This window comes from Aethalodelphis obliquidens, unplaced genomic scaffold, assembly GCF_003676395.1.
Source record: "Aethalodelphis obliquidens isolate GAN/ISIS:26980383/991018 unplaced genomic scaffold, ASM367639v1 scaffold24, whole genome shotgun sequence".
Taxonomy (NCBI): domain Eukaryota; kingdom Metazoa; phylum Chordata; class Mammalia; order Artiodactyla; family Delphinidae; genus Aethalodelphis; species Aethalodelphis obliquidens.
Genome location: NW_020837968.1, coordinates 15007467 through 15079555, shown reverse-complemented (window position 1 = coordinate 15079555; position 72089 = coordinate 15007467).

The window sequence follows — 72089 nt, the reverse complement described above, 5'->3', positions numbered from 1 at the left end:
TATACCATATAAGCATTATTCATTAAAAAGGAGGAATTGTTTTATTAATATTAAAATCTGATAAAGGCGACTCCAGCAAAGAAATTTACTAGAGACAAAAAGAGGAACATCAGGTAATGATTAAAGAATCAATCCACCAGGAAGATACAACAATTCTAAGTGTGTATGCACCAAAAAATTAAGCTTCAAAATACATGAAGCATATTCTGACAAAGATGAAAGGAGAAATAAAGTCCACACTAGGGACTTCAACATTCACCTCTCTGCTGTAAAAATTTAATAAACAGAAACCTCAATTAAATATAGTTGGGAAACCAGATGGGGGAGCTCTGTATGCCCTACCATGATAGCCAAGCCCAACAGGAAGAAGAAAGACTCCTCTTTCCTGGCAAGGACTTAGCCAATGAAATGCCATGGACTCTTTGTTTATTACAGCCCTCCCAACTTCCTTTTCCTCTCTATAAGAATGGTCTCCTTCCCTTGACCTGCAAGGACTTGCACATGGCTTTCCATGCTTGCAAACCCCAAATTGCAATTCTCTACTGGTTCTGAATAAACCAATATTTGCTGGAGAAACATTTGACAACCTATTTATTTCAGGTCAACATAGTAATTCATACAACTACTACACAGAAAATCAACAAGGATGTGGAAGATCACAATCAAGCAACAGGATCTAATTCACTACATATCACCGAACAACTGCTGAATACACACTTTTATCCAAATGAGTATAGTATGTTCACCAAGATAAACTATACCCTGGGCCATAAAACAAACCTCAAAATTTTTTAAAGAATTAAAATTACACAAAATATGTTCTCTGAACATAATGGAGTAAACCTAGAAATTGATAACAGAAAGACGAGAGAAAAATTTACAGACACTTGGAAATTAAACATCATGCTCTGAAGTCATCTATGGGTTAAAGAGAAGTCTCAAAAGAAATATAAAAATACATATAATGAAATAAAAATGAAAATATAACATGTCAAAATATTCAGAATACAGGTAAATCAGTCTCAAGAGAGAAATGTATAGCACTAAATGCCTATATTAAAGAGAGAAAATATCTCAAATTAATAATCAAAGTGCCTTCCTCAAAAAATAGAAAACTAACAGCAAAATAAATCTAAAGAAAAAAAAGCAAGCAGAAAGAATAAAGAGGAGAAATCAACTAACTTTTAAAAAGTAAAACAGAAAAATCAATAAAACAAAAAGATTGTTCTTCAAAAATATCAGTAAAGTTGGTAAACCTGTAGCAAGACTGATTGGGGGAGAAGGGGAGGAAAGGAATAGGAATAAAGGGGTATGTCACTACAGACCCTCCAACCATTAAAAGGATATTAAGTTCATATTACAAAAAGCTTTGTACTCATAAATTTAACACCTTATAAGAGATGGACCAATTCCTTAAAAAATCACAAACTTTGAAACCCAACCAACATTAAATAGATAATGTGAATAGTCCTATAACCATTAAAGAAATTGAATTCATGATTTAAAAGCTCCACTAAAAGAAATCTCCAGGCCCAAATGGTGTCACTGGAGAATTCTACCAAACTTTTAAGGAATTAACACCAATTTTATGTGATCTCTTCTAGAAATTAAAAGAGGAATGAACATTTATCAACTCATTTTATAAAGTCAGTCTTACAAAGATACTTAGATGATCACAGTATCAAAAAAAAAACCCTACAGATCAATATCTCTTATGGTATAAATGATATGGAAAAATTGGACATCCATAGGTGAAAAAAATAATAAAGCAAAGACAAATTCAAACTAAACCTCATACCTATAGAAAACTGACTCAAAATGAATTATAGACTTACACATAAAATGTAAAAATGTAAACTTTTAGGAAAAAAGCATAGGAGAAAATCTTCAAGATTTAAGGCTAGGCAAATATTACTTAGACTTGATACCAAAAGCATGAGCCACAAAAGGAAAACTTGATAAACTGTACCTCATCAAATTCAAAATTTTTGCTCTGTGAAATTTCCTCTTAAGAGTATGAAAGACAAATTATAAGCTGAGGTAAAATATGTGCAAACCTTATATCTGCCAAAGGAGTTGTGTCTAGAATATATAATGAACTCTCAAAACTCAACAGTCAAGAAAGAAACAAAAAATCTAATTTCAAAATGGGAAAAAGACATGAGCAGACATTTCAGTAAAGAGAATATAGACATGGCAAACAAGAACATGGAAAGATAATCAACATCAATAGCTATCAAGGAGATGCAGATTAAAGCCACCATGGACTCTCACTATACACCCTTTAAACTGGCTAAAAGGAAAAGTAGTAATAGCAGAAAATGCTGTTTGCTGGAGGGAATGTAAAATGCTATAGCCACTCTGGAAAATACTTTAACCATTTCTTATAAAATGAAACATATAATTATCATACAACCCAGCAGTTGCATTTGGTGAATTTATCCCAGAGAAATACAAAACTTACATTCATACAAAAACCTGTACTCAAATGTTCAGAGCAGCTATAATCATAATAGTCAAAAAATATAAACAACTCATATATTCTTCAGTGGATGGGTGGTTAAATAAAATGTAGTACATCCATACCATGGAAGAACATCAACAATAAAAAGGGTGTACTCTTGATACAAATAACAACTTGGATGAGTCTCAAGGGAATTATGCTGAGTGAAAAAAAATCAATCCCCCAAAGTTACATATAGTATGTTCCATTTATATAACATTTGTGAAAAGACAAAATAGAAATGAGAACAGTGTAGTGGTCTCCCAAGTAAGGAGTAGAGAGATGGGAGGCAGGTGTGTGTGGCTATGAAAAGCACTGGGGTAATGAGACTCTTCTGTGTCATTACTGTGGTGGTTGATATATATACCTATACGTGTTATAAAATTGTATTGAACTAATTACACACACACACACACACAAATGAGCACAAGTAATTTATTTTATACCTAGTAATTTGTACCTCTTAATCTCCTTCCCCCATCTTGCTCCTCCCCCCATCCCCCTCCCCACTGGTAACCACTACTTTGTTCTCCGTATCTGTGAGTCCATTTCTGTTTTGTTATATGTATTTGCTTGTTTTATTTTTTAGATTCCACGTATAAGTGAAAACATACAGTATTTGTCTGTTTCTGTCTGACTTATTTCACTAAGCATAATTCCCTTCATGTATGGATGCAATATACAGCACAGGAAATATAGCCAATGTTTTGTAATAACTTTATCTGGAGTATAATCTATAAAAATATCACATCACTATGTTGTACACCTGAAATTAATATAATATTGTTAGCCAACTATACTACAATAAAACAAAACAAAAACAGAAAAGAAACAGAAAAAGAGCACAAGTAGAATTAAGAAAATTTGAAGAAAGCAGTATAAAAACTATTCAGTTCATGGACCATACAAAAGCATATCCATGGAGAAGCCTTTTGATGAGAAGTGAGATGTCCTCATCTCCATTAGGACATAAACAAGGCCACATTACTGTCGAGGGATATTAGGTAAGACATTCAAACTAATAGGTAATAGTAAAGGATGGAACACAACAATGACAACCACAAATTAAGGGACACAGTAGGGAATGGCTTAGAGAAAACAACCTCTCTCTGTCATTTGTGCCACTATTATTGAACTTGAGGAAATGAGGAATGGCAGGTCAGTTTAGGAAGATGTTTCAGGGGGTTCTAAAGAAATGTTTCCTTTCTCCAAGCAGAGCATCTTGGCCTCCCCAGCATCTCCCCAAAAGGGTGTCAGGAGTGGTGTCTTGTGAGGTCTAAGCCCTACATGGCTGCCATTGTCTGGGAGGGCACCTTGTTGACCAAACAAAGTTGAAGGGATATAGAAGCAGTTTTGGTATAGCTTCAAGTTTTGAGCAAAAAAATCACAAAAATAATTTAGCATCAGAAATCATTTTAAGAACCCTCAGCTGAAAATTTTCTAGATTTTTCCTTCATCTTTCTTGAAAGCAAAGATTTGGAAATAATTGAAATGCAATTATTTAAAATGTATGATCCTTTATTAACATGTAAATGCTCCTGGTGCAGATATTATTGAACTGAGGTCAGCTGTCCACATGTCAGTATTGACATGTTCATCTCATTCTTTCATTCATCTTACCTAGTAAGTAATTAACTATAATTCATTGTCAAAGACAAAATGAAGTCTCTGGGCAGATCCTCAACTTCCATATGAACACTTTGCTGAAAGATTCTGCCAAAGAATTTTTTAGACTTAACTGACTTTCTTGCTTTCCAAGTAGACCAAAAAAGCTTTATTGTAACTTATTAAATATTTGTTATACATGGTCCTCTATCATTCAAAGAAACTATGTTTATGAAACTATAATTGGATGAAACTATGGTTCTTTTAAACTCATAAATTTGGAGTTTATGGTACATTTACGTTGACAGTTAACAAGGACTATCTGTGGCAAATTTGCATTTTCTAGATAGTTTTGAAGTACAATAAATGTCATGACAGAGAAACAGAAAGACATTTGAGAATCAATATAGACATGCATTAATAATCTTGGTCAAAAACAATTGCATTTGCACATATGCATTTGACAGAATTAGAATAGAGTATTAGCATCTGAGAGAAAGAAATTAATCCTAATAAAATGAAGCTGTTTCTGGTATCATCTTTAATTTCTTTCATCATTGTCTTATAGTTTTCTGCATACAGGTCTTTTGTCTCCCTAGGTAGGTTTATTCCTAGAGCTTCTTGGTAATGTTTTCAGAAGTCATTCTGTTGTATACCAAGATAAAAGCTGATATTCTGCTTTTAAGAGTGCAGTTTAATTTATCGATATTTCGTGGAAATTAGGAACCAAAAGAAGAGAAGATATTGGACCACTAGTAATTGTGGAACTTACAAAAAACAATTAAGGTGTAATTGTAAAGAAGGACATTATTTAGGGTGTAATCCACAATATATTCCAGTTAATATAATTCTAATAAGTAAAAAGTAGGAATGAATTAATGAGCAGAGAAATAATTGACAAATGACAGGCAGAGGAAGACTTGTACCCAAGAAACAACAGTGAATTTAAATTTACATTATCAAGTAATCTTTTAATTACTTAAGCAATTTAAAACTACTTTTAATAGTATTTGGCACATGAATGAAAATATTTTTCTATGCATTTTAATATATGTTCAAGAAAATATAAAACATGGTTTTCCCGAATATATGGTACATTTGCTTGAAGACATCATGTAAATTCATGAGACATAAATACGAAATTTTCACCATCCTTAAAATCATGCAGAATGTGCAAACAAGACATTCAGTCAATGAGAGTATGCATCAAATTCTTTCTCATTATTAATAGTGAAAACAGAGGGTGCCGTTCTTTGTGATTCTTAGTTCTCAGACTATTTTTTATAAATATTTGTCATTCCATCAGGAAGAAAATGAAGGAAGGAAGGAAGGAAGGAAGGAAGAAAGGGAGGGAGGAAAGGAGGAAGGAATTGAGCCTTGTTATGAATCTGTAGCCTAATTAAAATAAAGCATCACTGTCTTCAATATTCTTTACTAACACTCATTCACTTTGCCTGGGTATCACAGGATTCCTATTAAGGACAATGAAATCTTTGAGAGTATTAAGGAAATGAAAAAGGTAATTTTGATACCAAGCATCCCACTGTTTAATATATTTCAATTCACAACATCTCAACAAATGTCATTTCTACCATCATTCATCATTTAATAGAAATACAAAGGAAACAAAGACAAAGCCCTCCTGTGAGATATGGTGCCTTGATTATCAGAGACGTTGCTAATACCTATATTTTGATTTTTTCCTTTAGTTTAGCACCCCATAGATTCAGGCTTTGTGGGTGGTGTGCCTAAAGTGAGAGGAAGATTGTTATGAAAAGGAAGATGGGAAAGGAAATCCCACTTGAAGCCCCATCAGCATGGCATGATCTCAAGTGGCTCTGTTTTAGTGAAATGTTCATATGGAAGTTGAGGATCTGCCCAGAGACTATCATTTTGTCTTTGGCAATGATTTATAGTTAATTACCTACTAGTTGAAGTGGATGAAAGAATGAGATGAATGTGTCAATACTAACATGTGGACAGCTGACCCCAGTTCAATATCTGCACCAGGAGCATTTACATGTTAATAAGGGATCGTGCATTTTAGATGGTTGCATTTCAATTACCTCTAGGTATCTTGAGATATTTGGAGAGAGGTAGATTCTCATACTTTCCCTAAAATTTTACTTCATTTAACATATAAGGCCAGTAAGGGATGTGAGCACTGAATTTGTCTATTGTACATAACATCTTTCCTTAAATTGTAGAATCATTCTTCTAAGAACCTAAAATTTGTTTTTCTAAGTACCACCCATCAAATAACATATATTTCATTGAAATGAAAGATAACATATACTTATTGATAACAGTTACATGTGTGGCTCTTTGTTTCATCAAAAGATATTAAAAAGCAGAATAGAGTGATTATGAACAGCTTAAAAGTACAATTTGCTGGGCTAGAGTGTAAAATCTGCATTTAAGTGATCCAGAAGAGTGGAAATAAATCATTAAATAAGAAATGATTCCAAATAAGTGATCAGTCTTCATCTTTTTTTTTCTTTTTTGTTCTTATTAGTCATCAGTTTTATATACATCAGTGTATATATGTCAATCCCAATCGCCCAATTCATCACACCACCACTGACACCCACCCCCGCAGTGACTTTCCCCGCTTGGTGTCCATACGTTTGTTCTCTACATCTGTGTCTCAATGTCTGCCCTGCAAATCGTTTCATCTGTACGATTTTTCTAGGTTCCACATATATGCGTTAATATACGATATTTGTTTTTCTCTTTCTGACTTACTTCACTCTGTATGACAGTCTCTAGATCGATCCACATCTCAACAAATGATCCAATTTCGTTCCTTTTTATGGCTGAGTAATATTCCATTGTATATATGTACAACAACTTCTTTATCCCTTCATCTCTTGATGGGCATTTAGGTTGCTTCCATGACCTGGCTATTGCAAATAGTGCTGCAATGAACATTGGGGTGCATGTGTCTTTTTTAATTATGGTTTTCTCTGGGTATATGCCCAGTAGTGGGATTGCTGGGTCATATGGAAATTCTGTTTTTAGTTTTTTAAGGAACCTCCAAAACGTTCTCCATAGTGGCTGTATCAATTTACATTCCTACCAACAGTGCAAGAGGTTCCCTTTTCTCCACACCCTCTCCAGCATTTGCTGTTTGTAGATTTTCTGATGATGCCCATTCTAATTGGTGTGAGGTGATACCTTATTATAGTTTTGATTTGCATTTCTCTAATAACTAGTGATGTTGAGCAGCTTTTCATGTGCTTCTTTGCCATCTGTATGTCTTCTTTGGAGAAATGTCTATTTAGGTCTTCTGCCCATTTTTGGATTGTGTTGTTTGTTTTCTTAATATTGAGCTGCATGAGCTGTTTATATATTTTGGAGATTAATCCTTTGTCTGTTGATTCATTTGCAAATATTTTCTCCAGTTCTGAGGGTTGTCTTTTCTTCTTGTTTATGGTTTCCTTGGCTGTGCAAAGGCTTTGAAGTTTCATTAGGTGCCATTTGTTTATTTTTGTTTTATTTCCATTACTCTAGGAGGTGGATCAAAAAGCATCTTGCTGTGATTTATGTCAAAGAGTGTTCTTCCTATGTTTTCCTCTAAGAGTTTTATAGTGTCTGGCCTTACATTTAGGTCTCTAATCCATTTTGAGTTTATTTTTGTGGATGGTGTTAGGGAGTGTTCTAATTTCATTCATTTACATGTAGCTGTCCAGTTTTCCCAGCACCACTTATTGAAGAGACTGTCATTTCTCCATTGTATATCCTTGCCTCCTTTGTCATAGATTAGTTGACCATATGTGCGTGGGTTTATCTCTGGGCTTTCTATCTTGTTCCATTGATCTATGTTTCTGTTTTTGTGCCAGTACCATATTGTCTTGATTACTGTAGCTTTGTAGTATAGTCTGAAGTCAGGGAGTCTGATTCCTCCAGCTCCGTTTCTTTCCCTCAAGACTGATTTTGCTATTCGGGGTCTTTTGTGTTTCCATACAAATTTTAAGACTTTTTGTTCTAGTTCTGTAAAAAATTCCAGTGGTAGTTTGATAGGGATTGCATTGAATCTGTAGATTGCTTTGGATAGTACAGTCAGTTTCACAATGCTGATTCTTCCAATCCAAGAACACGGTATATCTCTCCATCTGTTGGTATCATCTTTAATTTCTTTCATCATTGTCTTATAGTTTTCTGCATACAGGTCTTTTGTCTCCTTAGGTAGATTTATTCCTAGGTATTTTATTCTTTTTGTTGCAATGGTAAATGGGAGTGTTTCCTTAATTTCTCTTTCAGATTTTTCATCATTAGTGTATAGGAGTGCAAGAGATTTCTGTGCATTAATTTTGTGTCCTGCAACTTTACCAAATTCATTGATTAGCTCTAGTAGTTTTGTGGTAGCATCTTTAGGATTCTCTATGTATAGTATCATGTCATCTGCAAACAGGGACAGTTTTACTTCTTCTTTTCCAATTTGTATTCCTCTTATTTCTTTTTCTTCTCTGATTGCTGTGGCTAGGACCTCCAAAACTCTGTTGAATAATAGTGGTGAGAGGATATCGTTGTCTTGTTCCTGATCTTAGAGGAAATACTTTCAGTTTTTCACCATTGAGAATGAGGTTTGCTGGTGGTTTGTCATATATGGCCTTTATTATGTTGAGATAGGTTACCTCTATGCCCACTTTCTGGAGAGTTTTTATCATAAATGGGTGTTGAGTTTTGTCAAAAGCTTTTTCTGCATCTATTGTGATGATCATATGGTTTTTATTCTTCAATTTGTTAATATGGTGTATCACATTGATTGATTTGCCTATATTGAAGAATCCTTGCATCTCTGGGGTAAATCCCACTCGATCATGGTGTATGATCTGTTTAATGTGTTCTTGGATTCTGTTTGCTAGTATTTTGTTGAGGATTTTTGCATCTATATTCATTAGTGATATTGGTCTATAATTTTCTTTTTTTTTTGTAATATATTTGTCTGGTTTTGGTATCAGGGTGATGTTGGTCTCATAGAATGAGTTTGGGCGTTTTCCTTCCTCCACAATTTTTTGGAAGAGTTTGAGAAGGATGGGTGTTAGCTCTTCTCTACATGTTTGATAGAATTCACCTGTGAAGCCATCTGGTCCTGGACTTTTGTTTGCTGGAAGATTTTTAATCACAGTTTCAATTCATTACTTGTGATTGGTCTGTTCATATTTTCTATTTCTTCCTGGTTCAGTCTTGGAAGGTTATACCTTTGTAAGAATTTGTCCATTTCTTCCAGGTTGTCCATTTTATTGACATAGAGTTGCTTGTAGTAGTCTCTTAGGATACTTTGTATTTCTGCGGGGTCTGTTGTAACTTCTCCTTTTCCATTTCTAATTTTATTGATCTGTGTCCTCTCCCTCTTTTTCTTGATGAGTCTGGCTAATGGTTTATCAATTTTTTTTATCTTCTCAAAGAACTAGTTTTTAGTTTTATTGATCTGTGCTATTGTTTTCTTTGTTTCTATTTCATTTATTTCTGCTTTGATCTTTATGATTTCTTTCCTTCTGCTAACTTTGGGTTTTGTTTGTGCTTCTTTCTCTAGTTCCTTTAGGTGTAAGATTAGATTGTTTATTTGAGATTTTTCTTGTTTCTTGAGGTAAGCTGGTATAGCTATAAACTTCCCTCTCAGAACTGCTTTTGCTGCATCCCATAGGTTTTGGATCATTGTGTTTTCATTGTCATTTGTCTCTAGGTATTTTTTGATTTCCTCTTTGATTTCTACAGTGATCTCTTGGTTATTTAGCAACGTACTGTTTAGCCTCCATGTGTTTGTGTTTTGTTACATTTCTTTCCCAGTAATTCAATTCTAATCTTATAGTGTTGTGGTCAGAAAGGATGCTTGATATGATTTCAATTTTCTTAAATTTACTGAGGCTTTATTTGTGACCCAAGATGTGATCTATCCTGGAGAATGTTCTGTGAGCACTTGAGAAGAAAGTGTAATCTGCTGTTTTTAGATGGAATGTGCTATAAATATCAATTAAATCTATCTGGTCTATTGTGTCATTTAAAGCTTCTGTTTCATTATTTATTTTCATTTTGGATGATATGTCCATTGATGTAAGTGAGGTGCTAAAGTCCTCTGCTATTATTGTGTTACTGTCGATTTCCTCTTTTATAGCTGTTAGCAGTTGCCTTATGTATTGAGGTGCTCCTATGTTGGGTGCATATATATTTATAATTGTTATATCTTCTTCTTGGATTGATCCCTTGATCATTGTGTAGTGTCCTTCCTTGTCTCTTGTAACATTCTTTAATTTAAAGTCTATTTTATCTGATATGAGTATTGGTACTCCAGCTTTCTTTTGATTTCCATTTGCATGGAATATCTTTTTCCATCCCCTCACTTTCAGTCTGTATGTGTCCCTAGGTCTGAAGCGGGTCTCTTGTAGAAAGCATATATATTTGTCCTGTTTTTGTATACATTTAGCAAGCCTGTGTCTTTTGGTTGGAGCATTTTATCCATTCACGTTTAAGGTAATTATTGATACATATGTTCCTATGACCATTTTCTTAATTGTTTTGTGTTTGTAGGTCCTTTTCTTCTCTCCTGTTTCCTACTTAGAGAAATTACTTTAGCATTTTTTGTAGAGCTGGTTTGGTGGTGGTGAATTCTCTTAGCTTTTGCTTGTCTGTAAAGTTTGATTTCTCCATCGAATCTGAATGAGATTCTTGCTGGGAAGAGTAATCTTCGTTGTAGGTTCTTCCCTTTCATCACTTTAAGTATATCATGCCACTCTCTTCTGGCTTGTAGAGTTTCTGCTGAGAAATCAGCTGTTACCTTATGGGAGTTCCCTTGTATGTTATTTGTCATTTTTCCCTTGCTGCTTTTAATAATTTTTTTTGTCTTTAATTTTTGCCACTTTGATTACTATGTGTCTCGGCATGTTTCTCCTTGGGTTTATCCTGTATGGGACTCTGCGCTTCCTGGACTTGGGTGGCTATTTCCTTTCCCATGTTAGGGAAGTTTTCAACTATATTCTCTTCAAATATTTTCTCTGTACCTTTCTCTCTCTCTTCTCCTTCTGGGACGCCTATAATGCGAATGTTGTTGCATTTAATGTTGTCCCAGAGGCCTCTTAGGCTGTCTTCATTTCTTTTCATTATTTTTTCTTTATTCTGTTCTGCAGCAGTGAATTCCACCATTCTGTCTTTCAGATCACTTATCCATTCTTCTGCCTTAGTTATTCTGCTATTGATTCCTTCTAGTGTAATTTTCATTTCAGTTATTGTATTGTTCATCTGTTTGTTCTTTAATTCTTTTGGTCTTTGTTAAACATTTCTTGCATCTTCTCGATCTTTGCCTCCATTCTTTTTCCGAGGTCCTGGATCATCTTCACTATAATTATTCTGAATACTTTTTCTGGAAGGTGGCCTATTTCCACTTCATTTAGTTGTTTTTCTGTGGTTTTATCTTGTTCCTCTATCTGGTACATAGCCCTCTGCCTTTTCATCTTGTCTATCTTTCTGTGAATGTGGTTTTTGTTCCACAGGCTGCAGGATTGTAGTTCTTCTTGCTTCTGCTGTCTTCCTTCTCAGTTATCAGTCTTCTATTTCATTCTCCTCACCCCACCTCCAAAATAATTCATTGATTTTTTTATATCACAGAGACCAAATAACAGCTTGAATGGTTATATTTCTCACTTTTCATTTAACTCATCTTAAAAAATCTGATCAGAACCTCAGGAATGGAGATTCTAAGACTTGAAGCTCTGTATTATCTAATAACTTCAGCTATAATGTCATTACTTAAGTATGTATTTATTAACTTCATCCTAAAAAGCACAACAAATGGGTTGATATCAGAATCTTTCATCTACAACTTAACAACAACAACAAAAAGATATAGTGTAATTTAAAAATGGGCAAAGGACTTGAATAGACATTTCTCCAAGGAAGATAATGTAAATGGAGAGTAAGGCCATGAAAAGGTGCTGAACATACTGGTCATTAGAGAAATGCAAATAAAAACACAGTAAGATACTACTTCACACCAATTAGGATGGCTATTATTTTAAAAAATGAAAAATAACTAGTGTTGCTGAACATACAGAGAAATTGGAACACTCTTGCTTTGCTCATGGGAATGTAAAATATTGCAGTCACTATGGAACAGTTTGGAGGTTTCTCAAAAAGTTAAACAGAATCACTATATGGTACAGCAATTCCACCTGTAGATATATATTTTAAAATTTGAAAATTGGACTCAGATACTTGTATACTAATGTTCATAGCAACATTATTCACAATAGCTAAAACAACCCAAATGATATCCATCAAAGGATGAAAACAAACAAACAAAATCTGGAGAGAGAGAGAAAGATGACAGAATATGATTCAACCTTAAATTAATTAAAAATTCTTATACATGCTACAACATAGATGAAACTTGAAAATATTATGCTAAGTGGAATAAGCCAGGCACAAAAGGACAAAAATAGTATGATTTCATGTATATGAATTACCCAAAATAAGCAAACTCATAAAAGACATAAAATAGAATAGAGATGACCAGAGTGTGTGGGGAGAAAGAAATGGGGAGTTGTTTTTTATTGGCTACAGAGTTTTCATTTAGGATGATGAAAAAGTGCTGGAAATGGATAATGGTGATGGTTGCACAATACATGAATGAACTTTACATTTAAAAATCGTTAAAATGGTAAAATTTGTTACATTCATTTTACCATATTAAATAAAAGGAAAAACAACCACAATAAACTACCATTACACATCTATTAAAATAGCTAAAAGTTATATGACTGAAAATAGCAAGTATTGGTGAGGATGTAGAGCACATGAAACTGCTGATGGAAATGTAAAATGGTACAAACCTTTTGTAAAACACTTTGACAATATCTTACAAAGTCAAGCATATGTTCACCTCTCCTTGGTTTTTATTGAAGAGAAATGAAAACATATGTCCACCCAAAGACTTTTAAAAGAATTCTCATCAAAGTATTATTCATAAAAGCACAAAACAAAAACAATCCACATGTCCATCAGCTGATGAAAGGATATGTATATTTATATATCCATTCCATGGAATATTACACAGCAATAAAAAAGGAACAAAATATTGAGACATGCTACAACTCAGAGAATATCAAGATAATTTATGCTGAGTGGAGAAACACAGACAAAAAAATAATATATACTCTATGATTCTATTTACATGTAATTCTAAAAATAGGCAAACTCCAGTGATAAAAGTCAAGTCAGTGGTTACTTGAGGCTGGGAATCAGGGTGGGTTTTGAATGGGGCAGGAGGAAAATTTTGATGTGATTGTATACATTGATTGTTTTACATATTGATTGTATCTGTATTTCACAACTGTATAAAGCTATGGAAATTCATTAAACTGAATACTTTTAAAAAAAAAACAAAATCACTCATATTTCTCCTGTGCTGTATTAAGAACCCTGTGCTCCAGCATTCCATTGCTGCCATTCCCGTAGAGTCTGGGAAGGGATGGGACAATGTTTGAGTTTGCCCCTTCGCTCTGCTCAAACCTCCTAGCCTGCATAGATTTCCCTAATTGCTTACAGTATTTTTTTGAAATATTATAAAGGCTATAGTATTTCTTTTGAAAGCAAAAACATTCCACTTTCAAACAAAAATAGTAATCAAAAAAATATCCACCTAGTTTTGGCATTTACCTCTGCTCTGCCCATCCTCTCATGCTAGGCCCCACCACTGCTTCTTCAAAAACCTTAGAACAAGGTAAACCACACTGACTCATGCCCAACTCCATAATCATATAATTTCTATCATCAAACAGTGTTTAAATTATGAACACATTCCTCAGACATGCTTAACAACAAGTGTATAATGGCTTTTAATTCCTTTGCATTGAGCTTGTCTAGCAAAGAGCAAGTTGGGGGCCAAGGTGAGAGTAAAAAAGCTGGAGGAAGAAATAAAGGAAAGGCTATGATGCAAAATTATATGAAGCAATATATTATCCACTGTAACATGAATCTTAATATTTCTTTAGAGAATGGCTATAATAAACAACACTCTCCCTGAAGAGCTGTGACACCTGCTACTGATTTTTCTCCCTTCAAATTGGAAATCATTGGTGGAATTCTACAAACAGAAGATGACCCTTGCTATTGCTTTTACGCAGCTGAGAAATGTGCTTTCAAGATGTCCAAGAGCACTCAGATGGTGGCCTGAACACAGAGATGGATGGGGGAGGAAGATCAGGAGGGACAGGCAGACAGAGACAGACCTAGAAAGATGGAGGGAGAGATAGAATAAAATCCAGATTCAGTTTCTCATGGTAACCCATGCTATTTGCTTAACTTGATGATTCTCTAACCACTGCTCCCATATTTTTCATTTAATAAATCCCCAATAAGCCTTTTGCCCCAAGTACCCTTTTGTGCTTAATTGTTAACCTCATATGCAATTGGAAGGAAATTTAATCCATATGTTTCATTTACACTTAAATCATCTGAATATGGTGCTTTTACCCCAATTTGTCATTCACAGAAACTTTAGAGACTTAAATAAATCTCTGGAGGTCTGTCCCAATCCCTCTGCCACTCCTTTGTGGTCCTCAAGTAAGTATATATTTGAATTCAAGAGTCTGATGGTAAGTACTGAGATTTGGAGGAAGTTTGAAAGCAAAGTTTACCTCCCTTTGTTGGTTCCCCGCCAAAAAGTGAACACTCTTTTTCGGATTCTTCTGCTGGGTCTTCCTTTCTACTCAAACTCTTAATGTTGAGTAGGACTCAGCCTTGGTCTTTTTTTTTTTTTTTTCTTTCTTTCTTTTCTTTAGCTTCACTTTCTCTCTAGGGCATTTCTTTCAGTACCATGGCCTTATGTACCATCCATGTTAATGCTCTGATATTGATCTCTCCCCTGAGTTTCCATCTTGTATATATATATCCCAGTTTCTGTTTGATACCTGCATTTAAAAGTTATATGAGTACCTCAAAAGTTATATGAGTACCTCAAAAACGTGATATTATTTTTGCAACCTCTATAAGTATTTCAAATAAAAATTTTAAAAAATTACGCTGAAAGTAATAAAATATTTAACTCTTGCCTGCCTGAAAGGCACAACTTTCACCCAGTTGCATTTTAAAAAAGCTATTCTGGTTTCCCTCCATTTCTTCACCATCCTCTTCCAGTCCACTAGTGAATCCTGTTGGCTCTACCTTGTATTTTTCTGGCTGTATTAGTTTTTCTATTGATGCACAACAAATTGCCATAAATTTAGCAGTTTTAAACAACACACATTTATTATTTTAGTTTTCTGTAGGTCAGAAGTCTAGACACAGTGTTTCTGGATTCTCTGCTCTGGGTCTCACCAGACTAAAATTAAGGATCAGCCAGAGCAGGGTTCTCCTTGTGAGCTTAGAGTCCTCTTCCAAGCTCAGGTTGTTGGCAGAATTCAGTTCCTTGAGTTTGGAGGACCGACATCCCCATTTTCTGGCAGGCTAAATATTGGCTGAAGGATGCTCTCAGCAATTACAGCCTGGCCCTCAGCTTTTAGCAACATAGTCCCTTCTCTAGGCCCTCTCCCACTTCTAATCTTTCTAACTTCAGGAAGGGCCCAATCCCTAGTAAGGGCTCACTTGATTAGGCCAGGCCCACCTGGAAGATCTTTTATAATTAACTAAAAGTTAACTGATTAGTAACCTAATCAGAGGAGTAATGTCTCATCATAACTATAAGGGATGAAATTATACAGGGTATGCACACCACAGGGTAGAAATCTTGGAGGCCACCTCAGAATTCTGCCTACCACACTGGACTGATATGAAGCCTCCTAAATGGCCTTTCTCCATCCACTCTTCCCTCTATTATTATTCCCCATACAAGAACAAACATTTACAGTTGAGCTTTAAACAACATGTGGATTAGGGGTCTTCCACACAGTAGAAAAATCCATGTATAACTTTACAAGTGGCCCTCCATATTTGCTGTTTCATGGATCATTTAGTACTGTAGTATACATTTATTTTTTTAATCTGCATATAAATGGGCCCATGCAGTTCAAAGCCATGTTGTTCAAGGTTCAACTGTATATTATATGCTTTTGCTTCACCACTGCTTAACCCCCTCCAATGTTTTCCCATTTTACTTAGAGTGAAGTCCAAACTTCTTGCCATGTCTTACAGAATTCTCTATACCTGGCCCTTCCCAAAGGTGGATTTATCATGAAGCTAATAAAGCTTTAGCTTTAGGACTCTCACTTTCATGGGTCCTTGTGATTACTCATGCATACCATGAGTACTCACAGAGGTTATAGAGCATACTAAATGAGGAGAGAGAGTCAGATTGTAATCAGGAAACATTTTTATGTAAGCATTACTGAAAATTGCTTGCAGCTATTTCAGTAGAAAAAAACCTAACTCTCCAAAGTCTTGGTAATTTTGTGTTTTATTTTAAATAAATATCCGTGGAATGATGTCAGCAAGATGGCCAAATAAGACATCCCTTGCATGTGTCTACCCCTCATCAACAATAATTTGGCATACATCTATGAACAAAGTGCCATTTTGGGAACTTTGGGATTCACGTAAGAGGTTGTGAAACCCTGGTGCAGACCATGGAGAGCCATTTTGAAAAGGCAGGCTCCCACCCAGGGATCTAACTTGCCAGCTGTGGTTCCAGCTACAGATCTGGAAATAGCTCCACTCCCCTGAGAAGTTGGCTACAGAACACAGATCCTTGGTTTTGGGTCTTTCATCAGCACCATACACCAAGGAACCCAGGAGAAGTCACACCACTGGTGCATCAGATAATAGACATACAGACCTCAGACCCAGCTATGGACCATGAAGTGGCTTGTGAATTGGCTATAGCCCTTCTCAGCCACAGTCTGGGATCCCATAAAGATAAGCCTGCCAAACTTGATCAGACTGTAGATTCTGAAAGAATCCTGTAACTGGGCTCCAGCCCATCCCAGCTACAGCCAATGAATACTCCTTCTGACATAGGAACCCAGCAGGAGACCCTCCCTTTTGTGCCCCTGGAGATGCTGAAGTGGCCCTATACTCAATTCTAAGCCTCTCCCAGCCACAAACCACAAGCAGGCCTGCTGGTATAGAGACCAGGCAGAAGACACTCCTGGCTGCATCTCCAGAGATCTCCAGAGGGCCCTATAATGATCTCAAACCTTGTCATAGCTGCAGTCCACAGCAGGTCTGCTGCACAGGGACCAGATAGGAAACATGCATGTCTGAGCCTCAGGAATACTGGAAGGGCCCTATACTTGGCTCCAGTCTCTCCAAACACAGTCAAGAAACAGTCCAGTATACCCAGAGACTTGGTAGGAGACACACCCATTCAGAACCAGACCTGAAGACAGATAATGACTAAGGAGATTGAAGCAGTAACAAAAAACTCCCAAAAACCACCAAAAAAGTCCAGGTCCAGATGGTTTCAGTGGTGAATTCTACGAAAACTTTAAGACGAATAAAGCCAATCCTTCTCAAACTCTTCCAAAAATTGAAGAGGACAGAACACTCCCACACTCCTAAACCCATCTTACAAGCCTAACATAACCCTGACACCAAAGACAGATAAGGACACCACAAGAAAACTACAAACAAATATTCTTGATGAATATAGATGTAAAAATTCTCAACAAAATGCAAACAAACGAAATTCAACAGCACATTAAAATGATCATACACCGTGATGAAGTGGGATTTATCCCTGAGATACAAGGATGGGTCAACCAACATACACAAATTTATAAATGTGATATACCAGATTAACAGAATTAAGGATAAAAAAAATCATATGATCCTCTCAATAGATGCAGAAAAAGTGTTTCATAAAATTCAACACCCTTTCATGATAATAGCTCTCAACAAATTAGGCATATAAGGAGCATACCTCAACATAATAAAGACCATATATGAAAAACTCACAGGTAACATCATACTCAATGGTGAAAAGCTGAAAAGTTTTCCACCAAAATCAGGAACAAGAGAAGGGTGCCCATTCTCACTACTTCTATTCAACATAGTCCTAGAAGTTCTAGCCATAGCAATTAGACAAGAAAAATAAATAAAAATCATCCAATTCAGAAAGGAAAAGTAAAATTGTCCCTGTTTGAAGATGACATGACCTTATATATAGAAATCCCTAAAGACTCCATCAACAAAACTGTTAGGGGCTTCCCTGGTAGCGCAGTGGTTGAGAGTCTGCCTGCCGATGCAGGGGACACAGGTTTGTCCCCGGTCCAGGAAGATTCCACATGCGACGGAGTGGCTGGACCCGTGAGCCATGGCCACTGAGACTGTGCATCTGGAGCCTGTGCTCTGCAATGGGAGAGGCCACAACAGTGAGAGGCCTGCGTACCACAAAAAAAAATAATAATAATAATAATAACTGTTAGGACACAAAATCAGTATTCAGTAAAGTTACAGGATACAAAATCAACATACAAAAATAAGTTGCATTTCCATATACTAACAACAAAATATCTGAAAGAGAAATGAAGAAAACAAGCCCATTTACAATAGTATAAAAAACAATTAATATTTAAGAATAAATTTAACTAAGGAGGTGAAAGATCTGTACACTTAAGACATTGATAAATGAAATTAAAGAAGACAAAAATAAATGGAGAGATACCCAATGTTTGTGGATCAGAAGAATTAAATTGTTAAAATTCTATATTGAATATTGAATCTATAAATTCAATATAATCATTATCAAAATTCCAATGACATTTTTTCCAGAAACAGAAAAAAAAAAAAACCTTGAAATGTATATGGAATCATAAAAGATTCCAGATAGCCAAAGCAATCTTAAGAAAGAACAAATCTGGAGGTATCACACTTCCTGATTTTAAACTTATATATATATATAATAAAACAGTATGATACTTGCATAAAAACAGACACATAGACCAATGGAGTAGAATCAAAAGCACCAAAGTAAGTCTACACATATACAGTCAACTAGTATTTGACAAGAGAACCAAAATATTCAAATACAAAAAGACAGTCTTTTCAATAAATGATTCTGGGAAAATTGATATTCACAGGCAAAAGAATGAAATTTGACCCCTATTTTCAAAACTCATAAAAATTAACTTGAAATGGATCAAAGACATGAATGTAAGATATGAAGCCATAAAACTGGAAGAAAACATAGAGCAAAACCTCCTTGACATTGATTTTGGCAACAATTATTTTGGATATGACACCAAAAGCACAAACAACAAAAATAAAAATAAACAAAGGTGACTACATCAAATCAAAACGCTTCTGCACAGCCAAAGAAACTATCAACAGACTGAAGAGACAACCTATGTAATAGCAGAAAATATTTGCAAACTATATATCTGAAAAGTGGTTAATATTGAAAATATACAAGTAACTCATTCAGCTCAATAGCAAAAAAAAAAAAAAAAATCCAATTACATAATAGGCAGAGGACTTGAACCGACATTTTTCCAAAGAAGACATGCAAATGACCAACATGTACATGAAAAAATGTTTGACCTCACTAATCATCAGGGAAATACAAATCAAAACCACAATGAGATATCATCTCACAGCTGTTAGCAGTTTCTTATAAAAAAGCTAAGAGCTAATAAGTGTTTTCAAGGATGGGAGAAAGGGAAATCATAAGGCACTGTTGTCAGGAACTTAAAACTATGGAAAACAGTATGGAAGTACCTCAAATTTAATTTAATTAAATTTGACCTAGCCATCCTATCTCTGGGTATATCCAAAGGAATTGAAATCAGGATCTAAAGAGATATCTGCACTTCCATATTCATTCCAGAATATTCATGATCGCCAACACATGGAAGCAACCTAAGAGTCCATCAATAGAAGAATGGATAAAGAAGTTGTGATATAGATAGATAGGTAGATAGATAGATAGATAGATAGATAGATAGATAGATAGATAGATAGATAGAGATATATCACAATCACACTTAAGGAAATCCTGCCATTCATGACAGCTTGGGTGAGGGCATTTTGAGGGCATTATGCTAAGTGAAGGAAGTCAGACAGAGAAGGACAAATACTGTATGATCTTACTTATATGCAGAACCAAAAATAAAAAGCCAAACTCAGAAACAAGAGAGTAGAATGGTGGTTACCCGAGGCTGGGAGTGGGGGAAATGGAGAGACGTCAGTCAAAGGGTACTTACTTCTAGTTATGAGATAAGTATGTTCTGGAGATCTAATATTCAGCATGATGACTATAGTTAACGATCTTCTATCATGTACTTGAAAGTTGATAAGAGAGTGAAGCTTAAATGTTCTCACCACACACACAAAAAAAGTTGTAATTATGTAAGCTGATGGATGTGTTAGCCTTGCTGTGGTAATCATTTCACAATATATACTTGTATCAAATCATCACATTTACGCCTTTGACTTAGTGTTCCATGTCAGTTAGATCTCAATAAAGCTGGAAATTAAAAAATATTCACTTTCATACTTAATTTTCTATTTGTATTTCTGCTCTCTTTCTCCTAAACCTGTTCCCCGAACTTTATAAATTCAGGAACCAAAAACATCTACACTTTCCCTTGCCTCCATCTACCCCACCAACCATATCCTGGACCACTCCTCACCTTACTTACTGGACTCCAGACAAATTGATTCTTGATTATCCGAGTCCCTTCCCACTTTGGGGTCTTTTCATTTCTTGTTCCCTCTTCCTGAAAAGCTCTTCTCCTTTGTTCTCTGCAGGGCTGGCTTTCTCTCAATATTAAGGTCTCAGCTTGAATTTAATATCTCTTCTAAATTAGCCCTGCCTCAAACATTTAACACAAATATCTCTGTAGTATCACATTGTTAGTTTCTCTGACATTACACCTCTAAAATTAACTGTTGTCCACTTTTTTGTGATCATCTCCTCTCCTCCTGCAACCGTCACCCCACCTCCCTCGTGCTTTGTGATTGCAGAGATCTCTTTCAATGATGCATCCCTGGTGAGTGGCACCACGGTCCACAAATACTTGAATCAATGTCTCACATCTGAAATTCTGATTTTATTCCCAAATTTTCCTATAGAAATTACTTCTCCTGAGAGTTTATATTGACAGAAGTGTGACCAGGGAGCTTGGTGCTCTGGTTTGTGTCATTCTTCCACATTCTAAAGATACAGTTTTGGGAAAGGAACAGAGATTGAAGGAGCAACAATAAATGTTGTATAAATAAATGAAATAATTAACATTTCCCCTTTTATCCTCACCTTACCCCTCTGTCTTCTTGTTTATGATTTAGCAAACATTTTGCCTTGTGTCTGTCCTGTGTCCTTGGATTACCATAAGTAAACTGTCCCCAGTTTCTTTCTGCCCATGTTCAACTTCAAGCAACCAGGTTTCCAATGTCTGTAGGCCTGCAGTCGGAAAACTGTGGAAATATTCATTTCTTTTAGAATTTGGTCATAGGTAGACCCTGATTAGATCATCAATTATAAGACAACTATTTATTATATGTAAATTAATATATACAAATTCATAAATGTTATAGAAAATGTTCAATAATAAAAGGAAAATGCATCTTTTCAAAGGCCACTTGTTTACATCTTCATTGCTCCTTCTGACCCCTGCTAGTCTATTTTCTGGTAAAGGAGGTGAACCAAGGGTGTTTCCTCTTACTAATTTTCCCTATTCATTTTTCCTCCCTGAAACTAGGAAGTCAGATAGAATGAGTGAGGCTCACAGAAAATGTGGTTCAGGACTCACTTCTGATAGAATGCATGAAACCTACATGTCTCCTTTGACAAGCCCTTGCCCTGAAAGTACTGGATGTGGAATGTTTACTCCTTTATTTTCATAAAGATGAAATCAATTCCTCATGTTCCTTTGAAGAAGTTTTCTGTGTATGGTACCTATGTGTTTAACAACACGTACTGTCATTTTCTGTTGATTCCACTTGTAAATTGTCCCAATTTAATCTGATTTTAAATTTTCTTGGATTTGTTTTTGGTAATTGCGTAATCATTTTTACTACTAATTTATTCTGGCGGGTTGCCCCAACCTGATTTCCCTCCAAAACACCCTGCCTAGTGAGTGAAACTGGCTTTTGTGCCATTTCTTCTTAAATCAGCTCCTCTCCCAGTGTGCTCTGAAACTCCCACCCAATGCTCTATCTCAGTCCTGATGCCACATTTTAATCACTGAACCAGAGGACATGTAGGAATAAAAGATCATTTGTTATAAGTTGTTGCATTCCAAGCTTTCTGCACACTGTCACACAAAAGCATGGATATGCAGATAACTTTAAATGGAGTATAACCTATAAAAATACTGAATAGATTATACTCTACTTAAAGTTATTATAAAACTATGGCTGCATTTCCCTGTGCTGTATAATGCATACTTCTTGCTTTTCTATTTTATACATAGTTTTTTGTGTCTCTTATTTCTTATACCCTTTCTTGCCCTTCTTCTCTTCCCTCTCCCCACTGATAACCACCAGTTTGTTCTATCTGTGATTGTTTTTGTTTTGATATATACATTTATTTGTTTTATTTTTTAATATTCCACAATAAGTAATAACAGAATATTTGTCTTTGTCTGACTTATTTCATCAAGTACAATACACTCTAGGTCCAAACACATTGTTGCAAATGACAGAATTTCATTTTTTTATACATGATAATATTCCACTGCATATATTTATACCACAGCTTCTTTATCCTTTCAACTGTGCTTATGTTGCTTCCATACTTTGGCTATTGTGAATAATGCTGCTATGAACATTGGGGTCCGTGTACCTTTTCAAACAAGGATTTTCATTTTCTTCAGATACATACCCAGGAATTGAATTACTGTATTATATGGTAGTTTTATTTTTAGTTTTTAATAAACCTCCATACAGTTTTCCATAGTGGCTGCATCAATTTACATCACTACTGACCACATACTAGGGTTCACTTTCCCCCTCATCCTACCCTCATTTGTTATTTGTATATTTTTCTTATAGCAATTTTGAAAAGTATGTAGTGATATCTCATTGTGGTTTTAACTTGTCTTTCTCTGATGATTAGTGATGTTGAACATTTTTTCATTTTCATGTTGGCCATCTGTATATCTTCTTTTTGAAAATGTCTATTCAGGTCTTCTGACAATTTTTAATCATTTTTTAATATTGAGTAGCATGAGCTATTTATATATTTTGGATATTAACCCCTTATAGGTCATATCATTTGCAAACATTTACTCCATTAAGTAGATCTTTTCATTTTGCCAATAGTTTCCTTTACTCTGAAAAATCTTTTAAATTTAGTTAGATCCTATGTGTTTATTTTTGCTTTTGTTTATTTTGCCTTAGAGACAGATCAGACAAAATATTGTTACAATTGATGTCAAAGAGTTTTACAGTTTCAGGTCTTAATCTAGGTCTTTAAACCATTTTGAGTTTATTTTTGTATATGGTGTTAGAAAATGTTCTAATTTCATTCTTTTACATGTAGCTATACAGTTTTCCCAGCACTACTTTTTGAAGAGACTGTCTTTTCTCCATTGTAAACTCTTGCCTCTGTTGTCTTAGATTAACTGACCACAAGTGTGTAGGTTTATTTCTGGGCTCCCTATTCTGTTCCATTGATCTATGTGTCTATTTTTGTTTCAGTACCATACTGTTTTGATTTCTGTAGCTTGTATTATAATATGAAGCCTGGGAGCATGATATTTCTGTCTGTGTTCTTCTTTCTCAACATTGCTTTGGCTACTTGGGGTTTTTGTGGTTCCATATAAATTTTAGGATTATTTGTTCTAGTTCTGTGAAAAATATTGTGGGTATTTTGATAGGGAATACATTAAATCTGAGGTTGCTTTAGGTAGTATGGACATTTTAACAATATTAATTCTTCCAATCCTTGAACTTAGATCTTTCTATTTCTTTGTATCATCTTCAGTTTCCTTCATCAATGTTTTATAGTTTTCAGAGTATAGGTCTTTCTCCTCCTTGGTTAAGTTTATTCCTAGGTATTTTATTCTTTTTCATGCAATTGTAAATGGGATTGTTTTCTTGCTTTCTCTTTCTGATAGTCATTAGTGTATAGAAAAGCAACAGATTTCTGTATATTAATTTTGTAACCTGCAACTTTACTGAATTCATTTATTAGTTCTAACAGTTTTTTGGTGGAGACTTTTCTACATATAGTATTATATCATCTGCAAACAATGGCATTTCTGCATCTTCCCTTCCAATTTGGATGTCTTTTATTTCTTTTTCTTGTCTGATTGCTGTGGCTAGAAATTCCAATACTATGTTAAATAGATGTGGTGAGAGTAAGCATCCTTGTGTTGTTCCTGATTTTAGAGGAAAGGCTTTCAGCTTTTCACCATAGAGTATGATGTTAACTGTGGGTTTACCATAAATGACCTTTATTATGTTGAGATATGTTCCTTCTATACCAATTTTGATGAGAGTTTTTATCATGAATGGATGTTGAATTTTATCAGATGCTTTTCCTGCATCTACTGAGAGGATCATGTGGTTTTAATTACAACTTTTGTTAATATGGTGTACCACATTGATTGAATTGAGAATATTGAACCATCTTTGCATCCCTGGAATAAATCCCACTTGATTGTGGAATTTGACACTTGTTGGATTTAGTTTGCTAATATTTTGTTGAGGATATTTGCATCTACATTCATCAGCAATATTGCCCTGTAATTTTCTCTGTTTTTGTAGTATCTTTACCTGGTTTTAGTATCAAGGTAATGCTGGCCAAGTATAATGAATTTGGGAGTGTTCCATCCTCTTTAATTTTTTGGAATAGGGTGAAAGGATGTGTATTAGCTCTTCTTTTATGTTTGGTAGAATTCCCCTCTGAAGCCATCCAGTCATGGCCTTTTGTTGGGACGTTTTTTTTAAATTACCAATTCAAGTTCACTACCAGTGATTGGTCTGATCAGACTGTATATTTCTTCCTTACTCATTCATTCTTTGTGTTTCTAGAAATTCATCCATTTCTTCTTGGTTATCCAATTGTTTGGCATATAATGGTTGATAGTATTCTCTTATGATTTTTTTGTATCTCTGTCGTTGTTATTTCTCCTCTTTCATTTCTTATTATGTTTATTTATGCCCTCTCTCGTTTCTTCTTGATGAGCCTGGTAAAGGTTTATCAATTTTGTTTGTCTTTTCAAATAACCAGCTCTTGGCAGCATTGATCTTCTATATTTTTTCAACTTCTATTTTGTTTCATCTCTGATCTTTATTATTTCCTTCATTCTGCTGACTTTGAACTCTGTTTATTCTTCTTTTTCTAATTCCTCTAGATAATAGGTTAGGTTGTGTTTCGAAATTTTTCTTGTTTCTTGAGGTAGGTTTATATCATTATAAACTTCCCTCTTAGAACTACTTTTGCTGCATCCCATAGATTTTGGAAAATTGTATTTCCATTTTCATTTGTCTCAAATTATTTTCTGATTTCCTCTTTGATTTTTTTCATTGACCTGTTAGTTTCTTAGTTGAATATTGTTTAATTTCCATGTGTTTCTGCTTTTCCCATTTTCTTTCTGTGACTGATTTTTAGTTTCATGCCATTGTGGTTGGGAAAAAATGCTTGATATGATTTCTCTCCTCTTGAATTTGTTGAGATTTGTTTTGTGGCCCAGCATGTTCCATGCACATCTGAAAAGAATGTGCATTCTTGTTTTTGGATGAAATGTCCTGTAGATATCTATTAAATCGGACTGTTCTATGGTGTCATTTAAGACCACTGTTGCCTTATTGACATTCTGTCTGGATGGTCTACCCATTGATGTCACTGGGGTGTTAAAGTTACCTACTATTATTGTATTATTGTCAATTTCTCTTTTTATATCTGTTAATATTTCTTTTATATATTTAGATGCTCCTGTAATATGTTCATAAATGTTAACAACTGTAATACCTCTTCTTGTATTGATTCCTTTATTGTTATGTAATGCTCTTCCTTGTCTTTTGTTACAGATTTTGTTTTAAAATCTATTTTGTCTGATGTGTGTATTGCTACTCATGCTTTCTTATTGTTTCCATTTGCATGAAATATCTTTTTCTATCCCTTCACTTTCAGTCTGTGTGTCTCTTTAGCTCTGAAGTAGCATATGAATGGCTCTGGATTTTTTTATCCAATCAGCCACCCTGTCTTTTTATTTGGAGCATTTAGTCTATTGAAATTTAACATAATTATTAATAGGTATGTACTTATTGCCATTTTATTACTTGTTTTCTTATTTTTTTTGTAGTTCTGTTTTTTTTTTTCTTTTTTCTTTTTTCCCTTTTGAGGTTTGCATATTCTGTTTAGTGGTATCCTTTTGTTCCTTTCTAGTTTTCGTGTATCTATTGTAGGTTTTTGATTTGTGCTTACCATATGTGGGGTTTATATATGTTGACCTATAACCATATCTACTTGTTTAAAACAGTAATTTAAGTTCAAACACATTTTTAAAGGCCTAACTTTTTACTTCCCTCCCCAACATCTTGTGTTTTTGATGTCATAGTCTACATCTTCATGTTTATTCTTCCATTGTTTATTGCAGTTATAGTTGTTTTTACAATTTTTTGTCTCTTAATCGTCATAATAATGTTTAAGTGGTTGATCCTCAGCCTTTACTATATATTTCCTTTTACTAGTTGGATTTTTCCTCTCCTTCAGTTTCTTTTTTATTATTATTTTTAAAAATTGAGGTACAGTTGATGTACAATACTTTCCCATAGCTTCTTACTTCTTCATATAGCCATTTCTTTTCCACTTAGAGAAGACCCTTTAACATTTATTTTAGGGTGAGTTTAGTATTGAACTAATTTATTTAGTTTTTGGTTGTCTGGGAAGCTTTTTATCTCTCCTTCTATTCTAAATGATAATCTTGCTGGGTAGAGTATCCTTGCTGGGTAAGTTGCAAGTTTTTCCTTTTCAGCACTTTGGATATATCATGCCTATATAGGCATATATAGGTATATATACCATCCCTTCTGGCCTATAAAGTTTCTACAGAGAAATCAGCTAATAGCCTTATGAGGATTCCTTAGTATATGACTCTGTTTTTCTCTTGCTGCCTTTAGAATTCTCTTTTTATCTTTTACTTTTGCCACTTTAATTATGGTAAGTCTTGTTGTGGGTCTGTTTGGATTCATCTTTTTAGGAATCCTATGTGCTTCCTGTACCTGGATATCTGTTTCCTTCTTCAGGTTTGGAGATTTTTCAACCATAATATCATGAAATATATTTTTGGCCCCCTCTTTTCTTTCTTCTCCTTCTAGGACCTCTGTAATGCAATTCTAAGTATTTTTCATGTTATTTATTTATTTGTTTATTTATTCATTTATTTATTCATTTATTATTTGCTCTTCTGATTAGGTGATTTTCATTATTCTAACTTCCAGATCACTTATTCATTCTTCTGTATCACCTAGTCTGCAATTAATTCCTTCTAGTGTTTTTCATTTCAGTTATTGTATTATTCAGTTCTCTTCCTTTTTTATATTTTCTGGTTCCTTGTTAAAATTCTCACTGTTCTATTCTTTTTAACATTCTTATTACAAATGCTTTGAATTATTTATTTGGTAAATTGTTTAATTTTGTTTCATTATTTGTTTTTAGGGGTTTTCTCTTGTTCTTTCTGTTAAGATCAATTCCTCTGTCTCCTCATTTTGCTTAACTTTTATCGTCTCTATGAAATTAGATGAAACAGTTACCTACTTCAGTCTTTAAGGCATGTCCTTATGTTGGAGTTTGAATGTGCCCAATGGCTTTGGTGAGAGAGCTGGATTTTGAGATGAACACAAGTCACATCTTTCCTCAGGGTGTGCTGGCAGCTATCACCTTGTTAGGAGGTTGGGCTATAGAAAGAGTGGCTAGAACTGGAGCCAGGATTGAGCCAGGGCTTGCCCTCTGCTCAGTAGCTGTCACCACAGTATCAGGTGTAGGGTCAGGAAGCAAATTGCTAAAGCAGAAGCCCTGAGGTTTGGGTCCAAGCTGGTTCTTTTCCCTTTAAATGTAAGCACTCCTCCCACCCAGCACAGGCACTCTTGCCCTTGGGAAGAGCATTGTTAGAGCCAGAGGGTTGGTGGGGCCTCTTGGCATGTGACAGGATGTGGATTGTGGCAGTCTGGCCATAGACTTCAGGACTGCTTCTTATAAGCTGCCTATGCAAGGTCAATAATGGCTGCCCCTGCATTTTTCAGACGCCACGCATGTCTGAGTCTCCTTTGTCTCTCACAGTCCATCTCTCCCCTTGGCCTCTGCTGTCCTCACCCTGGTGTGGCACTGTGCCACAGGGCAGACAGTGCCCATGTAGGCTCAAGGGACAGGCTGTGGCAGTCTGGCTGCAGCCAGAGGTCAGGGCTGTTTTTTTCTTTTAATTTTATTTATTTATTTATTTATTTATTTATTTATTTATTTATTTATTTATGGCTGTGTTGGGCTTTGTTTCTATACATGAGCTTTCTCTAGTTGCGGTGAACAGGGGACACTCTTCATCACGGTGCACGGGCCTCTCACTGTCGCGACCTCTCTTGTGGAGCACAAGCTCCAGATGCGCAGGCTCAGTAGTTGTGGCTCACGGGCCTAGTTGCTCTGCAGCATTTGAGATCTTCCCAGACCAGGGCTCAAACCTGTGTCCCCTGCATTGGCAAGCAGATTCTCAACCACTGCACCACCAGGGAAGCCCGTCAAGGCTGTTTTTGATGTATTGCCTGTGTAAGTGCCAGTAATGGCTTCCCCCCACTCACCCCCGACTCAGAGGCTGCTTTGAGTCTGATCTGTCTTTGTGTCTCATGGCTGAGCTCTTTCCTTGGTCGTGATGGCTTTTGCTCCACTGTAGAGCTGCAGCACGAAGAAAGTGGGACTGGAGAGTTCACTCAGTTTAGGCTGAGGTGTTTACAAGAAATCAGTCAACCACCTGCCCAGTTTCAATCTGCCCTCTCTGTCCTACTTCAGGAGTGAGGACGTGTTCTGGTACTCCTCCCACGTGGACTCTTCCCATAGCCCTTCTATTAGTCCTATTGGTTCTCCAATCAGCCAAGGAGGCTCATCTTTCCATGTTGGACCTCAGGGCCGGGGCACCCAGTATGTGGCTCAAGATGCTCACTCCCCAGTGAGCATCTCCACCCATGTAATCTCCCTTTTTCTCTGAGCCCCCTCCCCGGGCCACAGTTCCCAACCTGATCCCTTCTCTTCCTTTCCTACCTAATTCCATGTGGATCTTTCTTACAGCCTTGTTGTGTAGGAAGCTTTCTGCCAGTTTCCAGTTAGTGTTCTGTGAGAATTGTTCCACATGTAGATGTATGTTTGATGTATTCATGTGGGGAGGGAAGTTCCACATCCTCCTACTCTGTCATCTTGATCTCTTCTTCCACAACCTTTTCTTATAAACTTTCACAAATGTGTCTGCCCAGAAATCTTTAACTCACCTTTTGTCTCTTAGCTCAGGTATTTATCCTATTGTACTTTCTGCTTAACAACATTAAATATATTACCTTATGGGGTTAGTATAATTATAATCACATTATTCACATTTCTGTATTTCCCATTCCTTGAGGGTAAAGATTGTGCTCTTCTCCAATTTATCTTCAACCCCTAGCAGAATCCCTGGCACAAAAATTGACTTAAATGTTTGTTAAATTTGCAAAGCACTTTTATATACTTTATGTCATATTGTCATAACATAACAATCCTGTGAGCCAGGTATTATTATCCCATGTAGGTATTGAGGAAATTAAGGCTTAGGGAGATTAAGTGATTGGGACAAGGGTGCACAGTTAATAAAGGTCATAAATTTGACTGAAGGCAAGATCTTCTAAATACCAAATCCTATGTTCTTTCCATTATGCACAACTGCCTTTTGAGATGTCATTTCTCTCTCAACTGAGGAAATGACCATCATCACCATTTTGCAGGTCGAGAAAAGCAGACCCTGAAATTCTGCCAGGTAATTCAGTTCTCTGGCAACAACAGGAACCAAGAATAGGAAACAAGCATTACAATTCTGCCTCATAGCCAATTCATTTGCATGTGATTAACACCATGTGTTTCTTGATCAAATGAGCCTACACATAATATGAACATAGACGAACATACCAGTCTAAATCTTCCTCACAGTTGGCAGAGCTTAGTATTGTGCTGGACATAGAAGAAATATTTATAGTAAACATTGTTTCCTTTTGCTTTTTACCTATCACACTTTGGAAAGTAATAATCACATGCTTGTAATGACCTCTCATCCCATGATATACACATTCTCCTGCCCTCATCCTCTCTAACTCCACTTTCACGTATTTTTCACCTTGACACCACTGGGCATGAGGAACCCCATGCTGCATTTTAAAACCTCTGAAACTAGCTTCTGAACTCCTTCAGTTTTGGTTTAAAACTGGGATTTACAACAAAAGCAGGTCTAGGGATCCTGAAATACTCAGGGCATGAAGAGGATTTTGTTTCTATCTAAACGACTTGATATCCTTTCAGGGTAAGGCAGAACTCCCTGGGGTCCCACAGAGCCTCAGGACCTACCTGAGTCCACTCTCACCTCAACTTCTTTAGACTTTCAGCAGTTCTTGACACCTGTCTTCTATAGCTCTGTCTCAAAGCTTGGAAATCAACAAGTTTGCCCCTCTGCTTTCACTTACACAATGGCCCAAAGGCTTAGCCCCTGTCACTGCTACAATGGTCAGCAAGAAACATAGGAGCTGCATGGTCTCACTCAAAATTCATTTTAAAGCAAAAAGTGGTCCCACATATCTATCTCCTTGGCTTCCATTTTGGAAATTAGACATTGACTCACCTTTAATTCTGAAGAGCATGTTTAGCTCTGGGGTCAGAGAATTTCCAATGAAAAATTGAGATGTGGTTTTCAAAACATAAGAGCCCTGAGTTATTAGTTAATATTTTGCAGTAAGAGTGTAATGAAAATTGGCAAAAAAATTAGCCAGAATCTGGTAATAAGAAAAAGAGCCAAGGAACAATAAGATGTCCAAACTTAGGAAAGAATAAGTGATCATCGTGACCATGATACTATGTTTTACCAAAGACATCTAGAAAACGAACTTTGAAGGAATCCTGAAATCCACTAGAAATTTTATAATTTCAAAAATTGAAAGATTTGAGAATTGAACAAGATGTGAATGATGGACAAAGATGAAAGATAGTCATCAAACAAGTGTTTGGGGATTTTCCACCCTAAAACTCAAAGGTAATGTAATTCAGAATAAAATTATAATATCTTGAAAAGGATGAGCATATTTTATGGTGCCTAGTTCACAGAACCTCTTGTCTTTCCACCTTGACTTGTTTAGTGAACTGATGGCCAATGCCCTGTACTGTGAAGATCTAAAGGATCCATCAGCTTTATCTGAGAACCTGGTAGGAATTCAGTAAATGTTTATTAAATAAATTAAGAAGTGAATAAATGCCGAAGGGTAAGAAATTCTGATCCCACTAATAAGAGACAGTTCTCTGCCTTAGGAGGAAGAATTTAACTAGTTAGTACTTGAATACTGATCACCACTGTGCTTAATAATTAATTTAATACTGCCTGTATTACTTTCTATTACCTTCATCACATGAATATTTGTTTCACATGCTAGAAAGCAAATGTATTGCATCTGTTCAGTACCATATTCACCAAGCACCTCCTATGTGTTAGTCACCAGTGATACAAAAGTTTATCCTTATATTGATTACATTTTAATGAGTAGATAAATAAACAGAATATCATCATAATAGAGGTTAAGTTCTATAATAGCAGTAAGAGCACTGTTCAGTACAAAACAAAATAGAAATACTTAGTCCATAATCTCACTAAATTTTGTTTCTCCCATGCCTAGTATTGGAATGAAATTTTTTGACAAATAAATGAACAGATAAATGGATCAGTGTTGAATTTAAACAAGGCACAAATATATGCAAATGGCTAGGGCAGTCTTTCTTAGGGAATGCTGGGACTCCCATTTAAGAGGAGGTCAATTCAGAGGCCTCAAGTCTCACCCTAGTTAATGGGCAGTATTTAGAGTAAGAGACATTGGTCTTCTCTTAAGACCCCAAGGTGGTAAAGTTCACCTTAGTATTAGTTCACCAGATGCTTGCCTCTCCAGGAAAGAAACCAAAGGTGAATCTATCCTGGAGAATCCTCTATCCTTTAGAATTCTAGATGACATAAGTAGAGCAGTATTCATTTCTCAGAAGCTCTGACAGATATATAGCTGGTCTTGTGTTCCAGGCCTTGTTGAAATCCATACATTGGGAACCACCAGAAAATTAAAGGATCCCACAGAAGTAAATGTGAATCCTGGAGTCTGACTTGGGTAAGTAAGTATGCCATCTTCATCTTCACTTAATTGGGGGATGGAGGGAAGGGATCAGATCAGTGACTCTTCACATTTCTAGCACCTCCAGATGACCTTTAGCAGATAAACTGAGGGTAGAGCCAACCTTCCATTCCTTTTCTAAAATTATAAAATCAATGTCACATCAATACCACAGCATGAGAATATCAGCTCAGGAAGCCACTGGTTATCTACCAATCAATCCTATCCCTGGAATTATAATTATGACTAGACAACTAAGCTGGTTCTAGGCAGCTATCCTGGATCACTTCCTTCTCATGATCTCATTCTCATTACTCTCTTCTACTCACTTGTGATCTATTCTTCTATCCACTCCTCATCTTTGACACATCTTCTAATCTTGGCTTTGCAGACTGTCACATTCCTTTTAGAATCTGTGACCTTCTGATCCCCCTCAGTTTTTAATCCTAGCTTGTTTCCACAGTTTTGGTGGCCTTTTCCTCCTACACTCTTGCCCAGCTTCCACCTCACCCCAATATCTGGGGAGGAGGTCTGGGGCACCAGAAACCATACAAATGCTTCCATAGCAGTCTATTGGTGAAACTCAGGACCCCAGACTCAGAAGTAGTTGTGATCCACTAAAATCAGCAGATACTCTGAGACAAAGGACCTGGGTTTAACTGTTGGCTGAATTAGTAGCTGTGTGACCCCGGGCAAACGCAATTTTTTATTGAGATAGAGTGACCTCATGTATAAAATAGCAATGATATAATAATAATATTAGGTCCAGGAGACCTCTATAAAGGCACAAAAGAATAAGATGTATGAATATGCTTTCTAAGCAGTATTCACCCTTATTTGGTACTCTGACCAGCTTGAAATGGAGCTTATGGAAACAAAAATCTGCACACTTGGTTTTGATAAGGAAGAACATGTAGTAGGATTCCCCTCAGCTGATATTAGGTGATTTTAAAGTAAGATTAAAGTGAACAAGCTGGGCAGAAAAACCATACTACATTGAAATAGACTTCTACGGAGAAAGTTAGAAGAAATTACCATTAGAAAGATTAGGAAAGGAGAAGAACTAAGCAAATGTCTTGAATCAATCTCCAGAGGAAGGAGCAGAGTTGCAAACAGAGATTAGCACAACTGCAAACCAATGTCAGCACCCAGCTGTGGGGCTAGAAGTAGAAATCACCTGCACCATGATCTCTTTAGACCAATCTGCCTACACAGAGTAGAGACACCAGCATCAAGATAGCAAAAGACAAGAGCTCTGTGATGATGGAAAACTGAGGACTAAAATTCAGGAAGGAGCTATGCAGTCCCGAAGTTGTCTCACCAGCTGGGCTCAGAGGGACCAGCTTCCAAGCCAGCATCTTTGCTTATCACGCCTGGCTGCAGCCAGCACTATCAATCATTCTTTTAGAGAAGCCTAGCCTCACCATCAACTTGGAAAAAGAATTAACGTGGTGATGTTTGGCGCTGATGAAAATACACTGGCAGTTTTGAACAATTTCATCTAAATTTGCCTCTATTAAGTTCACATGTGCAGCAAAGCAGTTGGCGCCTCATATCAGTTACAACATATGGATTTTGGAAAGTGAGACCACGGCAAAAAAAAAAAAAGTGGGGGCGTTAATAGTAAATGTGCTTTGTAAGCAGCCCTAAATCATCAAGGATAATTATTTTCCCATTGAGAATGTGTACATGGGTGCACATGTGTGAACATGCGTGTGCATGCCCTTGTGCACATGCACACACACACACACACACCTTCAAACACATGAAATATACTGCATCTTTGACCTCTCTCCTCAGAAGGAATATATCAAAACAATTTTTTGCCTATTGCCTACTTAGTTCAAAGTTTCAAAGCAATATCAGGGAGGCAAGGAGGGAAGCTAAGCATAAAATCAAAGATTCTTTTTTTCTTCAGGGTTGCATACTGTCTACACTAAAGCTTAGATGGTTAAATAACCACCCACTATTTCACTTTGGACTTTTGCTTATGTCTTTGCCTTAGACCTTCTCCACCAGAAAATAATTCTGGGTAATTAGCAATAGTTTCAATTAAGGCTAGAAACATCTATTTGTCTCACAGTAAAAGGAAAGGGCTGAATTTGATATTTGACAATGAGAATAATGGATTGGCTCTACTAAAAAGACAGACTGGTTTCCAAAATCCTTGAACAAGAATTAAGTTTGTTGAGGAAAATCCTAATGACCTGGGTAGAATCATGTCTATGTAGCTGAAAGGGTGACAAAAAAAAGTTTCTGTATTTGGTTATCACTATTAGTATGCTTCTTAGGCCCTCAGACTCAGAGAAAAAGGAAAACATATTATCTTCTGGGTCAGAATACCCTCTTATTCAATGTATGCCCCTCTGTAAATTTAATACTTTTACATAATCATAAAATATCAATATTATTAATAATAAAATCACTTATTATTTTGAATGCTTAAAACATGCAAAGACCACAGCTATCATTTTGTATACACTATCTCTTTGAATCTTCGCACTAACCCCATAAAGTAGATGTAATTATCAACAGCTTACCGATGAGACAGTGAGGTTCAGTTAAGCAACTCTCTTCTGGCCACACAGCTAGCAAATAGCAGAGACAAAATTTGAATCCACAAATGTCCAACTATAAAGACTGTGCTCTTAAATATGACATAATTCCACCTATAAATACATTGACTAATGATGTGTGGTTGATTATATATGACACATAAACAACAGTCACAAATTAGAACAGTGAGGAAGCCCACGTTGCAGTTGTGGTGAGATTATCATGACCTTTTGGCTCCATGATTACATGATGGCAGCCAGCCATCAACCCCACGGGAAAGAGAGCTTCTCACTCCTACTGTCTGAGACTGAAACCCTGGGAAGGACACTGGCCAGAGGAGCAATAGGCAGCAACTCCAATAGGGCAGGAACAGTTTGGAATCATCTCCATTTTAAGTTAGTTGTTTCTTCTGGAGGGCCATCTCCTGGTTTGGGGTTTACTTTCTCTGAGTAATGGGCTCACACTCTGGTGATGCTTATCCCAGATGCTAGAAAACCACTATCTGCTCCCAGGTACTGACCCCAGCAAGCTTGTTGCCCAATAAACAAAAACTTTGACCTCCCGAACATTCCTCCTAAGAGGCTGGATGCCTTGATATTGACTGCAATTGTAGGCATTTCATAATTGAGCAAAGGCAAAAGAGGGATGAATGAAGATGAATGCTAAACACAAATATTTAAATATCAAGAGACTGTATTTATAGCAAAGATGCTATCAGTACATGGTGTCTGTGTATATGTTTATGTTGTTGCTGTTGTGGGGGGGAGGTCAGTGCATTTCCTTAGTAGGGCAAGATTTGAAGAGTACCATCATTGTACTGTGACCAGAGGCAGCTAGTATTCATCAGAGAAATATTAAGACCCAGGCACAACGAGAGGCTGAAGAAAGAAATGGATATAACCAGTTGGTTCCAACCCCCAATTCCCTAGTGTTGATGGAAAAATCAGTCAAATGACTCTCTGTTGACCCAGTATTTGAGAGGGAGGTATTGGATGGCAGTTACTCCTAAAAAGAGATCAGTATTAGCGACGAGGAAAGGCAGCTGGTTGAGTCATTAACCACTGTGGTCTTAAAGCCTTGGTATTAATATAAAGCCTGGTGTTTCTTTCAAATGTAACCTAGAGTTCTACAAAAGACTAAATAGTCTCTGTAGAATTAAGATGGCCCTGGTTGAAGAGATACATATTCACAAATAAAAGGGATAGTTTTTATTTATTACCACTGTCAGCCAGGAAGCTCATAGAATATATTTTCAAATAATTTTCTTTAAGCACTTCAAAACAGTTCATAGCAGGTATGTCTGTTTATTACTCAGTGGCGGAGAGGGAAACCCAAAACCATAACTCTAAAATAACTGTCTCTGGATCTCTTGGTGACTAAAGGATGCTTCAGAAAAAGGATCCCATATGACGCAGGAGGCCTGAAGCATATATGAGAAGCAATCTTGATTTCTTTGTTTTTAATTGGAGTATAATTGCTTTACAATGTTGTGTTAGTTTCTGCTATACAATGTAATGAATCAGCTACATGTATACATGTATCCCATCCCTCTTGGACCTCTCTCATACCCACCCATCCCACCCATCTAGGTCATCACAGAGCACCAAGCTGAGCTTCCTGTGCCTTATAACAGGTTCCCACTAGCTATCTATTTTACACATGGTAGTGTATATATGTCAATCCTAATCTCACAATTCATCCCACCCTCCACTTCCGCTACTGTTTCCACATGTCCGTTCTGTACATCTGGGTCTCTATTCCTGCCCTGGAAATAGGTTCATCTGTACCATTTTTCTAGATTTCACATATATGCATTAATATACGATATTTGTTTTTCTCTTTCTGACTTACTTCACTCTGTATGATAGACTCTATGTCTATCCACATCTCTACAAATGACCCAATTTTGTTCCTTTTTATGGCTCAGTAATATTCCATTATATATATGTACCACATCTTCTTTATCCATTCATCTTTCGTTGGGCACTTAGGTTGATTCCATGTCCTGGCCATTGTAATTAGTGCTTCAATGAATATTGGGGTACATGTGTCCTTTTGAATTATGGTTTTCTCAGGGTATATGCCCAGTAGTGGGATTGCTGGATCATATGCTAGTTCTATTTTTAGTTTCTTAAGGAACCTCCCTACAGTTCTCCATAGTGGCTATATCAATTTACATTCCCACCAACAGTGCAAGAAGGTTCCCTTTTCTCCACATCCTCTCCAGCATTTATTGTTTGTAGACTTTTTGATGATGGCCGTTCTGACTGGTGTGAGGTGATACCTTACTGTAGTTTTGATTTGCATTTCTCTAATAATTAGTGATGTTGAGCATCTTTTCATTTCCTCTTAGCCATCTGTATGTCTTCTTTGGAGAGATGTCTGTTTAGGTCTTCTGCCCATTTTTCGATTGGGTTGTTTGTTTTTTTGATATTGAGCTGTATGAGCTGTTTGTATATTTTGGAGATTAATCCTTTGTCTGTTGCTTCATTTGCAAATATTTTCTCCCAGCATGAGCTTTGTCTTTTCATCTTGTTTATGGTTTCCTTTGCTGTGCAAAAGCCTTTAAGTTTAATTAGGTTCCATTTGTTTATTTTTGTTTTTATTTTCATTACTCTAGGACGTTGTTCAAAAAAGGCCTTGCTGTGGTTTATGTCAAATAGTGATTTTCGTATGTTTTCTTCTAAGAGTTTTATCGTGTCTGGTCTTACATTTAGGTCTTTAATCCATTTTGAGTTTATTTTTGTGTATGGTGTGAGGTAGTGTTCTAATTTCATTCTTTTGCAAGCAGCTGTCTAGTTTTCCCAGCACCACTTATTGAAGAGGCTGCCTTTTCTCCATTGTGTATCCTTGATGCCTTTGTCATAGATTAACTGACCATAGGTGCATTGGTTTATCTCTGAGCTTTCTATACTCTACTATTGATCTATGTTTCTGTTTTTGTGCCAGTACCATACTGTCTTGATTAATGTAGCTTTGTAGTATAGTTTGAAGTCAGGGAGTCTGATTCCTCCAGCTCCAGTTTTCTTTCTCAAGATTGCTTTGACTATTCAGGGTTTCATTTCTGAATATGAAGAGAACCTAAAGAATAACATGTTATATTGCTGAACAAGAAATGAGCCTTGAACTCAGTTTATATGTTGAACAGCTCCCAAGAGATAGCATCAATGAAGGAGTTGAAAGGGGGTCCCCAGTTCTTCAGGACTGACTGTGTCAGGTAACAGATCTCAGCTTTCTTCTGGATCCTGATGTCAGAAAAAAGCTGACAAGATGAGTAAATAAGAGGGAAAATAACTAGTAACTTTTGGATTTGGAAAGGACACTCACATATTTATGAGGAAGACGAGTGAGCAACAGAATGAAGTAATTTGTCTCTAGAGTTAATTAGTGACAGGAGCAATGGTCTTGTTTGCTGATGTTCCCCATCCCTAGCACAAAAGAGTTTCCAATTTCCACTCTGTTGGTTGCTTCTGAAGCTTTTCTAGAGAAGATAGGTCATGAAATGACCCAGAATTCATCCTGCATGGATGATAGGAAAATTACTCCCTCTGCCTCCCCTCAGGTGTCAGGCCATGAACGAACAATTTTCATTTATCTGTCTACCCCACCCCAAACAACCAAATTGTATTTTGGCAACAGGTGGAGCTGTTCCCTGTGCCTGACACTGAGAACTCAGGGCTTCACAGAGACCCCTCCAGTACCCCCAGGAAGGAATCGGAGAATGGATGCAATACAGAGGCAATTCTCCCAGGAGTGCCTGTGAACTCAGGGTTTATAACTTGTTTGGTTTTTATTGTTGTTGTTTTTTCAAAGTCCTTACCCTTAGGCCACTGGCTAACTGATTTATCCTCTCTGGGCAGTGCTGGCCATAGAACAGCTCCTGTGGCCAGAAAGGGGAGGAGCTGCTGCGTCAAACTGGAATGTTGCAGATGTGTAACATTCTATCTTGTCACTCTCTACTGTAATCTCCATCTAACCACAAAAATGTGGCAGCTTTGATGCTCTGATGTTATCTTTCTCCATCTCTCACACTCTCAGGAAGAAGCCTTTAGTTCTCCAGCTTTCACTGCTGTACAAACTGGCTCATCACCAGAATAGATTTTTCAGTCCCTTTCCCTCTGCTCCACACAAGTATGTGAGCTCTGGTTCAAGAGCTTTCTCCACTCAATCATCACTGCTTATTTGGCAATGGCCACTTGAGTAAGAATCTGCAGAGCCCTCGTGTAGATCCCGAACACACACACACACACACACCTCACACATTTTTCACCAAAGTTCTCTCTGTTGGGTAAGTCAGTGGACCATCACTGATAGTTTCTGCAACACTAGATAGGGGCAATTGTAAGACATACCCATTTCCCCATGGAATGCATGAGGAAGCATTTCACCCTGGACAGCAGTATGTACTGCTCCCAGGAAGACAAGAAAAAGAGAAGCATTTGTATTCAGTAATTGTTCCCCATTCAGTCACCTGCTTCCTTCCCTACTTGGGCTCAGGAGCTGGCTTGGCTCCCTTTTGTCACCATGCTAGTTCAGTTTCCCCTGGGAAGATTGCCCAACAGGCAGCCTGAGTAGTTTCCTAGGGCAAAAGGGTGCCCTAGAAATCTCAGTTACAGAGACCAGGGTCTATGTGCCCCTGTAGTCTATTAAAGAGATCTTTTCCTTGATGGGATAAGAATGCCTCTTTTTTTCTTTTTTCTTTTTTTAAGAATCGCTACAAACCTGTAACTCACAAGTCTGATGAAGTATTTAAAAAAAGCCTCCCCCATCCCAGGAAAGCTCGTGCTCAGATCTTAACTGTCCAAATACTTGACATCAACTTCCTCTTGGAATGTACTCTATCTGAAGGAAAAAATAAACCAAACATTTGTTGCTTATAGGTTGGTAGGAAAAGGCCTTCACATGATAAGCTCAGACTTCTATTTTAAGGTTTTATTTTTCCAAATAAATCCGTATAAACAAGGGTTTTGGGACCTAAACTAGTCATCAGAAAGCTACGCTTCACGCAGTGGCTGAAGCCAAGACTGGGGTTTGCTGGGCAGGATTCTGGTAGGACAGGCTTTAAGCTGCAGTAAAAACAAAAACAAAAAACAAAAAAAAAAAACACAGAACACTCTCTCCCAGTATCCTCACTCTGGAGTCTTCCCCGTTAGCTGGCAGAGGAGGCTGGATGAGCAAAAGACCTGGTGCCCCAGGTCTTTTCTTTATGGATGCTGGATGTGCAGGAAACCATGTGCATGTGGGGGGGTGCTGTCCCTAGGGATGAAGGGGTGATGAGAAAGGACACAATGTGGGTTTTCACAAAGCCATCAGCGGGGAATCCTATAAAAATATCGTTTATAGAATGGAAAAATGTCCATGCTCATATATCTCTTTAGTTCTGTGTTCCTATCTCCACCCTCCTTCTCATTCCAGTAAAGATTTTTAAAAATTGGTTTGGGGAGACTGACTTTGTTTTACTGTAAAGTGTGTACACAGAAAACTGAGAAAGCCATTCTCCTCTTCATCCATCCACCTGCGTGATGACTTCACTGTGGCTTCTTTTTGTTCCAAAATCTTTTAGTGAACATTTGCAAAGTAAACTCCTAAAGTAAAATTACAATTATCTGTGCATTTTGAAGTAATATAAGACTTGAGGCCTGCCATCAAGGAGGTTGCTGTCTAGAATGGTTACTCTCTTTACTATGTCCCAATTGCTTGACATGCATTTGCTCATTTTTGTCGTCACCGCAGCCCACAAGGCTTTATTTCCACATTATCCCAGAGGAAACTAAAACTCAAGGTGTATAGGTTACTTGCCTAAGGTTACTCAGATAACACTTAAAGGAGCTTGAAACTCAGACACATGGTTGTCTAGCTCCAAAGCCCATATTTTAAAAGTTTTAGTTGTGATAAAATATACATGCCATAAAATTTACCATTTCAACCATTATTAAACATACAGTTCAATAGGCCTAAGTACATTCACATTGTTGTACAACTAACCTCTGGAAATTTTTCATCTTCCCAGACTGAAACTCTGTCCCGATGAAGAACAGCTCCCATTCTTCCCTGGGCCAAGCCCCTGGCAACCCCCATTCTACTTTCTGTTTCTATGAATTTGACTACTCTAGGTACCTCATATAAGTGGAATCATACAGTGTTAATCTTTTTGTGACTGGCTTATTTCACTTAGCATAATGTCTTCAAGATTTATCTATGTTGTAGCATGTATCATAAACTTTATTTGTAATGTCACAGATTTCATTTTTATAAATTGTGTACCTATTAACAGATTTATAATTATGTTTATGCTTTTGTCTTCTAGATCCTATAAGAGAATAAAAAGCTGAGTTACAAACAAAATTACAATGGTATGAGATTTTGTATTTGTCAGTATATTCAACTTTGCCAGAAAACTTTATATTTTGTGTGATTCTTGAGTTCCTGTCTATTGTCCTTTTGTTTCAACTTAAAGGATCCCTTTAACATTTCTTGTTGGGTGGATCTAGTGGAATGAACTCCTCCAGGTTTTCTTTTTCTTTTCTTTTTGTTTCTTCTTTTTCTTTGGTGGGAATGTCTTTCTTTCTTCTTCATTTAAAAAAATATATATAATTATTTTTTGTCTGCATTGGGTATTCATTGCTGTACATGGGCTTTCTCTAGTTGTGGTGAGCGGGAGATACTCTTCATTGCAGTGCACAGACTCCACATTGCAGTGGCTTCTGTTTTTGTGGAGCATGGGCTCTAGGCACATGGGCTTCTGTAGTTGTGGCATGCAGACTCAGTAGTTGTGGTACATGGGCTTTGTTGCTCCGCGGCGTGTGGGATCGTCCCAGACCAGGGCTTGAACCTGTGTCCCCTGCATTGGCAGGCAGATCCTTAACCACTGTACCACCAGGGAAATCCTCTCCTTCATTTTTGAAGGACAGCTTTGTCAGATATGGAATTCTTGGTGTTTTTTCATTTTTTTGTTTTCTTTCAGCACTTTAAATATATCACCCCGTTGCCTTGTAGCCTACAAAGTTGCTGCTGAGAAATCTCTGAAAATCTTACTGAGGATCCCTGGAACACCACAGTCACTTTTCTCTTACTGCTTTCGAGATTCTCTTTTTGTATTTGACTTTCAACCGTTTGACTGTAATGTGTCTGTGTGGATATCTTTGGACTCAACTTACTTGTAATTTCTTGAAATTTTTGTGTCATAACTCATATCTTTCCTCAAATTGGGGAGTGGGGTTAGCCATTATTTCTTCAAATAAGTCCCCCACCACTCTCTCTGTCTTCATTCTGGGACTCCCATATGTGTATATTGGTCTGCTTGTTGGTGTCTCATAAGTCTCAGGCTCTCTTCACTTTTTTTCATTCTTTTTTCTTTTTGTTCCTCAGACTCTATAATTTCAAATTACCTGTGTCCAAGTTCATTTATTCTTTCTTCTACCTGTTAAAGTCTTCTGGTGAACAACTCTAATGAATCTTTTCAATTCAGTTATCACACTTTTCAGCTCCAGAATCTCTATTTGGTTATTTCTTAATAATGTTTATCTCTTTGCTAACAATCTCATTTTGCTCATATGCAGTTTTTGTGATTTCCTTTAGTTGTCTGTCCCTGTTCTCCTTTAGCACATTGAGCATATTTAAGACATTTGTTTTAAAGTCTTTGTCAAGTAAGCCTGAGGCTTGTATTTACTTACATTCGTTTTGGATATGTATTTTATTCCTTTGAATCAGCCATGTTTCCCTGTTTCTGTGTATGCTTTGTGATATGTTGTTGAAACTTAGGCATTTGAAAGACCAGTCACTGCCCTCAATCTTTGTGAACTAGTTCTGTGAAGGAGAATACCTTCACTAATTAGCCTGGCATGAAGGCTGAAGGTCCTCACAGACCTTTTTTGGGCATATGTCTTCCCTGGGCATATGCATGTGCATTTTAACCCCAATTCCCCTGCATACATGATTGCTTTTAAATATCTTAATTTCCCTGCAAGTCTCACCCTTGCTTCTTCTCAGGGCTTTGAATGTTCTACCATATTCTTCCACCCCGTAATCTCTTGCCCCCAGGCACCCACAGATCTTCAGTCCCCTTGCAGATCTCATGTGCCACAGCAGCCACCAGTGCCTTCAGTGTCCTTTAATATAGTATCTAAATTATGCCACTGTTCCTATCAGCACTCTGACTCAGGCAAAACAGATCCTGCTCCCTTGTGTAGCTTCTAGACAGGAGGAACATTGTTTAAAAGTCTCATTCTTTTCTTTCATCCTTAGGGAGGAACCAGGAATTTAGTGACTTTCTCCTGATTGTGAGAGCTGTGCTGGGGAAGGAGTGGAGCAAGGGTGAGCAACAAAGCAACAAATTTTTTTTTTTTAATTTTGAATTTTTTTTTTCTTGGTTACGCATTTGCTTGGTTGCTGAAGATTCTTAACTGATTCTTAGCATTCTCACAAAGCAACTTTGGTCTGTATGTTGTTGCTCATTTACTATTTCCATTGAGGAGCAAGGGCCCAGAGCTTCCTAGTTTGCCATCTTGCTAACATCACTCAAAAGCCCATAGTTTTTGACTATACCATGTTGCTTCCCACCTGAAGTTAAACCAACATATAACAGAGCCACTTAAGCCATTTTGTAATTAAGTAGAAAATCATGAGGCAGTACATGTTGAGGATAAAGGGAAATGATTAAATTTAGAATAAAAAGAATAAACTTCATGGAAGAAAGGGTAACTGGACTGAGACTTGCAGACACACACATACATACACACACATTCAAATCCACATCACAGGACAAGTTTCCATTGTTGAGGATCTTCCATAAAGGAAGAAACTCTGAGTCTCCAGATCCTTCTAAAATAATTCTGAAATATTTTTTATTGGGTCCAAAGATGAGGAAAGGAAGTTGGTTTCATCATAATAAAGGGTGGGACCAATATGTTTGTTTCATTTTATTTTTGTGGACTGACAATTGACATCTAGAAGTAAGCTCTTGTGGGGGGGACATAAACATTATGAAACATTATGAAAACCCCATCATTCACCATGCAACAAACTGTCATTTGAGAGGCGTGAGTGGCTGCAGTATTACTGCCTGGAATATTTTAAAGCATGAACAAACTGCTTGGACTAAGGTTGAGCTGACATTTTGAGCCTGAGATGGTACTGTGGTTGGGGTTTAAAAGCTAATTTGAAAGGTTTGTGTTTTACTTCATATTGTTTTTAATTGTTCCATTTTCCAGATGTTTATTCCTAGATCATTTCCCACAAAAATAAGGGAACTCATTTTGAAAACCTGGATGTCTCAGATCCCTTTGGGTCAGACGTTTTAGACTAAACTAAATAAAACTGGGAGGGAAAAGGTGCTTGCAATGTGTTTGAAGATTCTGAAGAAATCCTCTGTACAAAAACAACAAAGGTGGGACCAGGAAACAAAGTATTAATTTCATGTTCCCCCATTAGCTTACCACCTGTTCTTTCTGATCTTTACTCAGCAAGGAGAGGGGAAAAGGCTAATCTGTAGCACATTTATATCAACAAACTTGCACAAAACTCTGCCTAATTATCCCCTTGAACCTGTGTCCTCTCAGTGGAAGGCAGTTTCCCAACCTGGCTGAGAGCCAACAGCGGCAAGCTGGTATCCATAAGTGTGGCTAACGACAGCCCACTTTCACTCCAGGAGTGCCATAATTGCCCAGAGCAGTTTACAGATCCATTATTTTATGGCCATATTTCAGAAGAAGGAGTCAGAGGTTGGTGGAGTGGGATTCCTAGTAGTGCTGTGTATTCGACCAGCTTGACTTTGGACTCCAGATCATTTCCTGGTGAAAATCTCATAGGCTTCCATCCCTCAAATAGCTGTTTTCCTGACAAAAGTCTATCAAGGAGCCATGGTAACGAGGAGGTGGTGTGAGGGAATAGAAGGAGCACGTGACAGGGAGTCAGAACCCCTTTTTCAACCACTCACCAGCCCTATAAAAACCTGAATGAACCACAAAATCATGGAGCTCAGAAGCTCATCTACTTCAAGATCTGTACTTCTGTTAGATAAGGGATTTAGTGAGTAGCTGCAACAAACATTTATTGTGAAACCCACTATGTGTCAGAGAATGATCTCAATACCCAGACTACAAAACAGAGTCCCTGTCCCTTATGGAGCATATGATCTCATAATAGACAATAAATAAACAGACATGATATGATGTCAAGCATTGTAGTGTTATAATTAGTGATGTGAAAAAATAAAGGAGACTAAGGGGAAAGTATAGAAAGAGAAGGGGGCTGTTATTTTAGACATGGCTAAGAAGGACATCTCCCAGAGGTAATATTTGAGCAGAGACCCAACCTAAGGAGAGAAAGAGCAATATGAGTATATAAAGCAAGAGTGCTCTAACAGAGGGAGCAGTCTTTTGATTCTGTGACCTGGGATGTAACGTCTTTTGCTAAATGCTTCCCATCATTGTGCAAATGATGGTTGCTGTGCTTGAGACTTTCTCCAGGTTCTTTATCTCTGTGCTAAAGCGATGGTGATCACAGTGTCCTTTAGTTATACAGTGCCCTTTAGGTATGCCAGGTCCAGAGTCACCATGGTTTTGACCAGTAGTGATATCAGCTCAGTTCACCTTTTTGTACCCTTCTTGAGAAGATATTTTGTGACACTTTTGACTGAAGTCCCACAGTGAACTGATTTCTTCAAGGACAGTCTTACAAAGATGCCCAACATCATTCTCCTGAGTTGCAGCTGAGAACTCACAGTTCTACTTAGTTTTCCCAGATGCATGTGGCCAGGTTGCCATATTTCTGCTGACTCCTATAGTTGACAATGACGTGGCATTTCAATGAAAGAAACAAGTTTATGGCTGCCTCAATCTTGATCTTAGTTAGCAGAATCACCATGCTGTGCTACTTGGCACAAGCCAAAAAGACAATAAAAATAGGTTGTAAAATGTGTGAATGATATTTTAACAGTGAAGAAGAAATGACTCAAAATGTATAGTAGGCTAATGATGTGTCATTCATTGCCACTCCACAGAAAAAGTAGAGCAGTTTGACATTTGAAACTTCATCTTTCTATATCAGAATATATCTATGTTATCTGCTGATGATCTAGCTTTACAACAATATTCATTCACAAGTACTTCGGTGAGTCTAAGTGCTGGGTATGCTGCTAGACAAAGCATTTATATAACCTGGGATGTGTGCACAACATGGGATCAATTATATCACAGTAGCAAGTTGAATTATTTGTCTGAAATTTCCCTCCCCCTCCCTTTCTCTGATATGCATTCCACCTACTACTAATGGTCCTTGAATTGCTTAAGAAAATAAATCCATGTTTCAAGTGTGAGTGAGCTCACTTATTCTTCTGGTGTCTACTGTGAACAAACTTCACCCTCCACCCTCTTATCCATCAAGCCCTCCAGATCATAGAGAATAACAACTTCTCATGGGAACAAACATGAAAATTATCTTGTTCCAGGCTTCTGGATGTATAAATGTGACTCTTTCTCTTTCTCCTAGATCAAAAGATCATGAGCTGCTGGGTCATTTGCAGCATTGTGCAAAGTGTCAGAATTCCTTAAAAATAAAACTCAGAGATGGAATCATGAGGATAAGGCAGAATGTTTCCACCAAATATGAAGTCAGTTTCCTAAGGTAACCTCTAACCTGTTTCAACCTATCTCCAGAAAAGAGAAACACAAAGCAAAGGTTACCCAGTGGTTGAGGTGAAAGCTCTGTAATGCTCGGTCATCACATCCTTGTCACCCTCTCCTAAAGAAACCAACCTCTCAGAGGAATCCAGATAAGGCATTACAGTCTCAGCCTTTAAGACATTCACATTCACATTCTCATTGAAAATAAGCACCTATTAAGAGTACTAAAACAAGGCAACAACAGTGATGTGAAATTGGCAAGACCAGTATATACGCTACTGAAATTCCAAGGAATCCAAAATACCAGGATGGTGTACAAGGTCCACCGATACTGAAACTACACCTTCTTCCCTGGGCTCATCCTTGCCATTCTCTTGTTGTATCCTGTCATGTTCCAGGCAAACCAAATGAGTTGTGATAGTGCCATAGAGCTGTCTCCTATATAGGTGGTTGCTAAGAGATGGGAAGAGGGGGCAAGATAAATGGAAAACAGGAGTCGTCTCAAAGAGTTTGTGCTTGGATGGCAAGGATAGGTCTAAGACAGAGATCCCCAAAACTTCAACTGGCACATTGGTCTGAAAAAAAAATATCTTTTCAAAACTTGGACCATCAGCTTTATGGTTCCAAAATGCAGATAGGAAAAGCGAATGTGATACCTACTTTAATCTAAAGGCCCTGCTCCTTGGGTTAATATGGGTAATGTTGATCATTTTTTGTGTCTTTCAGGAAATGGACTCAGTTTCAAGTGTATTATTTCCCTCTGGGGAACTCAAGTCTCAAGTTAAACCAAACACAAACCTCTCCTTGAAGCATACTAGTGACAAATTGATCATTTCTCTGGCTATTGTCTAGTCAAGTTAGATTTCAAGTCAAGTTAACCTAGTTTTAACTGAGCATTCTCAAGAGAAACACCAAGCAAAATGACAGCAAAACGTCTTTTTTCTAAACCACATCAGGCACTCAAATGCCAAAATCACAAGCTTAAATATACCATTGAGTATAGGAAAGTCTGCAAAATTCATCAATATCCCAAAGGCATTCCAAAATATTTTCTCTCCTTCCTGATTTTTTAAGCCAGGGTTTCTACAAGAAGTTTGAGGGAGTGAAAAGGGTGTCACTTTTCCTTACAGCCCATCTTTTTCCTTTGGTTTCATTCCACACTGATTCTGGTGAAGTCATAATAATTTTACTGGTAAAATGCTTCAATGCTTCAAGGATCCATTTGGGTCTATATCCTAGGAGATACCACCTTAAGGAATTGGGAGGTAAAATGTTATTTTCAATGATGACGTATTCAACTGTTTTCAAAAGTCAGATTGCTTAGTGAAAATAAATGTTTTCAATAAACTTGTCTTTAGTTTTGTGTTTCAGAGTATTCACCCATGAAATGATCTCTTTTGTCTCTCTCAACTCTGCTGGGATTATAGTTACTATAATAAAACTCCAGGAGTTATGTACTGTACATAATAAAACTGATAGTTTATTAAGTTCAATAATAAAGCTATGTACAAAACAAAGGCTGACATATTACAGGGGTAAACCATGCTGCCCCAGACTATACCTTTATAGATTTTTAGCATATGTAGGTAGTTATGTGGGCTTTTACTATCTCCAGTTCAATATAGTCTTCTGATTAAGAACCTACTTACTATGTATCTGGTTATTCTTTTATTAGCTTGCAGTCAGCATGTGTTGCAGAATGTAATTTAGTTAGACACCTTGTCTAAGAGCAGATGGGAAGAACGCTTTGAAAAACAGTTATTCATTTACAATATAAAAAGGAAAGCTGAGAAGCCAAGGGGAGCCATGATCCTTTGAGAACATTGGCTTTAGGAGAAATCTATCCCTTGGGTAGGGATCCGCCCTCTGCAGCAGGAACAAGTTCTTCAACTGTTACACTGGGACTAGGAAGAGAGATGTGGTTTATGCAAAGCAATGGCTGAGCCCAAGATGTGAATATTGCATGCTGGTACTTGGTCCAACAGGTCCCAGTGTCTCCACACCTGTTCTTTCTGCCAGTGTTCCTGATGCACACTAAGGAGTGAAAACAAGGGAGATTGAGGTCTAGTGGGAAAGTCACCAAAATAAGACGGTGCATGTAAATACGTGGCTCTATGAAATGTGGGTCTAGCTTTCAAGGACAAGTGCAAAGAAGCTGGTTAGCTCAAAGACCCTCTGCAACAGACCTGGGGATTTTTTCTTTATGTAGATGAGAAGGCAGGAGGTGTCTACAGAGAGAGCAAGAGAGAGATTTCTTTTAAGGAATTGGCTCACACAATTATGGAGGTTAAGAAGTCCCATGATCTGCCATCTACAAGCTAAATAACCAGGAAAGTCAGTGCTATCATTCATTCTGAGTCCATAGGCCTGAGGACCAGGGGTGCTGATAGCATAAATCTCAGTCCAAGGTGGAAGGAAACTAAGGTCCCAGCTCAAACAGGCAGGAAGGCAGAAAAAATGACGAATTCCTCCTTCCTCTGCCTTTTTTCTCTATTCAGGCCTTCAATGTAATGGATGATGCCCATTCACATAGGAGAATGAATCTACTTTATTGAGTCCACAGATTCAAGTAGTAATCCCATCCAGAAACAGCCTCAAAATACATCCGGAAACGATTTTTAATCTAGACATGCTGTGCCCCAGTCAAGTTGACGTAAAAGTAACCATCACGGATTTTAAAGCACATTTACCTCTATTATTAAACATTTGCATCAGCCCTTAAAGCTGAATATTGTCCCATTTTCAGTTTGAAAGTGAGATTCAGGTAAGTTGCCTATGTACAAGCATTATTATTTCTTTAAAATCACAGAATTTTTAAGTTAAGAAAATTTAGAGATTACTTCAACATCCTCAAGTTACAAGTAGAAAATCTGAGCCTCTCCTCATCCCTCACCTGAGAGTTTAAGGATTTATGGTTAGAGGGTCTGTAGTCTCACAGTGACATAGTGACTGATCCAGAATGCAATCCAGATATTCACACACCCTGTCAAGGGATCTTTCCTGAGGCCTTAGACGGGGTGAGGTATAAGTGCTGGCTGTGTGTATACCCACTTTATCCTGGGCTGAGAAATAGCATGGGCTTGATCAGGAGATACTAGAGGAGATGGTGGTGGTCAGGGGACCATTCCAAGTGTGCCATATTTGCCACCCACTCAGAAATAGCTCTATCATACGGACACAAAAACGATACTAACTAGAGCTCTGCCTTTATGGTTGTGAAAGAAGGGAAGGCAACAGGACTGGACAAAAGGAGAAATTAGGTTGTAACACAGAAAAGGCCACAGCCCATCCCACAGGGGACTCTGCTGAAGCTGCGGTGGCCCCAGGTTGGGGTCAAGGGATGAAGGCTTTTGTACCCTGACAATGTCTGTCTAATCATTGGACGTAAGCTGCCAGTGAGCACAGCAGATCTCTTTAGCTGTCGTCCATTCCCAGAGAAGGCTGAGGGCTGAGGGCCGTCCGCCCACAGGACTCCCAGCAGCCTAGGAATGAGCCTACCAGTCCTGAAGGGGATGCTAGGTGATGCATCTCAGTGTGCACCACACGAGATGAACGAAAAACTCAGCACAATCCACTGCCCTGTCCCCGTATTATCTAAAGCTTGGCTTTAGGTGCTAAGAAAGCCTTAAATATTTTCTTTGCTGATTACATGACATGATACACATTAAGTACTTAGACATATTTCTTGCACATTGTAAGCACTCGTTAAATATATGGTTATTATTACTGTTATTATCATTATCAATAAATGTCTTTTCAGAACTGCAACTTGAGTCAAAGGAGGCACATGGACCCACTGGTGGTCCTGTTCTCTTAATCACAGGATCCATGTGCCTGTGAGTGAGAGAACACACAAGTATATGACAATAAGCTATTGTGACAGCTGTCTACGTGACCCTGAGTTTATATTTCCATTGAATGGAGGAGGTACAGTGTGCTGCTTGTGTTTAGCAGTATTCTTATTTTATGGGAAATGGATTAGTAGAGTTAAATTAATTCATTCTCTGAAGCTATAGTCAAATATATGCCAAGAAAAACACACGTACCACTATGTACTACAAGTTCCAAAATCCCCTTTATTACTGGGAAAGCATTTGTTCCTGACCAAGTGTGAGCAAACGCTTAGCACAGGGGTTGGGGGGGGTGGGGGGCGGGGTGAGGAGTGGGGGGGCGGGGCCATGCACTGGGGCTTAAAAGCCCATACTGTACATCTGTTGTTTTTGCCCATCCACCATCCACTCCCCACTCTTCTGGTACCGGTACCCAGACTTTCCTCCGGAACAAATCCTCTCACCATTCCTCTCACCAGTCCAGTCCATTGCAGAGACCTTCCCTTACCCCAGTGAGGCTGAGGCAGGAGCTCCAAGCCAGGCTAACCCATCTCTCTTCTCCAGGGAGTTTAATCTACAGATGAGTGAGACAAAGCCAGAAAAGAGTTGGAGCTGATTCATCTTATTGGTGGTTGCCCAAATAAACATTCCATTAGTTCTTGTTCCCTAAATCCCTTGTTCCCAACACCTCTGAAGCCTGGTTGTCTAACATCCTCACTGATTCTGTGAGAGTCTTTGTACCCTTCCAAAGAATTCCCCTTTCTTTCTTAAGTTAACCAAGGTTAATTTGTATTGCATGCACCCAAGACTGTTGGATGAAAGAACTAGATTTCTTTAACCAATCAAGTTCTTCCCTAATGTTCTTTCCCCTGGAAAATATACTTATTTTCAATAAAGTAAGGAACCATAAAACTTTAGCTTATGCTTGGCTTCTTCAGCTAGAAGATTTGATAAGTAAGCTGAGGTGAGAGCCTGAGAATACAGGACACCTCCACAAAACCCTTGAATGAAGATAGAATTTAACTATGCATATATTTTACTTAAACAACTCAGATTTTTTTTCTTCCCCACATACACAAAAATCTATAGATTAACTGATATTCCATTAAAAACGCCAACAGTGTCCATCAACAGTGCAACATTTAGTGCATGAAACTTCAGTTATATCTAAACTGGTCTAGATATAGACTGGCTGGAATTCTGAAGAGTCTGGGTTTACCTATTAGAAATGGGCTTTTTCCAGAATGTCCTTTGCTTAGGTATATGCTTTTATCCCATGATGGATTATTTAATAGCAAGAAACACATTATCTGAGATAAGACAGGATATAAAGGGAAGGTTCCAACAACAAAATATCTTTCCAAACCCTTAACCTGCAACAAAATTAAATTTAGTAATCCTTATTGAGAACTAGACTTGTGTATGACTTACTATAGTAGTTTCTTTGGGTGGTTGTAAAGTGAATAAGACAAAATCCTACTTTAAATAACTTGCAAGATGCATATGAAAAGTCAAGGATGTAAGAAAACAAGACAGGTAAATCAGTATTGGCTTCATGAAAGAAAAAGCATTTGAGCCGGGACTTGTATAGCATCTGAGCTAGGACTTGATGAATAAGTAGGACATTAGGAGATAGAGAAAAAAGATTAGAGTTTCCGGAAATAAGAAATAGCATAAGGAATTACACGGTGTTGTAAAAAACAATCCAGTTCTCTGGGTTATCTAATATATGCAGAAAAGTGATGTTAGGTTAAGGTGCAAGAGTAGATGGGCACAATCCCGGAGAGGGTCATAAATGTCTCCTCTTTTGGATGCATTTCTTCTTTCAATAAGACAGGGCCTAGGGTGTCCAGAAGATTGTGCTAGAACAATTGATTCTAGTTCCCCTGGAGGTAAAGTTCGGGCTAAGGAAAAGAGGCCTATTTCTCTGTCATCACATACAAAAATTCATTTGAGATACAACATACACCTAAATACAACAGTTAAAACTGTGTGAATGACCAGTTAGTACATGAAAAGTTACATAACACTATTAGTCATGAAGAAATGTAAATCAAATCCACAAAGAGATAAGACTGCATACCTATGAGGATGGTTAAAATTAGAAGGACTGACAACACCCAAATTTGAGAAGGGTGCATAGGAACTGGAACTTTTATCTATTGCTGGTGGGGTGTAGGATGGGGCAACCACTTTGGAAAACAACATGAGAGCCTTCTATAGAGTTAAAAACATACCTACTCTGTGACTCAGCAATCACACTCCTAAATATTTATTCATGACAAATCAAAATATAGGTTCATAAAAAGATATATCCAAAAATGTTTCTAGCATCTTTATTCATAACAGCCCCAAACTGGAAATAACCCAACAAGAGAAAGTATAAAAAAAATTGTGGTATATGCAGTGAAAGTCTACTGAGCATAAAAAGGAGTCAACTACCATAGTGGTTATCAAATTCTGATCTCAAGATTACTTTCCATTCAAGAATTACTGCAGACTCTAAAAGAGTTTTTTTTTTTAACACGGCTTATAGCTCTCAATATTTACCATATTACCAACTGAGTAATTTTAAAATATGCATTTATGATTCACTTTAAAATAATAATACTAATCCTATTACATGTTAACATAAATGAAATGTGTTTTTTTTATGAAAATAACAATATTTTTCAAAACAAAACATTTGGTGAGAACAGTGATATTTTACTTTTTGGAAATTGCTTCAATGTCTGGCTTAAGAAAGACAGCCAGATTCTTTTATCAATTCTTTGATCAGTCTGATTCAATATCATACTTCATTTATCCTTGGGAGAATTATACTATACCCTCATGAGAGAGTAAGAGTGAAAATGTAAATGGCATCTTTTTATCATTATAAAAATACTTTTGACTTCATGGACCCCTTTGAGAGGGTCTTGGGGACCCCCAGTCACCCATTTTGGGAATCACTATTGATGCACAAAATGACATGGATGAGTTTCAAACACATATTGAGCCAAAGAAACCAGACACAAAAACTCCAGACTGTATTACTCCATTCATGTGCAGTTTTACATTAGGCAGAACTAATTCATAGTGACAAAAATCAGAATAGTTGCGGCCTATGCAGGGTGAGGATTGAATAGAAGAGGAAATTAGGAACTTTATGAAAATGGTGTATATTTTTACTGAGGTTACATCAATATAAACATCAAGTCTATGTGTTGATGAAAACACATAGAATTGCCCACTTAAATCTGTGTACTTCACTGTACATTTTACCTTAATTTTAAAAATCAAGAGAGAGCCAAAATACTGGACTATTGTAGAACATAAATGTGATTGGAGTTAAGCATTTTCTAAGGTCTTTCAGAAGGAGGGAAAAAATATTTGATTACTCTCATAATTAAAGGAGGGGACAGATATTACTCTTATAATTTTAAAGTTAAATATGCATGTTAAAATTTCTAGAGTAAGTATTAAAAGAATATAGGTAGAGAGTGTAGTTTCCAAAGTAGTAGAGGGGTGAAGGATGGAACTGGTGAGGAAGAGGTGCTACATTTGCAGGCTGGTGATATTTCTGTACATTCAAAATAAGCAAGATGAGGGGGATGGCAGAGGGAAGAAGGAAGAGAAAACAAACTAGACAAATAGAAAATACATAATAATATGGTAGAAGTCACATCACTGTGGCACAATGAAATGAGCTTAGCCCATGTCATTCCTTATCTGGATATATGAATTTGGACCCATCCCTTGAGTTCCCTTATAAAATAAAGAGTTTAGGGCTTCCCTGGTGGCGCAGTGGTTGAGAGCCCGCCTGCCGACGCAGGGAACACGGGTTCGTGCCCCGGTCCGGGAAGGTCCCACATGCCGCGGAGCGGCTGGGCCCTTGAGCCATGGCCACTGAGCCTGCGCGTCCGGAGCCTGTGCTCCACAACGGGAGAGGCCACAACAGTGAGAGGCCCGCGTACAACAAAAAAAAAAAAAAAAAAAAAGAAGTAATAAAATAAAGAGTTTAAACAAATTAACCTCTAAGTTTTTTTCCAGTTAACTCAGGGCCTGATTCAGGACAAGTTCTACATAAAGAGACAAAAATTTCAAGGCAGACAAATAATAACCATAATTTATATAAAAATATTCACCCTTGTGAGGTTCGAATTGCCTTTTTTTAATTCAGAATGTAAACTGTGAAGCCCTTGGTTTATCTGAGATTCTTTAATGTAGTGAAAGATTTGGCTTGAAAATGCTTTCAACCAAGATGAGAGATCCTCACATTAACACTCATTTAAGAACCAGATAAATAGATCCTCTACTTCCTCACTCACTCAGTCTCTGGATCTTCACAGAGCCCTCCTCCCTCACCCTCTTTCCTAATGTTTGGCTCACTAACAAATTCATTTGATACTTTCCCCGGGAATTTGCCACCTTTGTTGGGTGACTTGGGGCAAACAGTTTATGAGAATCCTGCCTGCCTCCTGGGTGGTACTGGATAGCACAGCTCCCTCGAGGACCCCGATCTGTCCTTAATTAGTAGTGTTAGCGGAAAGACTGTAAGCCCTCCCGGATGGTATCGGGAGGTTAAATGAGTACTTCTAGCTGCTCACCTTTCAAGGCAAACTGGGGAAAAAGAAATGGATCCCTAATGGCAACTCAAAGGAGAAAACTTACAAGTGTTTGCTAAGAGCATTATGAAGTTTTACTGGAATTTTCTTTTTGGTTATTTCTTTACCACAAAGAAAATGCCTACACATCAGGGAATCACAGCGCAGGCGTTACATGAAGAGATCAAATATTTCATTTAATTTTTATTTGTCTTTCTGGGAAAAAATGGCTCAATTTTTCATGCATGTTTCCTTACAGAAAAGATTTACAGCTGGGGTTGCTGGGAGATTCCCTAGGGATCAGCTGATCTCAGAGAGCACTCCAGGGAACACTAGTAAATACCACTGTGAGTCCCCTCCTTGGTGGTCAACAGCTTGGCCTCCAGCAGTATTCATCTTATAAATTCTAGTATATTCATTCCATTTAGTTAGCATATCCCATTGAGTTTGAAATTAACACCACCTAATCAGTATCTTATTGATAGGGGAGGCAGCCATCCCATTCATTCTGGTAAGAGCCTTAGTGGGGACCCACCAAGGGTCAGATGGTCCAGAAAGTCTTTCCTCCCAGCAAAAGTAACCTCTAAACTACAGAGGATTAAGCACGATGTTTTCAACAATAGCTGGATATCTTGCATTGAGCTATGAATAAAATATATAACAACAATTAACAATAGGTATGGGTACTTGGTACTTTTTTTTTAGCTTCTTTTAAGCAATGTACTATATTTACAAACTTTCAAAAGTCAAACTGTATTACAAACTTTATAACAAAAGTATCTACATCAGAGCCACTGACAATTCTGTGGCCAGCAAATTAATTAATTTTTAACATCTTTATTGGAATATAATTGCTTTACGATGGTGTGTCAGTTTCTGCTTTATAACAAAGTGAATCAGCTAAACATATACATTTATCCCCATATCTCCTCCCTCTTGCATCTCCCTCCCTCCCACCCTCCCTATCCCACCCCTCTAGGTGGTCACAAAGCACCGAGCTGTTCTCCCTGTGCTATGTGCCTGCTTCCCACTAGCTATGTATTTTACGTTTAGTAGTCTATATATGTCAATGCTACTCTCTCACTTCATCCCACCTTACTCTTCCCGCTCCCCGTGTCAAGTCCATTCTCTACACCTGCGTCTTTATTCCTGTCCTGCCCCTAGGTTCTTCAGAACCATTTTTTCTTTTTTTTTTTTTTTAGATTCCGTATATATGTGTTAGCATATGGTATTTAAGTCAGAAAGAGAAACACAGCAAATTAATTTGAAGGAAATGTGGGTACTATTCAGGGAGCAGAAACAGTGTGGCTGCCCCTGAAATGCCAGTGTGGGAGTGAGGGCTTAGAGGGTAGAGGGCACTCTGCTTACAGTGCTTCTTCCAACACACTCAGCCAACGAGGACAGGGTCAGTTCAGTTTTCAGATTCAGAACCAAAGGGAGCTGTGGATATATTTTCTTCTTTCTTGTTTTTACAGTAAGAGAGCACCTTAACAAAAGCCAGAGGACATACAGCCATAGGGAGGACTGCACTGACCTGTTGGGTAGAAGGGTGTGTATGGAAGAGCGGTGGTTTCCGACACAAGCCAGCCTGTGTGCTCCACGCGACAGCACACCTCAAAGCTGCTGAGCTATGGCTGTCAGGCTTCTTGGGTTCACCCCGAAGTGGCAAGCGGTTTTGGAACTAATGAATTATGTAGACTAAACCCAGCTTCTGACTCAATCATACATTGAGGAGTATATCAAAAGATTTCTTTTTCTTTTTGCAGGATTTATTTCTCATTGTATATTACCTCATCAAACAAACACCATTCCATGTGGGAAGGATACTCCAAAATTTTGCGAAATACATTCTCCTTGGAATGGATATTACTGTCAGAAACAAAGCATCCTCTCTTCCTTTGGAAGTCCTTGCCTCCCTTCATTGTAAATTCCACTCTATCACACGTTTCCATATTTTTATAAGCTCACAAAGCACTTGAGGCACAATGATAAATAGATCCCTGTCCAAATACATTCCTTTCTATTCACATCTTCTTCCACCCATTCACCTCCAAGGGTGTCTTTCTACCAGCTGATGAATTTTGTGATTTTTAGCACTATGGTGCTGTACAAAGCTGCTTAAACCAGTGATGGATTTGTCTACCCACCCCCCAACTCACACTGACAGGCTATTGTTCATTCCTGACCACAGTTATCAAGGCAATGAGAAGAAATATGAACACGACAGCAATTCTCAAGACCCACCAATAATGCACAGGTCTGGCTGATTCTGGGTCCAGTAGGAGTTATTTCTATTAGACCACAGAAAGCTACCGGGAAAATTCTTCCTGGGAGGTGTGGATATCCCTGTGCACTGACTCTGTTCTACATAAACTAGAATTAACCAACGACACCTCAAAGGTTACTTCATAGTTATCTCAAATCTCTGAACCCAATGGTTCCCATGCAAACATGTTCATCATACGGACCAAAGATCAGGAGAAGTGAAAAAACAGGATGTCCGGTCTGTTCTTGACTGTTCTAACACGGGTCATAGTTTTAGTTTTCCAAATCATGTAGTTGAGCCCATGGGGTTTCATGCACAGAGTTGCTTCCAGCAGGAGGAATCTTGACTCTGTGACGTGAAGATAACAGCATTCACCATGGAGGATTGCCTTTACTCACCTCTTCAGAGTGTTCAAATTGTTTTCACTTACATTTCCTCATTTGCTTCTAATAACCGTGCTAGAAGAAGGTCAGTATTACATGCATTGCATTTATGAGAATGGGGGAGAGAATATTCAAGTGATCTGCCTTAGGCTACACAGCTTGCGACAGGCACAACATGGGACCCCAACCTGGGAAATTTGAGTCCAGGTTCAGGCATCTTTCAACTGCACCAATAATTCCATTAAGGTTTATCAAAAGCACTGGGTAAGTGCTGGGCATCCTACTGGGTGTTCCCAGTAAGGCAGTTCTTAACTTTTCACAACCCAGAGAGGACTACTGACTCTCTACCTAAGACCTCAGAGAGCAGAGTGTGTTTTATTATAACACTTAGCATCTTCTACTCACCTAGTTATTTTCCTACCTTTCTCCTAGGATGTCATGATTTCCTCAAAATCAGGTACCTGTTTTATTCAACTTTATATCTTCAGCGTTCAGCCCAGTGGCTGGAACCCAGGAGACAAGAGATGTGCAGAATAAATAACAGCTATACTAATAAAATAGACTCGAATATAAATAGTCCTAAAGTAGAGGCATGAATAAAGTCTTATGGAAACAGAGAGCGGAAAGTGACTAAATCTACCTAGAAATTCGGGAAAGCTTCACAAGGAAGGTGACATTTGAGCCAGGATTTCATGAAATAGGAGAGGGAAAGGCATTCTAGGTGTAGGAACTTCATATACATGTCAAAATCTTATTAAATGTGACCCTGCATGGCCTAAGAGTCAGTATAGTGCCTGAAGGGGAGGCACAGATGAGGACAGATATGTAATTTACAGTAAAGAAATCAATTAATTAAGTAAAGTTTAAGTAACTAAAATAATATAAGCAAATTAACAAATTTAAACAAATGAACTTATTTTAATTCACATTGATTTTCATTAATCAGCTAATTAGAGTAAAATTAATTAGAGCAAAAAAAAAATTATAGCTCCAGAGAATATTAAGTAAGACATTTAATAAGGGGGGAAAAAAAATCCACGCGCTGAAGATGGTGAGGCAGAAGCGGGCGGCCTGTGGGCACCGATACCCGCCCCCCCCCCTCCGCTTTCTCCTCGCTGGGGCTCCGCCCCTGTCGCTGCCTGGGAGGCGTGGCCCGACCCCCAGGTTGGCCTCGCAGCATCGCCACACCTGGCACTCATTCCAGGGGCTTCAGCCACCTCGGGGGCAGGCCTGCGTCTGAGCTGCAGCGCCTTCAGGGATCCCCAAGGCCCTCTCAATCAATAATCCCCGGGGTTTTTTATGAGGGTTGGATTATGAGGATTTGGAAAGTGGACGATTAAGTAGTACTTCAAAGAAGAGCTCCAGCCGCACCTGCAGCATTTATGAAGATCTATTAATAGAAAGCACACGATTTAGCAGTAATCTCTAATTCAGAGAAAATCGGTGATTTATGCCCGGGGGCCCAAGAGGCACTGAGGACTTTGGTTCAGGGGCTGCCCGGAGGCAGCGTGTGCTGGCCCTACATCTGGACACGGCTGACACTGGGTCACCGAGGGTTGTGTGGGATACTTTCCGTCCTACCAGTAAGTGGAAAACAGTTGTGCAGACCCGCAGTCGTTTCCCCGCAGGACCTAATATTTTTCTGTCTCTCTTTTTTTTTTTTTCTGTCCTAGAATGTCAACCGTTTTGGTGCAGGATCTAGGTAAACGGCTCAGGCCCTAGCGATAGGAGGTATAAGACAAGTTTGCTGGGAATTCGCAGCCAGACCAGGGTCTGTCTGTAGCCAAGCTCCCTTCCCCTCCCTCTTCCTCTCCGGATCCTCCCTTTTGTCGTCTGGAGAATGGTGGAAGTCAAACCAACAATCATAAGAGTACCTTGCGAGTGGCATGGGAATTCTAGAATTCGTCTGGGTCCGATTTGGTCCTAAAGCTTTATGTTTTTGAATTTCTCACTAAAAGAGTCATAGAACAGAGCCATTAATTAATGTCTTAGTTCATCTCAGAGAGCCAAAGGCCAGCTGCCCTTTGAGGATACATTTGTTGAATATAACAAAAAGAGAAAAACATGTTTAAATCACAGAAGGAAGGATTCAGGTTATATAACACTAAAAAGAAAATTCCGCAAGTGGCAAGGATAGTAAAATAACATTTTGTCAGTTTTTAAGGAAGAAATATCCAACAGAAGGTGAGGGGTAGGGGAATGGATATTTTCTTACTTAACAGAGAATTTGAGACCAGAGGATTGTTTGTATTCACAGTATGATAATCGGCGTGCAAAAGATCTAAAGTTGTACTTCACTGATAATCCATTCAACTATTTATAAATGAACAAGTGTATACGGACAGTTCTATTATTTAAAGTCTTCATATCCCCCCGGCACACATATAAATATATTCTCTACCTGTTACCATTCGTGTTAACTCCTTTAATTAAATCATCATGTATATCTTAATTCAGCCCCCAGGTAACACCTCTGTCTTATGAACAGAAATCTGATACACAATACCAAAACTTCAAAGCATCATAATTTAGGAAGTGATTAACCTTACTGTAAAGAGGTCTACACCACCCCAGAGTTCACCACAGGGCTCCTCGCTGTGGACGGAGGTAAGTTTATAGAGCATGGATACGGAACAGGAGGGAATTCACGGGATGGGTGGAGGGGGTACAAGCAGAACCCCCCTCCCCATGATGAAGAGCAGCCAGCAATGAGAACAGCAATCTCAGGATGGAATATACTTAATGGGAAAAGAGAAAGATTCAATCACATCGTTCCCCTTTGCAGTGAAATTTTTTCTTTGTTATAAGCATTTTATGTTCAGATTGATTAGGAATTAATGAATTACTACATGTAGAGTGCTTAGACACTTAAGGCAACACCTGCTACATCATAAGAGCTGTACAGTTGTTGGTTGTTGCTAATATAATGAGGCAAGCTTGCTCAGATTTTCTCTAATTTTTCCAGGATTCATCCTAGCACTGCAGCCATGCTGATGTTTCAGAGTATTTATTTATTTATTTATTTTTATTGAAGTATAGTTGATTTACAATGTTATATTAATTTCTGCTGTACAGCATATTGGTTCGGTTATACATATATAGGCATTCTTTTTTTGTGTGTACTTTTCCATTATGGTTCATCACAGAATATTCAGTATAGTTCCTTGTTTCAGAGTGTCAGTCATTGCTCATCCTCCACATTGGGTGCAGCTGTGGGTTCTGGAAAGATGGCAACCATGGAGCTCGATTGCCTGGACTCCATCTTCCATGACACTGTCATCCTTTCGGTGTTGAGAGGTTCACAATCCACATAGCATCACTGAAGACAGAAATCCACAGTCATTTCTTTCTTCCTTTCCTCTCCCCATCCTCTACCTCTCACACCCACACCCCTTCCATCACAGGTCTTTTCCTTCCCACCACACACTAAGATAAATCCTCAATCCCAAGTAGATCAAGAGGAAAGCAGTCAATCCTGGGTCCCTAAGACCTACCTTTGGAGTAATTTCTAACCATAATGTCCAAGGGTTTTTGTTACTTTCTCTTACAGTGTTTCTTTTATTCTCCTCAGGGCTATGATTTATGCTTTAGGCTGAATTCTATTTGGGGGACGTTATTCCTCCTCTCACTGAAGGGATTGGAGGGAGAAGAGGAAAAATGTACAATACGTGCATATCTACAGGAAATGAGGCAGGCTCTGTCTCTCTCTTTGGAGAGCTACAGTTTGGCAAACACCTCACCTCAGGATTTCTGACATTAATGAGGTAGCAAGGAGTGGAGAATTGCCTGCTGAGAGACAAACTTCAGGGAGATTTTTCAGAGCATCTTGCTCAGCAGAACTGATAAGATTAAACCAACCGTAACCCAGTAAACAAACCACTTGGGAAAGACCAGAAATATTTTATGATTTGCTCCAAGAAATGTAACTTTGGTGCTCTGTGTGTTGGATAAATTGAGTTATGTGGAAGAGGACTAGGTCAGAAAGCAAACCAAGGGCCTCTTTTCCTGTTTAAAAATCTGCAGTCTGGGATTAGCTTTTATAATCTTGTGGAATAAAACTCACAGGAAAAGAGACTCGTGAAATAGTACTGCTGAGATCACTCTTTCCTTTCTGCACTCTCTCTTCTCTTCCTTTGCCTTCCATGGAGTTCCATACACCTCCCCATAGGCCTAAGGCTAAATTCCCAGCTGGCCCTAATCCAGGCAGATATTTTTATAAGGTAATTCTATACTTTAGGTACTCCTTTCTGTCTAAATGAGTCAGCAAGCCTTTACCAATGTAGTGTTTATTTGCTTGCTGATAAAACGGGTCATGTTCTCTCTTAAAGACAGTGTGTGGATATCGGTGGAGCAGCAGAAGGGCCTGTGTTCAAGTACTGTTTCTGGCTCTACCGAGAATGTGTCAAGGGGAATCCACCAAGCCTTCACTTACCCATCTGTAAAATGGGAATCCTGACAGCCAGGCCTACTGTATAGGATCATTGTAAGGATTAAAAGAGATCATGTTTATATGAAGCGCTTTAAAAATTGGAAAGAGTTCTCCCACGTACCACACCAACTGTTCCCAAAACCAGCTAACTCTTCCAGGGCGAGTCAGTCCTAATGAAAATCTTAAATTACATTTCATTCCTGGCCAGATGACGCACCCCAATCACTTGCCCAGTCTCAGTCTTAATTGGCTGGCTCTGTGGGTTGGTCTTCTCCCTTCCTTTCCTAAAATTGACCTCAGCCATTTACATAGCATTCTTTCCTTGCTTCTGACAAAATTAAAAAGTCATCAGAAACAATTTAGGTCTATATTACCTCTGAATGTCAAATTTGCTGGTCAGTTGACTGCAGAGACAGTGTATCTACACACCAAGGAATAAAAGTTGGAAGTAAATATGGCTAGCTCTGAGAGGTTAATTTTCAGAAGTGCATTTAAATTCTCTTCTTGCGTGGGACAGTAATTGGATGTCTTATGGCCATAAAAATTAGCCATAAAGCCCTGGCCACTTGTCAAGTTACATTCAGGGGAGTATAAAAACTCTGTGGGGCAATAAGCTGATGATAAACAAGAGACACCTGACTATTTACCCTGGAGCATTTACTCCTATACCTCTTTCCTATCAGACCCCCCCCCCCAACCTTGGTAAATTATAAAGTCATCTGATGAACAATTAAAGGTAAATCCAGGAACAGAAGATTCTCTTGGTCGAATGAAAGCAAATGGAAGTAGTTGATAACATTTTCATAGTACCAAGGGCTCTCCAAACTGGATCTCATCATCTTCAGTCCCTTTTAATTTACAAGGAGGGATAGATATACCAGGACTTAACCTTTTTGCCCATCTCTGAAGAATGCTACCTGGTTGGGTACATGACACACCCTGGGAAACATGAGTTTTCAGACTGATACATTTATTTACCTGAGGAATGTATCCACTATAAAACAAACACAACCAAACGAAGAACATGAAGCTCTAGTAATAGAATAGTTGGGATGGACAGACCAATAACGTAAAACAAACACAATAAAATACTCCAAGAGATAAAGGTATTAATAACAAAAATCACAAACAAGAGATCATAACAAGAATCAAGTAGAAATACTAAGTATAAAAAATTTAATAGCTGAAATAAGGAATCCAATAGGTGAAATCAATAACAGAATGGATAACACTTTGGAATTAATTAGCTGTTTGGGTAATCAGAAGGCAATAAGAAAAGAAAAAATACTTTATACAAAATATAAAGGAAAATCTCAAAGATTCAGAGGGTACAAGTAGACATATCAGTGTACAGATGATGAAGTTGCCAAAATAAGAGAAATAAATACAGGGGAAAAATATTTTTAAAATCATGATCAACTTTTCAGAATAACACAAAATGAAATAATTTAATTTTAAAAGGTTCACAGAATGCCTAAATGTATAATACTAAAACCTTAAAATAGCAAAGATAAGGAAATTATTTGAAATGGTTCCGAAAGTAAGAAAATATAACTTACACAGGAAAAAGAATCAAATTAATAGCATCTTATTTGGCAGCAACTTGGATGCAAGAAGTAAAAGAATTTTTCTAAGGAAAATAACTTAGAATCTTAAATTTCATATTCAAGGGTATTGTCACTTAAATATAAGGATGGAATAAAAATATCCTCAAATATATGGGCTTTAGAAGATCTTTCATAGTCTCACTTTGAAAGAAATTACTGAAAACGAAACCAAGTAGGGCCCTGCAGGGCCCTCCTGGGTACAAAAGACTTTCCATGCCTCTGCTTCTTGTTTGCAGAAAAAGATTTCAGCCTCCTAGACCCTCCCTGAGTTCCAAAGGGCAGATTCAAACAGTTTCTTTTTTTTTTTAATTATTTTTATTGGAGTATAGTTGATTTACACTGTTGTGTTAGTTTCTGCTGTACAGCAAAGTGAATCAGCTATACATATACATATATCCGCTCTTTTTTAGATTCTTTTCCCATATAGGTCATTACAGAGTACTGAGTAGAGGTCCCTGTGCTATACAGTAGGTTCTTATTAGTTATCTATTTTATACATGGTAGAGTGTATGTTAATCCCAAACTCCTAATTTATCCCCCCCTTCCCCCTTGGTAACCATAAGTTTGTTTCCTACATCTGTGACTCTATTTCTGTTTTGTAAATAAGTTCATTTGTACCATGTTTTTAGATTCCACATATAAGTGATAACATATGATATTTGTCTTTCTCTGTCTACTTACTTCACTAAACAGTTTTTAATTAGAGAAGTGAGGGAATGCAGAAACAAAGGAAAAGCAGTCAACAAACAATAGTGCAGCAATAAAGCAGAGTCCTAGTTCCTCCTCACAGGATATACATAACAATCTGACACATATCTTTTAGTTCTTCTACAGGAACTAAGGTCCGCACCCAGGTAGAGGATGGCAAGCTCAGGCTGAGGACAAGATCCCTAGAATACTACCCTTGTACCTCACCACCAACCAATCAGACACCACCAACCAATCAGAAGAAAGTCATGCAACCTACAGCCTTCCCCTCTCAATTTGCCTTTAAAAACTCTTTTCCTGAAGACCTTTGAGAAGTTCTGGTCTTTTGAGTATGAGCCACTCATACTCCTTGCTTGGCCCTTGCAATAAACTTTTCTCTGCTTCAGACTCTGATGTTTTGGCCTCATTGTGCATTGGGTACACAAACTTGGGTTTGACAACAAAAAGAGTATGCAAATAAAAATAAAAGGAAAAATAAATCAGAATGATGTTATAAGAGATATAAGAATTAAAGCTGATCAAAGAGTTTATCTAAGTGGGAATATTTTTAAAAAGTAAGAGAGAAAGAGAAAGAGATAGTATATCTATAACAATCAGAATTAAAATTTCAGACAAATCAATATAATGGAGTGGGGATAGGTGAAGAATTTCTTCAAGGTAGTTAAGACACACCAAGATATTTGTATTATTGATAAATTTGCAGCTTTACATACAATTATCATGAAATTTTAAAAGTTGAAATCATATTAACAAGGAATTCAATCCAATTAAACAAAAAGGAAGGATTTAAGAAAGATAAAGATTAATTAAAATCAAATAAAGTGAAAAATGGGAAAAAAATTAAAATAGATTAAAATAAGCAGGTCTTTGGAAGAATTAATAAAAAAGAACTTTATCAAAACTAATAGGAAAAAAGATGCAAAATAAAGAGCAAAAAAATGGAACTATAACCCAAACAGTATTAAAATAATATTTAAAAGTATTATGTATACATGCTGATACATTTCTGGAAAAAATATAGTATGGCAAAATTGAGGGAAGAAAAATGGAAAACGTAGTCTAATAAGCATTAAGGACAATTAAAGACCTCTTCTCTAAAACACCCTCAGTCTCAGACATCTTTACAGATGAGTTCTAACAAACTTTTAATTGGAAGGTTTATTCTTGTTTTATATAGTATTTTCCAGAAATTAGAAAAAAAGAAAAAGCTGTGCAGCTCATTTTATGAAGTTAATGTTGATTCTAACACTGAATAAGGAAAATCAGAGAAAAAGGTCTATTTCACAGGCCCATTTCCATGTGAATATAGCTGTAAAAGATCTTAAATAAAGTATTAACTAACCAAATCCAATAGTGTGTGTATATATATATATATATATATATATATTTTTTTTTTTTTTTTTTTTTTTTTTTTGCGGTATACGGGCCTCTCACTGTTGTGGCCTCTCCCGTCGCGGAGCACAGGCTCTGGACGCGCAGGCTTAGCGGCCATGGCTCACAGGCCTAGCCGCTCCATGACATGTGGGATCTTCCCGGACCGGGGCACGAACCTGTGTCCCCTGCATCGGCAGGCGGACTCTCAACCACTGCACCACCAGGGAAGCCCAAATCCAATAGTATATATTTTTTATACACCTTTATTGGAGTATAATTGCTTTACAATGTTGTGTTTCTGCTGTACAACAAAGCGAGTCACCTATATGTATACATATATCCCCATATCCCCTCCCTCTTGCGTCTCCCTCCCACCCTTCCTATCCCACCTCTCTAGGTAGTCACAAAGCACCAAGCTGATCTCCCTTGTGCTCTGCAGCTGCTTCCCACTAGCTATCTATTTTACATTTGGTGGAGTATATATGTCAATGCTACTCTCTCACTACATCCCAGCCTCCCCTTCCCCCCATGTCCTCAAGTCTGTTCTCTACATTTGCATCTGTATTCCTGCGCTGTCACTAGGTCCATCAGTACCATTTTTCTAGATTCCGTATATATGCATTAGCATACAGTATTTGTTTTTCTCTTTCTGACTTAACTTCACTCTGTATGACAGACTCTAGGTCCATCCACCTCACTACAAATAACTCAATTTCATTCCTTTTTATAGGTGCCACATCTTCTTTATCCATTCATCTGTTGTTGGGCATTTAGGTTGATTCCATGTCCTGGCTATTGTAAATAGTGTTGCAATGAACATTGGGGTACATGTATCTTTTTGAATTATGGTTTTCAGTATATTTTTAATTATATCAAGATTAGTAAAATTTATCTCATATAGGCAAGGATGGTTTAACAAGAAAAAAATCGATAAAATTTACCATATTAATGGACTAAGCAGAAAATTCATAGGGTTACATCAATTGGTTGAGGAAAAGTATTGAATAAACTTCAATATGTATTTATGATTAAAAAAATACACCAAATTTGGAATAGAAAGAAACTTTATTCTTAAAGGTTAGGTAACATAAATATAGCAAAATTGTTATTTTATACAGAAATTTTAGACACATTTGATCAGTAACAAGAATAGAATGCCAAATATCATTGCTACTATTGTCAAACATCTGTAAATGAGTAGATATTTACTGTTATCACCTGCAAATTATATAATGAAATAAAAAAGAAATGAAAGGTATAAGAATTGGAAGGGAAGAAATATAGTAGGCATTATTTACAGGAGGGTCAACTTCATGGGCATGCCACCTCTGCAGTGGCACAGGACTCCTCTCAGAAGGGCCCCAGGCTTGGTTTCGTGCTCTGCCCATGGTCGAATTCTTAATAACTTTATATATGAACTGTTAAATGAAATCTAATAGGACAATGGAACATTCATGGGATCAGAGGGGAAAGTGTGCAGTACACTCTTTCTTCCACTGCATTTGCACACAGTGTTCACAATACTTCATGAGCACAGAACTCTGGTGCACCCATGATGCACAGGAGTTCAGCAACACTCATAACAAGTAAAAGGTAAGCGTGTGATATTGATGACCAAGTAAGTGGAGTCCTGATAGCCGGGGGAAGGCATGCTTTCAGTTCAAACACATAACTTACTTTAAATGCAGAAGGAAGGCAAAGATGTTCTAAGAAACGTGAATGGCTAAAGAAACCTATACCTTTTTTATTCATGTTACTTGCCCGTATTAACCAAACACTTATGCTGAAAATTATGACACAGAAGAAAAGGGAAAGATATGCCAAGCCATAGCTCCCTTTCATTTCAATCCTTTCTTACCCATCAGTGAGCAGAAGGCCAAGAGTGTTGGTAGAATGCTCAGCACATATCAAGCAGTGAAATAAAAATAGTTGAGTTGGTTCTGTGCATATCATTTCCACTGTTCTGGTAACATATGCATGTATGAGCTATGAAAAAATGAATTGTGTAATTCTGAATACAAATTAAATGCTCTTATATTTGCATTTTAAATTGGCATTGCACAGTATGAAGATGAATGGTAAAATTCGTGCTGATGATGAAAAATTTTAACTTCACTTTACTTAGAACAGCATTCAACAGCAGAAGTAAAATACCATGGCAAGCCAAGAGAAAGACCCCTGGAAAAAACCTTACATTTTAGTACTCTTACCAGCAATTTTTTTTCCTGCTTTTTAAATAAAGGGTCCTGAATTTGCATTTTGTGCTGGGCTCTACATGTTAAATAGCTGGACTTATTTGCAGATAATATGATCATTTACATAGAGGAAAAAAATAAAAGAATAGCCAAACCCTTAGAAGTAATAAAAGCATGTGGGATATAGGATCAGTTTTTTAAGACCATTTCTCCAAACTATAAATAATCAATTAGAAAATATAAAATATTTATATTTTATAAAAATATATTATTACAAAAAGTATCCAAGATCTAACTTAACCTAAAGGACACAAAGCTTCTAGAGATAATTTCAACATCCTAATAAAGGATCTAAAGGAAAATCTGATTAGCTAGATAGTCCACGTTCTTGGGTGGATAAACAAATATTATAAAGATACCAATTCTCCCCTAATTAATCTACAAATTTAACACAATCCTCATCACAATTCCCGCTAGAGACTTTTACAGGTACTTAATAAACTTATTCTAAGAGCATATATGAAGAATAAAGGTCCATGAATAGCAAAGGCAAATTAGTCAAAAGTGAGAACTAGCTAGAGTAACAAAAAACAAAACAAACAAACCACAGATCAATGGAACAGACTAGAAAGCTCAGAGAGAGATCCATGTAAAACTTAATGTGATAGGAATGGCACCATAAAACAATAAGGAAAGAACAGGCTGCTTAGTAGATGATTTGGGGAAAATTTGTTCACTGTATGAAAGAAAAAAATATGAAACTTTTATTTTACATTTTATACAAATGTACACTCTAGAGAGATTAAAACCTTAAATGTGAAAAGTAAAATAGCTATATTCATAGAAGATGACATCAGAACACAGCTGGCTTCATGGGTGTGGGACAGGCACAGGGCCCAGTATTCAGAAGGGCCCAGGGCTAGGATGAATGCCCTACTGTTGCCATCTTGAAATTCTTAATAATTTTTGAACAAAAGTTTCCATACTTTCATTTTGCACTGGTCTGGCAATTTATGTAGCCAATCTTGCATAAGAATCTATCTTTGTGACCTAGAGGTGGGGAAGGACTTCTTATAAAAAGCCCAAATTATAAGGCAAAAGTTAATTTTTGCCCAATAAAGAATAACATGGATAAAGTAATCAGACATCGTGACAGATTGGGAGAAGTTATTTGTAAGGTCTAAAACAGAGAGGACACTCATACCTAGAATGTACAAGGTAGATGGTAGCCACCTACCTTAATTAAGTCTTTCTAAACTTTCAACTTAGTTTTCATAGAAACAATAATTCTGTTTTATATTATTGTTTGTGATTGGTTTACATACTATTCAATTAAATTACCTAATTCCAATAACAATTACAACTGACAAACAAGTTTGGGAATTATCATGCAAGCCTTGCATTCAGCTGGTAAGAACAACAGTGAGAGGGCTTTCTGAAGAGTGACTCAGCACCTAGAAGCTCAGCATGCTTTGGGATTCAGAAATTAGTTTTTATGGAGGGACTAGAGTGTCAGTTAATCCCATGAGTCAGTTAAGGGGAAATCACTTAATACTGTTTTAATTACAGATCAAAAAATTATTAGATTTCTAAAAGATTGTGCTGGTTCCCAAAACTTCCGCTTAGAGAATTTGACTTGTTTTTAATTTTCCAAGAGTCTTTTGACTCCCAGGAGATTACATTAGACTCTGGGTCCCATGGTCAGTGTCAATTACATGGCTTCCATAGAGCATAACAGCCCACAAAAACATCTAATGGTGCATTTGAACTGTTTTCCTGCATGAAGATATGCACTTAAAGCCAACTATTAATTTGTTCAGTCAGTATCACTCATGTCCTATGAGCTATGCTCCATAGGAATGTGTCTAGCAAATTACAATTATGCAAAAAATAAAATTGAGCATTGCCTAAAGAACAGTTCTCCTTCCTTAGAAGGAAGTATTTTTAACAATGTCACACACACACACACACACTCACACACACACAGGTAATTACTTTGGTTAAAAAGTATGCAAAAGTCTCTTTTGGAAGTTATGCATGGATAGGAATGCTTTGTGGAAATACTGGCTGACTCAATGCTTTTTATTTTTCCAATCAACAAGTTGTCTCTTGACAAATGTCATTTTGGTGGCCTCTCATGCATTATCCTGTTCTTATTGCCAGTGAGAATGCTTCTGAAGTTTCACTTTGTAGTTTGATGTTTACAGGAGTTTCCTGGTAATTATCCTTTATCAAAGTAATGATGATTTCTTTATATTCTTATTAGGAATTTTTTTCAGGTAGGCATTGGGGTCTCTATTAAGGTTATTATGTATTTTCATGTCTTTTAATCTAGAAACATAAAAACATTGCATTATGCTCAGTTTTTCCTATGTTGAGTCGTTCTTGCACAATGTATTACTCTTTTTTTACAAGCTGCCTGAATTTACTTGCATATATTTATTTATGATATTTACATCTATGACCATGAGTGACATTTATCTATTAGTTTTTGATACTCTCCTTTTCGGTTATAGTGTCAGACTTATGCTAGTCTTGAAAAATCAGTTGGAAAATGTTCCATATTTTTATATGCTCTAAAAGTGTTTAAACAGAGAAATGACATGTTTCTTTAAGCTTAATAGAACATGCCAGGAAAATCACTTCAAATTTTTCTATAAAGATAGATAATTACTTCAAATTCTTTTATGATTATTGTTCTCTGTTGTTCTTTGCAGGTTTTATATGTATTCTGGAGTCAGTTTTTTTGCTTTATATTTTTCTAGAGTCATCCATTTCATCTACATTCCAAATTCAATGATGAAAAAGTGGTAAGTAGGGGAATTCTCTGGTGGTCCAGTGGTTAGAGTTCTGCACTCCCACTACAGGGGGCACAGTTTGATCCCTGGTCAGGGAACTACGATCGTGCATGCTGCATGGTCTGGTCAAAAAAAAAAAGAAAAAAAAAGTGATAAGTATATTCTCTAATTTTGAAATCTTTTTGTATCTGTTTTCTCTTCTTCATTGATTTATAATGCGATTTGTGGGTTTTTTAAACTTTAAATAGCTAAATATTTATCTATTTTATTGACCTTTTAAAGAAAAATGATTTTTGTTTAATTGAAGTTTGTGTTAATTTTATTAATTTCATAGTTTTATATATATTCCATTAATTTCTGCTTGATCTTTATTTGCCCCTTTCATTTATTTTTTATACTTTTTTAACATTTTTAATTGGATGCTTATTTTATTTATATTCTTTCTTGTTTTCTAGAAAAATGCACTTAAATAATACATAGTCAATTGAGTACTGATTTACATTTGAGTTCTGTTTTATTTTAATGTAGTAATTTGATTTTTATATATTTCTAAATGGTCTGTAACTCTACTATGATTTCTTCTTAAACCCTCATTTTTTCAGAAGAGTATTTTATTAATTTCTAAGTGGATATAATACTTGGCTTTTTTCAATATCTAGTTTTATTGCATTATAATTAGAGAATATTCACCTATTGATTTTTATTTATAGAACTTATTAGTGTTTTTCATAGCTAATATAGAACCAGTACTTCCTGTCTATTTGAGAAAAATCTGTTTTCTTGTTTCTTGGTAAGTTATATACATGTATATGTAACCAATATTGTTAATTTGATTTTTAAATTTATACCCTTAGCTATGACCATTTAATCTATCAATTTCTGAGACATTGATAAAGCAACTCACCATCACTGTATTTCTGAATTTCTCCTTTTATTTCCAGCAGATCTTGCTTTATCCATTTTGATGTTGTTTTGGTGGATTGTTCTTGCCTCAGGGCCTTTGCACTTGTGTATACATTGTGTATAGAGAATACATTATGCTGTTTACTCTGCCTAGGAACACTTTCCCACCCATCTCACCCCTAATATTCACATGACTAGCTCACTCCATTCAGGTCACCTCTTCAGAAAGGCATTCCTGATTACCTACTAAAGTAGAAGCCCCCATCATTTTTAGTCTCCTTGATCTCCTTTATTATTATTATAGTTCTAACCACTACCAATTATATTTATACATTCATAAATTTATTTTTGTCTTCTTTCACTAGAATATAAGGTTCTTGAAGGCAGCAAATGTGTTTGTCTAGATCAGTGTTATATTTCCAACACTTTGACAATGGCTGGCACATTGTAGATGTTCAAAAAATAAATGTAGGTGTTAACTAA